This window comes from Amblyraja radiata, chromosome 35 (assembly GCF_010909765.2).
Source record: "Amblyraja radiata isolate CabotCenter1 chromosome 35, sAmbRad1.1.pri, whole genome shotgun sequence".
NCBI lineage: Eukaryota > Metazoa > Chordata > Chondrichthyes > Rajiformes > Rajidae > Amblyraja > Amblyraja radiata.
The window spans coordinates 23,926,263-23,998,351 of NC_045990.1; the positions used below are offsets into that span (position 1 = coordinate 23,926,263).

The 72,089-nt window shown below is 47.2% G+C and overlaps 2 protein-coding genes across 2 annotated transcripts in view; both read left to right on the plus strand.

Moving 5' to 3' along the window:
- LOC116966029 (pancreatic secretory granule membrane major glycoprotein GP2-like) overlaps window positions 1–5,890 on the plus strand; it is a 20,648-nt gene extending 14,758 nt beyond the window's left edge. Inside the window, exons 2-3 of the mRNA XM_033012159.1 lie at window positions 1,461–1,608; window positions 5,612–5,890. Coding sequence (XP_032868050.1) covers window positions 1,461–1,608; window positions 5,612–5,801 — 338 coding nt within the window. The 3' untranslated portion in view covers window positions 5,802–5,890. The remainder of the gene's footprint in view (window positions 1–1,460; window positions 1,609–5,611) is intronic.
- A 17,085-nt stretch (window positions 5,891–22,975) lies between these two features.
- LOC116991896 (protein FAM160A1-like) lies at window positions 22,976–37,863 on the plus strand. The gene is made up of 4 exons (XM_033050872.1): window positions 22,976–23,369; window positions 33,579–33,674; window positions 36,687–36,697; window positions 37,783–37,863. The coding sequence occupies exons 1-4, from the start codon at window positions 23,207–23,209 to the stop codon at window positions 37,861–37,863; spliced, it is 351 nt and encodes a 116-aa protein (XP_032906763.1). The 5' UTR covers window positions 22,976–23,206.
- The last annotated feature ends 34,226 nt before the right edge of the window (window positions 37,864–72,089 follow it).

The window sequence follows — 72,089 nt, forward strand, 5'->3', positions numbered from 1 at the left end:
CAACAGCTCTTTCTCAATTTGGGCACGGCGTTGTTCTGTCAGTCATAGTGCGCGAGGCATAGGCAACGGCTTATTGCCATTGCCATCATTTTGAAGACATGCTGCGTCCAGTCCGTGTTGTGAGGTGTCACTAGTCAGTGTGACCGTTCGTTTAGGATCAAAGTAAGCGAGAGTAGGAGCATAAGACATCTGCTGCTTTAGAGTGTCGAACGCCCTCTGCTATAGCTCATGCCAGGTCCAAGCAGTGTCTTCATGTGTAAGCTGGTGCAACGGGGCTGATATTTCACTGAAACATGGAATTAATTTGTTCAAGTAGTTAACCAAGCCAAAGAATCTCTACAAACTTAGCACATCTGTGGGTGCTGGGAGCTCGTTGATAGCACTGGTTTTTGCCAGATCAGTTTTTAGGCTCTTTAGTAAACACATGGCCTATGTATTTCACCTCATTTACCCTGCATTTGCATTTTTGAGGGTTCCGCTTGAGGTTGATGGCCTTGGTACGGTCCAAGACCTTCGTCAGATTAGCATTGTGTTCTTCGACAGATCGTCCCGCAACGAGGATGTCATCCACTATGATGCAGCGTGGGTAACCTGCAAATAACTGCTCCATAGCTTGTTGAAATACTTCACTAGCAGAACCTATTCCAAAAGCCATGCGAAGAAATCTGTAACGTCCGAACGGAGTGCTGAAAGTGGTTAACTTGGAGGAGTTGTGTTCCAGCGAAGGAGTGGCAATCAGTGTTCCCTGCAGACTGAGATACACCGTGATATCTTCCACTGACCCCTAGTGTCCCTCACTGTCCACAGTCAGTGTCCCTGGGGACTGAGATACACCGTGATATCTCCCAGTGACAATCGAGAATGGCAACACATTTACCCTGAAGTCTCTCCATTTCCCGTTTAAAGGATTCCCATATGTTGCATGTTGTTTTATCCATGTAACTGCTTCCAAACTACTTTGGCCGGGTCCTGCCTTACGTTATGGAAAGGGACCTTCCTTTAGCTTACAATGTGGATATCCAAGCAACCTCGTGATGGGACTGATGAGATCGATCCCCTGGACATTGGCATGAAGCTGATGGGCCGAGTGGTCATCCTTGTGGCAATCAGTTCATGGTGGGAGAGCGATGAAACGTTGATTCCGCTGTGGGGGATGTTCATGTTAAATTCTATGGTGTCTTGTGTTGTTTTCATTCGTATGGCTGTATGGTGACTCAAATCTCACTGCAGCAATTGGTGCATGTGACAATAAATGTAACTTGAACTTGAACTTGTTTAGAGACTTGGGACTGGTGCCTGTGTTTATCCAGGAGATGGTATTATTCATCAGGGAGTGAACGGGAGATTATTGGTGCTCGGGGTTGGTGAGGGTGGAGATGCAGATGAGGGAGATCGGGAACAAGAGGCTGGGGACATGAGCTGAACTTGACATTAACACCGAACATCATTCTGTCCCTCAGCCACAGACTCCGCACTCGGTGACCCGTGTGTGACCCACACTGTCCTGGATCAGCCCTGGAGGAGCACGGATTGTTCCAACACTGAGTGCAGCGGTGGGACATGGATGGATGATGGAAATCTTGCAGTGGGATGGTACAGATTTAACAGGTAACGTGAGGCGATCAGTGTTGAGAAGTTGGACACTGATGGAGAATGTAAACGGGAGAACGAGGGGCGTGTGAAGGGGAGATGTAGGGAGATGGGGATCATCAGTTGCTGCAATGGGACGGGGCGTCAATACTGAGAATGGGGAGACCCCACATTGTGGAGAGAGAGACCGGGGAAGACGGAAGCGGAGGGAAAACAGAAACAGAAATTAGGTGCAGGAGTAGGCCATTCGGCCCTTCGAGCCTGCACCGCCATTCAATATGATCATGGCTGATCATCCAACTCAGTATCCCGTACCTGCCTTCTCTCCATACCCTCTGATCCCCTTAGCCACAAGGGCCACATCTAACTCCCTCTTAAATATAGCCAATGAACTGGCCTCGACTACCCTCTGTGGCAGAGAGTTCCAGAGATTCACCACTCTCTGTGTGAAAAAAGTCCTTCTCATCTCGGTTTTAAAGGATTTCCCCCTTATCCTTAAGCTGTGACCCCTTGTCCTGGACTTCCCCAACATCGGGAGCATTCTTCCTGCATCTAGCCTGTCCAACCCCTTAAGAATTTTGTAAGTTTCTATAAGATCCCCTCTCAATCTCCTAAATTCTAGAGAGTATAAACCAAGTCTATCCAGTCTTTCTTCATAAGACAGTCCTGACATCCCAGGAATCAGTCTGGTGAACCTTCTCTGCACTCCCTCTATGGCAATAATGTCCTTCCTCAGATTTGGAGACCAAAACTGTACGCAATACTCCAGGTGTGGTCTCACCAAGACCCTGTACAACTGCAGTAGAACCTCCCTGCTCCTATACTCAAATCCTTTTGCTATGAAAGCTAACATACCATTCGCTTTCTTCACTGCCTGCTGCACCTGCATGAATACTTTCAATGACTGGTGAACCATGACACCCAGGTCTCGCTGCATCTCCCCTTTTCCTAATCGGCCACCATTTAGATAATAGTCTGCTTTCCTGTTTTTGCCACCAAAATGGATAACCTCACATTTATCCACATTATACTGCATCAGCCAAACATTTGCCCACTCACCCAGCCTATCCAAGTCACCTTGCAGTCTCCTAGCATCCTCCTCACAGCTAACCCTGCCCCCCAGCTTAGTGTCATCCGCAAACTTGGAGATATTGCCTTCAATTCCCTCATCCAGATCATTAATATATGTTGTAAATAGCTGGGGTCCCAGCACTGAGCCTTGCGGTACCCCACTAGTCACTGCCTGCCATTGTGAAAAGGACCCGTTTACTCCTACTCTTTGCTTCCTGTTTGCCAGCCAGTTCTCTATCCACATCAATACTGAACCCCCAATACCGTGTGCTTTAAGTTTGTATACTAATCTCTTATGTGGGACCTTGTCGAAAGCCTTCTGGAAGTCCAGATACACCACATCCACTGGTTCTCCCCTATCCACGCTACTAGTTACATCCTCGAAGAATTCTATAAGATTCGTCAGACATGATTTACCTTTTGTAAATCCATGCTGACTTTGTCCAATGATTTCACCACTTTCCAAATGTGCTGCTATCCCATCTTTAATAACTGACTCTAGCAGTTTCCCCACTACCGATGTTAGACTAACGGGTCTGTAATTCCCCGTTTTCTCTCTCCCTCCCTTCTTAAAAAGTGGGGTTACGTTTGCTACCCGCCAATCCTCAGGAACTACTCCAGAATCTAAAGAGTTTTGAAAGATTATTACTAATGCATCCACTATTTCTGGAGCTACTTCCTTAAGTACTCTGGGATGCAGCCTATCTGGCCCTGGGGATTTATCGGCCTTTAATCCATTCAATTTACCCAACACCACTTCCCGGCTAACCTGGATTTCACTCAATTCCTCCAACTCCTTTGACCCACGGTCCCCTGCTATTTCCGGCAGATTATTTATGTCTTCCTTAGTGAAGACGGAACCAAAGTAGTTATTCAATTGGTCCGCCATATCCTTGTTCCTCATGATCAACTCACCTGTTTCTGACTGCAAGGGACCTACATTTGTTTTAACTAATCTCTTTCTTTTCACATATCTATAAAAACTTTTGCAGTCAGTTTTTATGTTCCCTGCCAGTTTTCTTTCATAATCTATTTTTCCTTTCCTAATTAAGCCCTTTGTCCTCCTCTGCTGGTCTCTGAATTTCTCCCAGTCCTCCGGTATGCTGCTTTTTCTGGCTAATTTGTACGCATCATCCTTCGCTTTGATACTATCCCTGATTTCCCTTGTTATCCACGGATGCACTACCTTCCCTGATTTATTCTTTTGCCAAACTGGGATGAACAATTTTTGTAGTTCATCCATGCAGTCTTTAAATGTCTTCCATTGCATATCCACCGTCAACCCTTTTAGAATTAATTGCCAGTCAATCTTGGCCAATTCACGTCTCATACCCTCAAAGTTACCTTTCTTTAAGTTCAGAACCATTGTTTCTGAATTAACAATGTCACTCTCCATCCTAATGAAGAACTCAACCATATTATGGTCACTCTTGCCCAAGGGGGCACGTACAACAAGACTGCTAACTAACCCTTCCTCATTACTCAATACCCAGTCTAAAATAGCCTGCTCTCTCGTTGGTTCCTCTATATGTTGATTTGGATAACTATCCCGCATACATTCCAAGAAATCCTCTTCCTCAGCACCCCTGCCAATTTGATTCACCCAATCTATATGTAGATTGAAGTCACCCATTATAACTGTTTTGTCTTTGTCGCACGCATTTCTAATTTCTTGTTTGATACCATCTCCAACTTCACTACTACTGCTAGGTGGCCTGTACACAACACCCACCAGCGTTTTCTGCCCCTTAGTGTTTCGCAGCTCTACCCATACCGATTCCACATCCTCCAAACTAATGTCCTTCCTTTCCATTGCGTTAATCTCCTCTCTAATCAGCAACGCTACCCCACCTCCTTTTCCTTTCTCTCTATCCTACCTGAATATTGAATATCCCTGGATGTTCAGCTCCCAGCCTTGGTCACCCTGGAGCCATGTCTCCGTGATCCCAACTATATCATAGTCATTAATAGCTATCTGCACATTCAACTCATCCACCTTATTACAAATGCTCCTTGCATTGAGACACAAAGCCTTCAGGCTTGTTTTTACAACACTCTTACCCCTTATACAATTATGTTAAAAAGTGGCCCTTTCTGATTTTTGTCCTGGTTTTGTCTGCCTGCCACTTTTACTTTTCACCTTGCTACCTATTGCTTCTACCCTCATTTTACACCCCTCTGTCTCTACGCTCACACATTTAAGAAACCCTTTCCCTTTAACTCCATCCTCCACTATCCCATTCGACGCCCCACCCCCCTTATTCAGTTTAAAACCACCCGTGTAGCAGTGGCAAACCTGCCTGCCAGAATGCTGGTCCCCCACCTGTTAAGATGCAATCCGTCCCTTTTGTACAGTTCACCCTTACCCCAAAACAGATCCCAGTGATCTAAGAATCTAAATCCCTGCCCCGTGCACCAGTTCCTCAGCCACACGTTCAGGTCCCGTATCTCCCTGTTCCTGCTCTCGCCAGCACGAGGAACTGGAAGCAAACCGGAGATAACAACCCTGGAGGTCCTGCTTTTCAGCATTTTTCCGAGCTCTCTAAAGTCACGCTGCAGAATATTCATCCCCTTCTTTCCGACATCGTTTGTGCCGACATGCACTACCACTTCCGGATGTTCACCATCGCCCTTGAGGATTTTCTGCACTCTGTCCGTGACATCCTGGATCCTGGCACCAGGAAGGCAGCACACCATCCTCGCATCCCGTCTGTTGCCGCAGAAACCCCTGTCGGTACCTCTCACAATGGAGTCTCCCACTACCATGGCGTTGCCTGCCTTAGGCCTTTTTGGTTTTGGCTCAACAGCCCTATTCGCATCAAAACAACATTGGATTCCGGGGAATGTTGAACGGGGATGGGGTGCGTTCAGAATGGCCTTGATTCCGGGTCTTTCTCTGGGTGAACAAACTCCCTCAGTCCAGGGGCTGACTCTCTGATTGTTGTTTCAGTTCCGGTGGATGGAAGATTCCGGAGACTGACGTTCCAGTGAATCACTGCTCCGGGAAGTACCCAGGCTGGATAGCCGGTAGGGTCAGAGTTTACAACACATGGTCTCAGTTATTGTCGGGGAGGGTCAGACTGACGACCCAGATCTCTCCAGAGGGCCCATCGCACGGACACGGAACCCAAACTCCCTGAGAGGTTCCCCCACAGTCACTCAGACCCTGGATCCTCACGGAGTGCGGTGGGGAAGCTCCAGCTTCCTGGAGTTTCCCGGCAGTGGGGCTTCTGATCCCATCCGCCCGCTGTCCCAGCTCCAGATCAGAGCCGGAGTAGTTTCAGTGGAGGAGCAGCTCCCAGGGAGCTGGGCCCGTCTCAGGACACCCACAGTTCAGCAACAAGGCAGAGAAATAAAATAAACACACAACATTTAGCACAAATGTGTTTATGATGTGTGAAGGGAGTGTTTGTGATGTGTTGTGGCTAAAATTATTGCAATCTAGTGACATTTCCGATGACGCTGAACTATACATTATATACTGTAATTAGTCATGTCATACGCCACATGAGCCGGTCTCAGGGAGCAGGGACTGCTGTGGGGAGTGTGGGTGGGGAGGGTGAGGGCAGCAGCTCACCGCTGACTGAGGCAGGTCAGACCGGACCGTCGCTTGTGATCACTGCCTTACACTGGCTGCACATTCACATTCCCCACCGCACTGTGGCACCGGGTACATTTTACAATGTTTAAATCCTCATTCCAGGTCCCCATCCCAGCGTGAGAGACGGGGAGGTGAGCAAGAGAGTCTGTTTCACTGTGAGCAGTGACATCTGCTACAGGGACCAGGAGATCAGGGTGAAGGACTGCTCCGGTTACTTTGTGTATTACCTGCAGCTGCCACCCTTCGCCTCTGCTGTGTATTGTACAGGTAGGTCCCCGTTCCCCAGTCACACGGGCTGTTGGGGTTGTAGAGATATTCTGTGATGTACCACGTCACCAACACACTGAGTGTTCAAGTTAACCCCCGCTCCCCCTGCCCCTAGACCTGTGCTCTTCCCTCCCACCCTGGTCCCAGCTTCGTCCCCTCCCAACTTTGCCTCAGCACGGATCCTCCACCCACTACCCCCACCCACCTCGCTCCTGGCTCAGACCCCTGCACTTCAACCCTCACCCTGGCTTAGTCCCCACTCCCTGGCCGCACAGTTCACCCCCCCCCCCTCCCCCTCACTCTGCAAGCCCCTTACTCATGGACCTATCTCTCCCCTCCTCCCATCGCTCCAGCATCAGAACTTCCCTTCTCTCTCCCATGCTCTGTTGGCACTTTCTCATTCAACTTACCGGGTTCCCAGTGATTCTCCTGTGTGATGGGGAAGTGCTAGTGAAGGGAGTCGATGTCACTGTTAGGACTGAGCAGAGACAATATGGGCTGTGGAAGGAATTTCATGTTTCACAGTCTCTGGAGCACATTGAGGACACGTCCAGTAGAACAGATGAGGGAACCAGTGGCTGGGCTGTGGGGGATTTTCAGAAAGCATTTAGTACGTTCCTGCACAAGAGGCTGGTCAACAAGGTCAGAGCACATGGAATTGTTTGCACACTGACATGGATTGAGAATTGGCTTTTGGACAGAGAGCAACAGTAGTAATAATCTTTCAAAACTCTTTAGATTCTGGAGTAGTTCCTGAGGGTTGGCGGGTAGCAAACGTAACCCCACATTTTAAGAAGGGAGGGAGAGAGAAAACGGGGAATTACAGACCAGTTAGTCTAACATCGGTAGTGGGGAAACTGCTAGAGTCAGTTATTAAAGATGGGATAGCAGCACATTTGGAAAGTGGTGAAATCATTGGACAAAGTCAGCATGGATTTACAAAAGGTAAATCATGTCTGACGAATCTTATAGAATTTTTCGAGGATGTAACTAGTAGCGTGGATAGGGGAGAACCAGTGGATGTGGTGTATCTGGACTTCCAGAAGACTTTCGACAAGGTCCCACATAAGAGATTAGTATACAAACTTAAAGCACACGGCATTGGGGGTTCAGTATTGATGTGGATAGAGAACTGGCTGGCAAACAGGAAGCAAAGAGAAGGAGTAAACGGGTCCTTTTCACAATGGCAGGCAGTGACTAGTGGGGTACCGCAAGGCTCAGTGCTGGGACCCCAGCTATTTACAATATATATTAATGATCTGGATGAGGGAATTGAAGGCAATATCTCCAAGTTTGCGGATGACTAAGCTGGGGGGCAGTGTTAGCTGTGAGGAGGATGCTAGGAGACTGCAAGGTGACTTGGATAGGCTGGGTGAGTGGGCAAATGTTTGGCAGATGCAGTATAATGTGGATAAATGTGAGGTTATCCATTTTCGTGGCAAAAACAGGAAAGCAGACTATTATCTAAATGGTGGCCCACTAGGAAAAGGGGAGATGCAGCGAGACCTGGGTGTCATGGTACACCAGTCATTGAAAGTAGGCATGCAGGTGGAGCAGGCAGTGAAGAAAGCGAATGGTATGTTAGCTTTCATAGCAAAAAGATTTGAGTATAGGAGCAGGGAGGTTCTACTGCAGTTGTACAGGGTCTTGGTGAGACCACACCTGGAGTATTGCGTACAGTTTTGGTCTCCAAATCTGAGGAAGGACATTATTGCCATAGAGGGAGTGCTGAGAAGGTTCACCAGACTGATTCCTGGGATGTCAGGACTGTCTTATGAAGAAAGACTGGATAGGCTTGGTTTATACTCTCTAGAATTTAGGAGATTGAGAGGGGATCTTATAGAAACTTACAAAATTCTTAAGGGGTTGGACAGGCTAGATGCAGGAAGATTGCTCCCGATGTTGGGGAAGTCCAGGACAAGGGGTCACAGCTTAAGGATAAGGGGGAAATCCTTTAAAACCGAGATGAGAAGAACTTTTTTCACACAGAGAGTGGTGAATCTCTGGAACTCTCTGCCACAGAGGGTAGTCGAGGCCAGTTCATTGGCTATATTTAAGAGGGAGTTAGATGTGGCCCTTGTGGCTAAAGGGATCAGAGGGTATGGAGAGAAGGCAGGTACGGGATACTGAGTTGGATGATCAGCCATGATCATATTGAATGGCGGTGCAGGCTCGAAGGGCCGAATGGCCTACTCCTGCACCTAATTTCTATGTTTCTATGTTTCTAACAGGTGGGAATAAGCAGATCATTCTCAGGTTGGCAGCAGTGACGTGTGGGTACAAGAGGGCTCAGTGAGTCGCAGTCTGTATCAATAACTTGGCTGGTACGATCATCTGTGGACTGAGATAAACTGTGATATCTCCCACCGACCACACAGTGTCCCTTTAATCTTGCAGCTGTCTCCAATCTCCCAGTACATTTGTTTTTCTAATTCCCACTGTCTATTTGAGGGCCTATCGTACACTGCCAACAAGGTGATCATCCCCTTTTCAGTTCTCGGCTCCACTGGATGAACCGTCAGAAATGTCATCTCCAACGATTGCTGGTACCTTCTCCTTAATCAGTAAAGCAACTGCCCCGTCTCTTTTACCACAACCTCTATCTTCCCTGCCCCCAGCACCAACTCCTCAGCCACACATTCATCTGCCCTATCTTCCTGTTCCTACCCTCACTAGCATGAGGCACCGGCGGCAATCTAGACATTACTACCCTGGAGGTCCTGCATTAACCTTTTGCCTAATTCCCTATCTTCAGCCCACAGGACTTCATCCCTTTTCCTGCCTCTGTCATTTGTGCCGACGTACACAACGACTTCTGGCTGCTCCCCCTCCCCCTTGAGAATGTTCTGCAGAGGCTGGGAGACATCCTGGACCCTGGCACCAGTGAGGCAGCACACCATCCTGGAGTCTCATTTGCTGCCCCAGAATCTCCTGTCTGTTTACCCTAACTAACGATTCTCCAATCACTATCACTCTGCCTGACTGTGCCCTTCCCCATTGTGCCTCAGAGCCGGGTTTGATGCCACAGACCTGACTGCTGCTGCCCTCCCCTGGCCGCTCATCCCCCCAACATTATCCAAAGGGACAAACCTGTTGTCGAGGGGAATGGCCACAGGAGATTCCTGCACTTTCTCACTACTCCCTTTCCTGGTGATCACCCGTCTACTTTCTGTCCCTACTCGAGGCGTGACCACCTCACTGTGACTCCTATCTGTGACATCCTCAGTGTCCCGGGTGATGCTGAGGTCATCCAGCTACTGCTCCAGTTCCCTAACACCATCTGTAAGGAGCTGCAGCTGGACACACCTCCCACAGGCATAGTCCTCAGCACCACTGAAGGATTCCCTGACTTCCCACATCCTGCAGGAGGAGCACTAACTGCCCTACCTGCCATCATTACTGCACTAGACCACGGAGAGTGTATATTAGAATAATAACCACAAACCAGACCTTATCCCGCTGTCACCCTGTACGCCGAAGCCTCTCAAGCCAAAGCCTCGCACTTACCCTCCACACGGCACTGGTACGTAAACACGGCCGCTCCGTACAGGCCCCTCCACCTGTATCTACCTTCCCTTTATACACCCACTAAGGAGCAATCACTCGGGATGCTATGTGTTTTCAGCTTCTCCAACTGAAACTCACCTCATCTCATTAACTGTGGGGCCTCTGTAACCAGCTGGCCTATTTAAATGTCCCTCTCTTCTACAGCTAGTCAGTGTTCCCTGGGGACTGAGATACAACGTGATATCTTCCATTGACCCTTCAGTCCCTCACTGTCCACAGTGAATTTAGTTTAGTTTATTGTCACATGTACCAAGGTACAGTGGATAGCATTGTGTTGTGTGCTATCCAGTTAGCGGAAAGCTTATACATGATTTCAATCAAGCCGTCCACAGTGTACAAACACAAGATAAAGGGAATAATGTTTACTGCATGATAATGTCCAGCAAAGTCCAATTATAGATTGTACGAGGGTCTCCAGTGAGATAGATGGGAAGTCATTACCACTCTCTAATTGGTGATGGATGATTCAGTTGCCTGATAACAGCTGAGAAGAAACTGTCTCTGAATCTGGAGGTGTGCGTTTCCACACTTCTATACATCTTGCCTGAAGGGAGAGGGGAGAAAAAGTAGTGTCCATGAGTGAGACTGGGTCCTTGATTATGCTGGTGGCCTTGCCAAGCAGTATGAAATGTAGATGGAATCAATGGAAGGGAGGTTGGTTTGCATGATGGTCTGGGTGCCTCCACAATTCTCTGCAACGTCTTTGTTACGACTCCCGAATGCAAGTACTTCAGAGCCGCGTAACGCAAGTCAAAAACCAGGTTCAGGTTCAAAAATAGTTTTAATTATTCATTGGAACACAAAACGCAAACCCGATTTAAACAACCCAGTCAGGGATTTGGATAAACTGACAAACAATTTAACAATGCTCCAGCCAGCCACGCAATGGGCCGTCGAACCGGAGACTCCAAAACCTGCCCAAAGAGATACAACCCTGAAACCAAAATACACGAAAACTCTAAGGTCAGCCCTTATCCGTCCCAATTCAATATCTGTTAACAAGGAATGGTGAAAATACACAAAGTTCTATGCCATGTGGTCAGGCTTCCTCGGCCCACACCAACAGTCTGCTCATCAGTCAGAGTCTACGAAGAAGAGAGAGAATCCTGGGAAGCTCTGGTATTTATACTTCAGATGAGTCACCCGTCACCTGACGCAGCTTGGCCAATCGGGTACAGGAGCCTTTAACCCCTCGATTCCAGACTCACAGCCACGAGGCCTGCACTTGGGAGAGAAACAGAGAAAGGTAAGTACATAGCATTCACCAGGAGGGGGAAGCGCCTAACAGTCTTGCAGACTTGGATGGAGCTGTTCCCAAACTAAGCTGTGTTGGATCTGGATCAAATGCTTTCTGTGGTGCTTCTGTTGAAGTTGGCAAGACTTGGGGACATGTCGAACTTCCTTATTTCTGAGGAAGTAGAGACATGTGTGTGCGTTCCTGTCCATTACATTGATATGGGTGGTCCAGGACAAGTTGCTGGTGATATTTACTCCTAGGAATTTGAACTTTTCAACCATCTCTACTTCGGTTCCCTCAATGTATGTGAACCGCTTTGCTTCATACGTTCATTGGTTCTAAGTGCCGATTACGGCTATTCGTCCAATCAGGTCCACTCCGCCACTCAATCATGGTTGATCTAACTTTCCCTCTCAACTCCATTCTCCTGCATTCTCCCCATAGGTTATGAGATTCTCAATCTCCTTCCTGTACTCCATCTCGGTATTAATTGATATCTGGCCCACAAAGGTGGTGCCGTCTCCAAATTTGCAAATTGAGATGGATTTGTATTTACCTGAACAGTCGTGGGTGTACAAGGAGTAAAGAAGGGGACCAGAAGTTGTCCATATGTAGACAGCTGCAGTCCACAATCAGTGTTCCCTGCAGACTGAGATACTCCGTGATATCTCCCAGTGACAATCGGGAATGGGAACACATTTACCCTGAACTCTCACCATTTCCCGTTTAAAGGATTCCCACATGTTGCGTGTTGTTTTATCCATGTAACTGCTTCCAAACTACTTTGGACGGGCCCAGCCTTACGTTATGGAAAGGGGCCTTCCTTTAGCTTATAATGTGGATATCCAAGCAACCACGAGATGGGACTGATGAGATCGATCACCTGGACACTGGCATGAAGCTGATGGGCCGAGTGGTCATCGTTATGGCAATCAGTTCATGGTGGGAGAGCAATGAAGCTGGGTTTAGAGACGTGGGATTGGTGCCTGCGTTTATCCGGGAGATGGTGACAGTGGTCAGGGAGATTATTGGTGCTCGGGGTTGGTGAGGGTGGAGATGCAGATGAGGGAGATGGGGAACAAGAGGCTGGGGACATGAGCTGAACTTGACATTAACACCGAACATCATTCTGTCCCTCAGCCACAGAATCCGCACTCGGTGACCCGTGTATGACCCACACCGTCCTGGATCAGCCCTGGAGGAGCACGGATTGTTCCAGCACTGAGTGCAGCGGTGGGACATGGATGGATGATGGAAAACATGTAGTGGGATGGTACAGATTTAACAGGTAACGTGAGGCGATCATTGCTGAGAAATTGGTCACTGATGGAGAATGTAAACGGGAGAATGAGGGGCGTGTGAAGGGGAGATGTAGGGAGATGGGGATCATCAGTTGCTGCAATGGGACGGGGCGTCAATACTGAGTATGGGGAGATCCCACATTGTGGAGAGAGAGACCGGGGAAGAAGGAAGCGGAGGGAAAACAACATTGGGTTCCGGGGAATGTTGAACGGGGATGGGGTGCGGTCAGAATGGCCCTGATTCCGGGTCTTTCTCTGGGTGAACAAACTCCCTCAGTTCAGGGGCTGACTCTTTGATTGTTGTTTCAGTTCCGGTGGATGGAAGATTCCGGAGACTGTCGTTCCAGTGAATCACTGCTCCGGGAAGTACCCAGGCTGGATAGCCGGTAGGGTAAGAGTTTACAACACATGGTCTCAGTTATTGTCGGGGGGGTTCAGACTGACGACCCAGATCTCTCCAGAGGGCCCCTCGCACAGACACGGAACCCAAATGCCTTTAGAGGTTCCCCCACAGTCACTCAGACCCTGGACCCTCACGGAGTGCGGTGGGGAAGCTCCAGCTTCCTGGAGTTTCCCGGCAGTGGGGCTTCGGATCCCATCCGCCCGTGGTCTTTTTAAAATTTCAATATAGACTTTAATTGAGAAATGAATATATACAATACAAGATCCATACAAAACTCCATCCGGCATTCTCGGAGGATATACATACATACAATACAGTTTCCCCAGTTCATAATTTTACACCACACCCTTGCCACTCATGTGGCCAACTGGCGTGCAATCCCTTCCCTTATTTTGAGGTGCGTCTCCACCACACCCTGCCCCCCGTGTCCAGCAGCGGGAGGACCCTAGACTGTGCTCCTCCCCCACAGAGCCTTGGTGTTGACTGCACCGAGCGTCAGTGCGTCGCTCAGCACGTACTCCTGCAGTCTACAGCGGGCCAGTCGGCAACATTCCCTGACGGACATCTCGCTCCGCTGTGAGGTCGACAACGCTCGAGCAGAACAAAGAGCGTCTTTCACCGAGTTGATGACTTTCCAGCAACTCTCGATGTCAGTCTTTGAATGTGTCCCTGGGAACAGTCCGTAAATCACAGAGTCCTCTGTGACGGAGCTGTTCGGAATAAACCGTGACAGGGATTCTTGCAGACCTCTCCAGACTCTCTTTGCAAATCCACACTCTGCGAAGAGGTGGGCAACCGTCTCATCTCTATAGCAGCCGTCCCGAGGGCAACGTGCGCTGGTAGTGAGGTTCCGACGGTGCAGGAAGGATGTGACTGGGAGGGCTCCCCTCACCGCCAGCCAAGCTTGGTGCTTGTTGGTGAGTTCTGGCGATGAGGCATTTTGCCAGACAAGCTGGGCAGTCTGCTCTGGGAACCATGCCACAGGACCCATGGAGTCATTTCCCTGCAGTGCCTGCAGGACGTTCCATGCTGACCACTGTCCGATGGACTTGTGGAAAAGGTGTTGGTGCGGAAGAACCTTTCCACGAGTGACAGATGGTGTGGCAATTTCCAGCTGACTGGCACATTGCGTGGCATCTGCGCCAGGCCCATCCTAAGCAACACCGGGGACAGGTAGAACCTCAGCAGGTAGTGACACGGTGCCCACGTGCCTTGGCTCTACGCTCCGCCTGATGCAGCCACAAAGGTGGCCATCAGGGTGAGGGCGACGTTGGGCACGCCTTTACCCCTGTTGTCTGCTAACGTGCATTGTGGCCCCTCGCACCCGGTCCATTCTCAACCCCCAGATGAACTGGAAGACGGCCCGCGTGATTCCTGTGGATAGGAGGGAGGGACAGGCCACACTTTGGCCAAGTACAGCAGCCCCGAGAGCACCTCACACCAGATAACCACATTTTTACCCCGTTATGGAGAGGGAGAGTTGCTTCCACAGATCCAGCTTCTTCCACACCTTGGCTATCCGCTCCAGCCAATTCTTGTCACATGCCTCAGCCCCCCCGAACCAGATCCCCATCACCTTCAAGAAGTCAGGCTTGATGGTGAAGGGGGCGGAAGATCAGTTGGGCCAGTTGCCAAAGAGCATGGCCTCGCTCTTCCTGCGGTTCACCCTGGCTCCTGTGGCCGACTCAAAACGGGTCGCAGACGCTGATCAATCCGAGGACCGACCCTGGATCCGAGCAGAAGACGGCGACATCGTCCATGTACAGGGAGGTTTTGACTTGAATGCCCCCAATGCCTGGTAATGTCACTCCTCTTATGCTCGCGTCCATCCTGATGGACTCGGTAAAAGGTTAATTACAACAGATGAACAAGACAGGGGAGAGAGGGCAACCCTGCCTGACACCAGACCTGATGGGGAAGCTGTCTGATTCCCACCCATTGATTTGGACGGCACTACAGATATCGGTGGAGAGCAATTGGATCAAATTTCTGATTCACTCCCCAAAGCCCACTTTGGAGAGCACGTCCCTCATGTACTTGTGCGATATCCCGTTGAAGGCCTTCTCCTGGTCCAAGCTGACTAGGCAGACATCAACCCGTCTGTCCTGCATGCAGGCAATGGTATCTCTCAACAGCGCCAGGCTGTCAGAGATTTTCCTGACAGGGACAGCACAGATTTGGATCACCCATCCCAGAGCAGACTTGACCCAGTAGGCGATGGCCTTTGAAAGGATCTTGTAATCTACATTCAACAATGTGATGGGTCTCCGATTCCTTATAGAAACATAGAAGCATAGAAAATAGGTGCAGGAGTATCATTTAAGAATAAATTGGATAGGCATATGGATGAGAAGGGAATGGAGGGTTATGGTATGAGTGCAGGCAGGTGGGACTAAGGGAAAAAAATTGTTCGGCACGGACTTGTAGGACCGAGATGGCCTGTTTCCGTGCTGTAATTGTTATATGGTTATATGGTTATAGTAGGCCATTCGGACCTTCGAGCCTGCACCGCCATTCAATATGATCATGGCTGATCATCCAACTCAGTATCCCGTACCTGCCTTCTATCCATACCCCCTGATCACCTTAGCCACAAGGGCCACATCTAACTCCCTCTTAAATATAGCCAATGAACTGGCCTTAACTACCCTCTGTGGCAGAGAGTTCCAGAGATTCACCACTCTCTGTGTGAAAAATGTTTTTCTCATCTCGGTCTTAAAGGATTTCCCCCTTATCCTTAAGCTGTGACCAGTTGTCCTGGACTTCCCCAACATCGGGAACAATCTTCCTGCATCTAGCCTGTCCAACCCCTTAAGAATTCTGTAAGTTTCTATAAGATCCCCCTCAATCTCCTAAATTCTAGCGAGTATAAGCCGAGTCTATCCAGTCTTTCTTCATATGAAAGTCCTGACATCCCAGGAATCAGTCTGGTGAACCTTCTCTGCACCTTCTATGGCAATAATGTCCTTCCTCAGATTTGGAGACCAAAACTGTACGCAATACTCCAGGTGTGGTCTCACCAAGACCCTGTACAACTGCAGTAGAACCTCCCTGCTCCTATACTCAAATCCTTTTGCTATGAAAGCTAACATACCATTCGCTTTCTTCACTGCCTGCTGCACCTGCATGCCTACTTTCAATGACTGGTGTACCATGACACCCAGGTCTCGTTGCATCTCCCCTTTTCCTAATCGGCCACCATTTAGATAATAGTCTGCTTTCCTGTTTTTGCCACCAAAGTGGATAACCTCACATTTATCCACATTATACTGCATCTGCCAAACATTTGCCCACTCACCCAGCCTATCCAAGTCACCTTGCAGTCTCCTAGCATCCTCCTCACAGCTAACACTGCCCCCCAGCTTAGTGTCATCCGCAAACTTGGAGATATTGCCTTCAATTCCCTCATCCAGATCATTAATATATATTGTAAATAGCTGGGGTCCCAGCACTGAGCCTTGCTGTACCCCACTAGTCACTGCCTGCCATTGTGAAAATGACCCGTTTACTCCTACTCTTTGCTTCCTGTTTGCCACCAGTTCTTTATCCACATCAATACTGAACCCCCAATACCGTGTGCTTTAAGTTTGTATACTAATCTCTTATGTGGGACCTTGTCGAAAGCCTTCTGAAAGTCCAGATACAACACATCCACTGGTTCTCCCCTATCCACTCTACTAGTTACATCCTCGAAAAATTCTATAAGATTCGTCAGACATGAATTACCTTTCATAAATCCATGCTGAATTTGTGCAATGATTTCATCATTTTCCCAATGTGCTGCTATCCCATCTTTAATAACTGACTCTAGCAGTTTCCCCATTACCGATGTTAGACTAACTGGTCTGTAATTCCCCGTTTTCTCTCTCCCTCCCTTCTTAAAAAGTGGGGTTACGTTAGCTACCCTCCAATACTCAGGAACTACTCCAGAATCTAAAGAGTTTTGAAAAATTATCACTAATGCATCCACTATTTCTGGAGCTAGTTCCTTAAGTACTCTGGGATGCAGCCTATCTGGCCCTGGGGATTTATCGGCCTTTAATCCATTCAATTTACCCAACACCACTTCCCGACTAACCTGGATTTCACTCAGTTCCTCCATCTCCTTTGTCCCGCGGTCCCCTGCTATTTCCGGCAGATTATTTATGTCTTCCTTAGTGAAGACGGAACCAAAGTAGTTATTCAATTGGTCCGCCATATCCTTGTTCTCCATGATCAATTCACCTGTTTCTGACTGCAAGGGACCTACATTTCTTTTAACTAATCTCTTTCTCTTCACATATCTATAAAAACCTTTGCAGTCAGTTTTTATGTTCCCTGCCAGTTTTCTTTCATAACATATTTTCCGTTTCCTAATTAAGCCCTTTGTCCTCCTCTGCTGGTCTCTGAATTTCTCCCAGTCCTCTGGTATGCTGCTTTTTCTGGCTAATTTGTACACTTCATCTTTTGCTCTGATACTATCCCTGATTTCACTTGTTATCCACGGATGCACTATCTTCCCTGATTTATTCTTTTGCCAAACTGGGATGAACAATTTTTGTAGTTCATCCATGCAGTCTTTAAATGCCTTCCATTGCATATCCACCGTCAACCCTTTTAGAATTAATTGCCAGTCAATCTTGGCCAATTCACATCTCATACCCTCAAAGTTACCTTTCTTGAAGTTCAAAACCATTGTTTCTGAATTAACAATGTCACTCTCCATCCTAATGAAGAACTCAACCATATTATGGTCACTCTTGAGCAAGGGGGCACGCACAACAAGACTGCTAACTAACCCTTCTTCATTACTCAATACCAAGTCTAGAATAGCCTGTTCTCTCGTTGGTTCCTCTACATGTTGGTAGTTTAGAAAACTATCCCGCATACATTCCAAAAAATCCTCTTCCTCTGCACCCCTGCCAATTTGATTCACCCAATCTATATGTAGATTGGTCACCCATTTAAACTGTTTTACCTTTGTTGCATGCATTTCTAATTTCCTGTTTGATGCCATCCCCAACTTCACTACTACTGTTAGGTGGCCTGTACACAACACCCACTAGCGTTTTCTGCCCCTTTGCAGCTCTACCCATACCGATTCCACATCCTCCAAGCTAATGTCTTTACTTTCCATTGCGTTAATCTCCTCTCTAAACAGCAACGCTACCCCACCTCCTTTTCCTTTCTGTCTATCCCTCCTTAATATTGAATATCCCTGGATGTTCAGCTCCCGGCCTTGGTCACCCTGGAGCCATGTCTCCGTGATCCCAACTATATCATAATCATTAATAGTTATCTGCACATTCAACTCATCCACCTTATTACGAATGCTCCTTGCATTGAGACACAAAGCCTTCAGGCTTGTTTTTACAACGCTCTTACCCCTTTTACAATTATGTTGGAAAGTGGCACTTTTTGATTTTTGCCCTGGATTTGTCTGCCTGCCACGTTTACTTTTCACCTTGCTACCTATTGCTTCCACCCCCATTTTACACCCCTCTGTCTCTCTGCTCACACATTTCAGAAACCCACCACCTCTTATTTTCTGTTTATTATTGTTTTCATCTTTCCCCCCTACATGTTGGGTCTGAGCGCTTTCCTTCTCTGCCTCCTGCCTCACACACTGTCTACTAGCTCTCTCTATTTGAATCCCTCCCCCCAACCGTTCTAGTTTAAAGTCTCCCTAGTAGCCTTTGCAAATCTCCCCGCCAGGATATTGGTCCCCCCCGGGTTCAAGTGCAACCCATCCTTTTTGTACAGGTCGCACCTTCCACAAAAGAGGTCCCAATGATCCAGAAATTTGAATCCTTGCCCTCTGCACCAGTCCTTCAGCCACGCATGTATCCTCCACCTCGCTCCATTCCTACTCTCACTATCGCATGGCACAGGCAGTAATCCCGAGATTACTCCCCCTTCTGCTTGTAGATCTCCCCCTTCTGCTTGTAGATTAGGGTGATGAGCCGTTTTAGGATACCCTCAGTTCAGCAACGAGGCGGAGAAATTAAATACACATACAACATTTAGCATAAATTAGCTTATGATGTGTGAATGAAGTGTTTGTGATGTGTCGTGGTTACATTTATTGCAATCTAGTGACATTTCTGATGAGGTTGAACTATGCATTACATACTGTAATTAGGCATGTCATACGCCACAGAAATGGGCCTTTTGGCCCATGCCGACCATGATGTCCCATCGACGCTACTAATTCGGCCCCATGTCTGTCTAAACCTTTCATGTCCGCTTATCACCAGCACCCATCGGGTTTCCAGTCCAGACCCCGGCACCCTAGGGTGCCAGCACCAGGAGCCGGTCTCAGGGAGCAGGAGCTGCTATGGGTAGTGTGGGTGGGGAGGGTGAGGGCAGCAGCTCACCGCTGACTGAGGCAGGTCAGACCCGACCGTGACTTGTGATCACTGCCTTACACTGGCTCCACATTCACATTCCCCACCGCACTGTGGCACCGGGTACATTTTACAATGTTTATAATCCTCATTCCAGGTCCGCATCCCAACGTGGGAGACGGGGAGGTGATCAGGAAAGTCTGTTTCAATGATGATGAAAATCGCTGTAATGTATATCAGAGGATCTGGGTGAAGAACTGCATCGGCTACTTTGTGTATCTGCTGTGGCCATCAACATACACTTACGGGGTGTATTGTACAGGTAGGTCCGCGTTCCCCAGTCACACGGGTTCTCATCCCTGGCCTGACCAGTGACCCCACCTAGTCCGATCGCTCTGTGGGTTCCAGCCTCTCCCCCTCACCCCTGGACCTATGCTTCCCTCCCCCTCAAGGAAACATTCTCCCCCCTCCGTCCTGGACTCTTCGCTCTCTCTGGCACCGTCCACTACCCTACTCTCCCCCGACCATGTCCCCTCCCCTTGATATAGTACCCTACCCTCGTGTGTCCCACTCCGCACTTGCCCCAACACTGTCCCTTTACGCCCCCCCCCTTTGCACAGACACTGCCCCCTCTCTCCCCCAACAGTTCCTCTATCCACAACTCCTTGGTTCACTCATCTCTTCCCACTCAGACCTTCCCTTCCACAGGTACTTTTTCCTGCAGCTGCAGGAGATGTAACACCTGTCCCTGTACCTCCCCCTCACCTTCATGCAGTGACCCTGACAGCCCTTCCAGTTGATACAGAGGATCGCATGTACCTCCTCGAAGCCCATCTACTGCATCCAGTGTTCCCGATGCGGGCTCCTGTACATCGGCGAGACAAAGTGTGGACTCGGCAAACATTTTGCTAAACACATGTTCACGGTCCACCAAGGTCTACTGAATCTTCCGGTTGCTAACCATTTTATCCCCATCCCATTCCCACACTGACCTTTCTGTCCTGGGCCTCCTCCATTGCCAGAGTGAGACCACAGACTGAAGGAACAGAACCTGGCCCGTTTGTGTCGCTTACATCCCAGCTTTATCAGCAGTGAATTTCCCACTTTGAAGCAACCTGCAACAAACCCCCCCCCCCTCTTCTTTCCTCTCTGAGCCCCTCCTAAACTCACACCTATTTCTCACCTCACTCCCTCTGTCTCCACAACTTGCAACACTTCAACCTTCCTGTCTCACACCTTCATGCTTTATTCTCCGGCCATTGATCCAACCATCTACCCACCAAAAACCCCTCTCACCCATGTCCACCTATTACCTGCCAAGCTTTGTGCTGCTTCCCCTCTCTTCCAGCTTTTCCCCATCCTGCAATTGGTCTGAGGAAGGCACCCGACCTGAAACGTCACCTATCTATGTTCCCCAGAACTATTGCCTGACCCACTGTGTTACTCCAGCACTTTGTGTCCTTCACATTAAACCAGTCGGGTTCAGTGGAAATGGATGATTCCGTTGTGTGATGTGTAAGAGTGTTAAAGGAATACGGTGCGAGACTCTTGAAAGTCTGGCACCACCATTGTACCGAGCGTGCTGGATCAGTGGGGTATTACTGGAGTAACAGACATGTGGTGAAATAATCTGAGGATTGAGCAGAGACACTGTTGTCCCTGGAGCACATTAAGGACACGTCCAGTAGAACAGATGAGGGAACCAGTGGCTGGGCTGTGGGGGATTTTCAGAAAGTATTTAGTACGTTCCTGCACAAGAGGCTTGTCAACAAGGTCGGAGCACATGGAATTGTTCACACACTGCCATGGATTGAGAATTGGCTTTTGGACAGAGAGCAAAAGGTGGGAATAAGCAGATCATTCTCAGGTTGGCAGCAGTGACGTGTGGGTACAAGAGGGCTCAGTGCTTGGGCCCCGGTGAGTCACAGTCTGTATCAATAATTTGGCTGGAATGGTCATCTGTGGACTGAGATACACCGTGATATCTCCCACTGACCATCACTGTGCCCCCTGGGACCGAGATAGCTTCCAGTTAAGGTGGTGGAGGCAGGTTCGTTTTTATCATTTAAAAATAAATTGGATAGTTATATGGATGGGAAAGGAATGGAGGGTTATGGTCTGAGCGCAGGTATATGGGACTAGGGGAGATTATGTGTTCGGCACGGACTAGAGGGGTCGAGATGGCCTGTTTCCGTGCTGTAATTGTTATATGGTTATATCCTCAATACTGCCCCCCTCTCAAGAGACACCACTGATCCACAACCCCTCCCCAATGACCGTGTCTTCACCTCCCGTCCCCTCCTGGGACCAAGACCACCCCTCGAACCCCAACCTGAGCCGTCCCCTATCCCCTCCCCCAGGGACCTCCCCTCCCCGAGACCAGGCTGTTCCCTCCCGTCACTCGCCCCAGGACTGACCCGTCCCCTCCTCTCCCCCAAGACTGAGTGAGCCGGAGGATGAGGGGGAACGGACGGGGGAGGGGGTCTGTAATACACTATCCGGTACACTGGGAACAATTACAATTTATACCAAAACCAATGAACCCAGGGAACACCCACGTGGTCACATGGAGAACGTGTAAACTCCACACAGACAGCAGCCATAGTCAGGATCTAACTCGCGTCTCTGGCACAATGAGGCAGCAACTACCGCTGCCCCTTGTGCTGCCCTAAGAAGTGAATGGGTGACTGGAGATTGCGGGATGAGGGGGAAAGTCAGTGGAGAGCTTGTGGAGAATGTATTTTGGTGACTGACTGACACTCGGTGGCGGGGGCTGAATGGTGAAGCGAGTGAGCGTGTGTCCGGATTGGGCGAGAGGTGTGAGTGAGTCAGGAAAAGGATGGATTTAGTCAGGATCTAGGGATAGAGCTCTGTAGGAGAGCCAAGGAGGAACAAGGAAGCGTGGCGTGGAGCGTGTTGGAGGAGTGTGTAATGTTCCAGGTGGGATGTGGGACCTGTGAGATTTGGTGTGTGTTGCTGTCAGCATGGACTGGTGATTCTTGGTCTCTGCAGCCGACTTCCCTCCTGATCAGCTGCACAATGTGTTTTTACTCTTTTACCCTCCATGTCGCTCCTCTCTCTTCTTCCAGATCCAGGTTGGCAGCAGTGATGTGTTTCAAGAGGGCTCAGTGCTTGGGGCCCAGCGAGTCACAGTCTGTAGCAATAACTTGACTGGGACGATCATCTGTGGACTGAGATACCCCGTGATATCTCCTACTGACCAGCAGTGTTCCTCACTGTGCCCACTGGGACTGAGATATCCCCTATAACCCCTCCCCAATGACCGAGTCTTCGCATCCCTTCCCCCCCCCCCGGGACCAAGACCACCCCTGGAACCCCAACCTAAGCTGTTCCCTATATCCTCCTCCCTCCCTTCCCTCACTCGCCCCAGGACCGACCCGTCCCCTCCCCTCCCCTGCGACCGAGTGAGCCGGCGGGCAAGGGGGAAGCACAGAGAGGGTGGAGTGGGACAGAGGGGGTGGGAGAGGTACGTGGGTGAGAGAGAGGGAAAGGGTGGGTGAGGGAGAGGCAGGGTCGCGGAGGAGGTGAGAGGGCAGGGAGGGGCGAGCGGAGGGGAATGAGGGCGGAGAGACGGACGGAGAGTATTGAGTGACGACGGGAATGATGGGGTTGAGGAGCAGAGGGAGTGGGGAGCAGAGCGGAGTGACTCAGGGACGGGTCCCAATGTGTGGATGGAGGAGCTGGGAGGCAGTAACGGTCACTCCACTGTGTGTGGGATGTACTGGGGGTGTCAGGATACACGGTGCAGGAGAGGGCTGGACCATTGGTGTCACCAGAGACTGGTGACGGCCGTGCACTTCCCTCTGCTCCCATCCCGCAGAGATGCTGGATTATTTCCACACTACACCCACTGTCTGTCCACACTTTATTACAGATCCAGCCTCCGTTCTAACTGAGGAAGCCCAGGAAACAGCCGAACCCCAGGAAACAACAGCTGAACCCCAGGAGGATGTGTTCACCGTCCCAGAACCAGATACAAGCTCAGGTTTTGATGGAGAGATTATTTTTCTGACCGCAAACGTCGATGCTGGCGGGAAAAGGGCAGGGGAGGGTGACTTGAGGAATATTGGCATCGAGGAGATGGAGGAGATGGGGTGTGGGGTGAGGAAATCTGGAGAGAGAGAGAGAGAGGAGGAGGGGGTCTGGGGTGAGTGGGCGGAGGGCGTGTGGAGTTGGGGGAGGGGGTCTGTAATGGACAGGAGGTGTGCAGTGGGGGGGAAGGGGATGTGGAGTGGGGGAGAGGGATCAGGAGCAGGGGGTTTGTGGGAGGAGGCTTGGAATTGGGGGATGGAGTGAGGCTGGGAAAAGGCGAGGCGGATGTCTGGAGTGAGGGTAGATGGGAGTGGGGAGGGGGAGTTCTGGAAGGTTGGTGCTCGGTAGTGTGGAGGGGGGAGAGGGAGGTCTGGAATTGCGGTGGAGGTGGCAGGAGGGTCAGGGAAGATGTGCCAGGAATCCATTGGTGGGAGCGGATCCCAGGGAAGGGTGGAGGTGGGACAGAGGGAAGGAGGGCAAGTAGAAATGTCAGTATAGTGGAAGAGAAGGGCAGGCCTAGCACGGGAACAGGCCCTTCGTCCTATCACACTGATTCCGCGCTGACCAGCGGTCCCCGTACACTTGCACTATTCTGTACACTGGGGACATTTACAATTGATACCAAAGCCAATTAACCTAAAAACCTGTATGTCTTTGGAGTGTGAGAGGACACCGGAGAACCCGGCGAAAACCCACGTGGTGACATGGAGAACGTGCAAACTCCACACAGGCATCAACCATAGTCAGGATCAACAGACATAGTCTAGACATAGATCTAACATAGTCAGGATCCGCAGACACCTCTGTCAAGCTTCTCAAGTTTGCAGACGACACATCCCTGATTGGACTGATCCAGGATGGGGAGGAATCTGCCTACAGACGGGTATTGTCACAGCTGGTGTCCTGGTGCCGTCGCAACAATCTAGAGCTCAATGCTCTTAAAAGAGTGGAACTGGGACTTCCGGTGGCGCTATGGAGTAGGAGAGACTCGCGCCAACTAGCTCCGTGAAAAATCCGAAAAAACGGGAGGAAAAGACAGATCCTACCTGCAGAACCCGGGACCGATTGTTTTGAACTAAGCCCGTGACGTCATCAGGCGCGCGACACCGGCAGTATGTCGACTCAACATACTCCCCCCCACAAGGCAAAAAACGGCAAGACTAAAGAGGTAGGCCCAACTGAAGCCTCGGCCTCAGGTTTAACAGCATCCCGAGAAGACATCTCAAAGAAGAAGAAAAAGACTGAGATGGAAGAATTAAAAACGTTCCTTAAGGAGGAACTTAAAAATCTTAGACAGGACTTTAAAGAGGATCTAGCATCTTTTAAAAAAGAAATGAAAGACCAAATTAAAGAAGAAGTTTCAGAGATGGTACACGAAGTCCTTGAAGACTGGAAATTAGATATGGAAAGAGATATGACCCAAAATGTTGAAGAAGTAAATGAAAAACTGAATAAGATGGAATCCAGATTTGATTCTAAACTTGAACCTATTCTCCTGACATTAAACCAACACTACAAGATTGTAAAATAACTTGAGGAACTTGCTGAGACAAGCACCGCAACTACAAAAAAACTCATCACTGAGAACCAACGCCTATCAAAGTTATTGTATCAAATAACTGAAAAATGTACAGACTTGGAGGGACGACAGAGGCGTCAGAATTTAAGAATCGTGGGCATCCAGGAAGGCAGAGAGGGGACTCGTGACCCCCGTGAATTTGCTGCAGAAGTACTGAAAACTATTTTGAACCTGGATCAGGCGCCATTACTTGCCCGAGCGCACAGAGTGGGTCGCCCAAAGGTGGGCGACCGACCAAGAATAATGATAGTAAAGGTCCAATATGACCATGTATTGGATGACATGATGAGGAAAATTGGTAAAAGCAGAAATCTTGTATATGAAGGAGACAAGATTAGCGTATTCAGAGATTACCCCGTGGAAGTTGCTAAGAAAAGAGCGTTGTTCACAGAAACAAGAAGAATACTGAAGAACATAAAGAATCTGAGATATGGACTGTTATACCCCGCAACACTGAGAGTCAGTTACGAGAAGAAGGAATACTTCTTCATCAAGCACACGGAAGCATTTGAATTTGCCAAGAACGTCGAGGACAAGATCGAAGATTGAAAAATATTCAACTCTTAACACCTACCCGGACACTGCTATCTCGCAGAGAAGATATGGAACTCTAAACTTTAAACTATTATATTTAAGAGTTGCCTAAAATTCGCAATAAGAATTGGGTATATTTCCTACAACGGATATATATAAAACTAACATTCTAGTACTAACCTCTAACCTCTAACAACTATTAATAATCAAGAATATTAACTAACACTAACTAATGATAACAAGATTATTTCGATTATTTAAGAATTAATTAAAAGTATGAAATATAAGTAAAGTATGATTCAGGTATTTTATAATGAGAAATGTCTGATGGCCCTTGCCCTGATGTTTTCGTTTTTGATTATTCTTTGATAAATGTTTAGATTATACAAAACTAATATCTCAATTTGAGACTATTAATTATACCATTAATGGAATATAATCAATATTTCTTTCCCCCCCCACAAATTGTATGCATCGAATTGGAAACTTTCCTTTTAAGGAAAGCACGGAGCTAGTATTTTTATAAACCAAAAGCTACGGAAGTCCATAGATGCTTAGCCACATTAGGGTGGCTATCACTAACTGCACTAATTGTAGTTGTAGTTGCTTTTCTTTCTTACTTTCCACACTTTACTAACCCTATTAGCTATCACCTTTTTTATCTTATATCACATTATATTTTGTATATGGAATGGAATTGCATATTTTATTTAAGGAGATACGTTCGGATGGAAAACAGACGTGACCTAAAATTCATCTACCTGAAGTTCAAGTATAAGGTAGGGTTGAGTGTGCTGAATCATCTGCTCTACCACTTAATCACAAGATGCAAGACATGAATATAAAAATTGGGGGTGAGGGAATTAAATTCTGTAGTTGGAATGTTAAGGGAATTAATGAACCTATCAAGAGAGGCAAAGTGTTAGCACATTTAAAATCATTGAAAACAGATATAATATTTCTCCAGGAGACACATCTTAAAAAGGAAGCACAACATAGACTGAAAGCAAAATGGATTGCTAAAGCGTACCATTCTTCATTCTCACATAAATCAAGAGGTGTGGCAATATTAATTCGTAAAGGTATACCCTTTAAACATATATCAACGATAGAAGACATTGAAGGCAGATATATTATAATAATAGGGGAGTTATACTTAAAAAAGGTGACTCTCCTCAATGTGTATGGACCAAATTTTGATAGCCCTCTGTTTTTTAAGAGAATTCTTAACAATATCCCGGAAGGTACACAACAAAACTTAATAATTGGTGGAGATTTAAATTGTACATTGGATGCTTGTTTGGACAGATCATCAACTCAAAGAAAACTAAAATCTCGATCAAGTGAATTTTTAAATTCATACATTAATACCACTAATATTAAGGACGTCTGGAGAATTGAAAATCCATCGGGCCGAGAATATTCATTTTACTCACCAGTACATAAAACTTACTCAAGGATAGACTATTTTTTGGTAGATTCAAAACTTATCCCATTCACCTATAACTCACAATATCACAACATCATAATCTCAGACCATGCCCCATTAACATTTATGATCAAAGTAAACGGAATGGCAGAGACACAGTCACAATGGAGATTTAATCCCCAAATCTTAAAAGATAAGTCATGTAATGAATATCTAGTAAAACAGATTAAAATGTTTTTTGAGGCTAACGATAGCCCTGAAATCTCTGCCTCGCTTCTTTGGGAAACATTTAAAGCATTTGTACGAGGAGCATTAATTTCTTCCCAATCATTTTTTAATAAAGAGAATAGGGCCAAACAAAAGAAACTGGAAATGGAAATAAAGCAATTAGACACAGAAAATGCAGCAGCACCATCCACGATAAAACACAATAAAATTGCAGTATTGAAATATAAATTAAACAAGATTTATTCAGACCAAGTTATAAAACTTTATCAACATACAAAACAATTAAATTTTGAATTTGGTGACAAACCACAAAAACTATTAGCGCGTCAACTTCGCAAATTGGACGGGGAAAAAACAATATACAAAATTAGAACAGATAAGGGAGAAACATTAACATTGCCTAAAGATATTAATGATAGATTTCTACAATACTATCAAAAATTGTATTCATCTAAAATAACAGAACAATCAACGGGAATGGAAACATTTTTACAGAATTGTAAGTTTACGGGTCTAGATCAGAAAGAGAGAGAATTGCTAGGGGCTGAAATTACGATAAAAGACATTGAAGAATCAATAAAGTCCTTAAAAAATGGAAAGTCGGCAGGACCCGATGGACTAAATTCGGAATTTTATAAAAAAATTTATGACTTGCTTTCCCCACGCCTACAGACAATGTACAAATATGCTTATACTCAACAGAAACTCCCAGAAACTCTAAATGAATCAACAATCATACTTATACCAAAAACGGACAAGGATCTTGAAGACCCAGGTTCATACAGAGCTATAGCCCTCTTAAATACTGATCAGAAAATATTAACTAAGATTCTATCTAATAGATTGAGCTTAGTGATCAGTAAATTAATACATCCTGACCAAACAGGGTTTATCCCCAAACGGTATTCATTTTTTAATCTGAGAAGATTATTTAATATTATATACTCCAATAGAATCCCCAACGCAGAGCTAGCAATTATCTCGTTAGATGCTGAAAAAGCATTTGACCAGGTAGAATGGCCATATTTATTTTCGGTGATGGAAAAATTTCAACTAGGAGAGAAGTACTGTACATGGGTTAAATTGTTATATTCTAACCCAACAGCTAGAATATTAACAAACAAAATGTTATCAACTAAATTTAATCTCTCTAGAGGCTGTAGACAAGGATGTTCACTATCCCCACTATTATTTGCTCTTGCAATTGAACCCCTAGCAGAAAGCGTTAGAAACCATCCAGGAATATTTGGATACAATACTAGAGACACAAGGAATAAAATCTCCTTATATGCAGATGATATACTAATATATATTACAAAATTAGAAACTAGTATTCCAAACCTATTAAATCTAATAACTCAATTTGGTCAGTTTTCGGGATATAGAATCAATTGGAATAAAAGCGAAATCATGCCAATAACAAAATTTAATTTACATACAATACAACAATCCCCTTTTAAAATAGTTAAAGATAAATTTAAATACTTAGGAATCTGGGTAACTAAGACATATACCTCTTTATTTAAACTAAATTTCCCACCCTTACTGAATAAACTACATAAGAATATTCAATACTGGAAAACACTCCCCATTTCAATGCTTGGGAGAATTAATGCTATAAAAATGATTTTTTTTACCGCAACTACTGTACCTACTTCAATTAATTCCGATATATATCCCAAAAACTTTTTTCACAAAAGTCGACTCCATTGTTACAAGTTTTGTCTGGGATTATAAGAATCATAGAATAAGTAAAAAACACTTATGTAAATCAAAGATAAATGGAGGTCTGGCTTTGCCAAATTTCTTATTTTATTTTTGGGCAGTCCATATTAAAAACATGAATTTTTGGCTGGAAGAAATGGACCAACAACCAGATTGGCTAATGATGGAAAAGGAAGACTGTCTACCTTTTGAAATTGGACCGATCATATTTGCCCCCACAAAACAGCACAAAAAAACCTATAAAGAAAACCCCATAATACATAGTGGAATACGAATTTGGAAACAAATAAAAAAAGATTTAAAATTGAATAATATACCACTCTGCCTTCCCATTGTAAATAATCCTTTGTTCAAATCATCCTTTATGGACAAAGGTTTCACACAATGGAAAAATCATGGAATCAAAAATATAGGACATCTTTATGGGAAAGGTACTTTTCTTTCATTTCAAGAGTTACAACTGAATTATGGACTGCACTCAAATAATTTTTTCAGATATCTACAAATTAGAGATTATGTTAAATCTAATACACAAGTTTACAAGAATAGGGAATCAGAAATTCTTGATGAGTGTCTGAACAAGCATCCTAATACTGAAAAACTAATAGCTTATATTTATAACACCCTACTAAATAACGAGGTACCACCGACCGAACTACATAGATACAAATGGGAAATTGAAATAGGTCATCCTATCACGAAAGATATGTGGGACGAAAGTTTACAACAAATACATCAATGTTCATTAAATGCCAGACATATTTTAATACAATTCAAGGTCTTACATAGACTACACTTCTCTAAAATAAAACTAAATAGAATTTTCCCACAAATCTCTCCTATTTGTGATAAATGTCTACATTTAGAGGCTAATTTAACACATACTTTTGCAAACTGTATAAAACTTAAACATTTCTGGACAGATATTTTTGAAATAACTTCAAAAGTTATTAATACAAAACTGGACCCAGACACAAAATTAATAATACTTGGAATATCAGAACAAAGCTTAACACTCACAACAAACCAAAGAAACTTCCTCAATTACAGTATAATAACCGGAAAAAAATTAATATTAAAATTTTGGAAAGGCCCTACAACCCCCACAATCAAAATGTGGATTACGGAAATGTCGGAGACCCTATACTTAGAAAGAATTAGACTTGTCTTAATGGACAAACAAGATCTTTTCCATAAAATTTGGGCTCCATTCATTAACTATCTGAAGGGATAGACTGGCACAGCACGAGGACCCAGCTGAAACTTGAACTCAGGAACAGATGAAAAACTATACTCTATACTTTATAACCTACGAACCTATCTCCATTGATGTATCACAGGTAACCCATTCCACCTTCCTTGTTTTTCTGTTGTGTTTTTTTTTTTTTTTTTTTTTTTTTTTTTTTTTTTGCTTCCTCTTTTATTTGTAACTTTCTACCCTCTCTTTTTCTCGCTTTCTATAAAAAATAAAAATACTAGAAGCAGAAGTAATTGATAATGGAAAATTTTAATAATGTATGACTGATGTATATGAAAAGTTTTTTTTTCTACTATAATATGTAATTACATTGTATAATATGTCTACTTCTAATAAATAAATTAAAAAAAAAAAAAAAGAGTGGAACTGATTGTAGACTTTAGGAGACCTCCCCCTCTCCTCACCCCACTCACCATCAACAACACCACAGTCACATCTGTGGAGTCATTTAAGTTCCTGGGAACCATCATCTCCAAGGTCTTTTAATGGGGGGCTACCGTCGACTCAAAAGGCACAACATAGGATGTACTTCATACGGCAGCTGAGGAAGCACAATCTGCCACAGGCAATTATGGTCCAATTCTACATGGTCATCATAGAGTCTGTTCTCACCTTCTCCATCATGGTCTGGTTCGGCTCAGCCACCAAGCACGACATCTGCAGGCTGCAGCGACCCGTCCGATCAGCAAAGGTTGTTGACTGCAACCTTCCCTCCATTGATGAACTGTACACTGCAAGGGCCAAGAAGCGAGCGGGCAAGATCATCTCTGACCCCTCTCATCCTGGCCTCAAACTCTTTGAATCACTTTCCTCTGGAAGGTGACTCCGGATTGTCAAAGCTACCACAGCCAGACATAAAACAGTTTTTATCCACGAGTAGTTGCTCTACTCAACAGCCAAAAATATGTAGCCTCCCTTTGATCTGGTATTTTGTTGGTTCACATGCTTGATCAATGGTGTTTTATCATTAATGTTTTATTATTATTAATGGTTAGTATTTTCTGAGTCATTCGAAACTGTCACTGTGTGGTCATTGTTACTTGTGGGCGGTGCACCAAGGCAAATTACTTGTATATGAATACTTTGCCAATAAACTTAAGGGCCTGTCCCACGAGCATGCGACTCCATGCGGCAAGCGCAACCTAACTTGAGCCATATGGCCTCGTGGGGCCGGTCCCACTTCGATCGCCGGAGCCGTATGGAGTTGTGCGGGCCTGGTCCCGACATCCCTCGGGACTCCGAAAAACTGACCGTGTTCAAAGATTCCGCGCGGCAACTGCCTGCCGGCCCGCAGCCGCCTCGACGTCTTACGCACCGCCTTGACGGGCATGCGCAGCGTCTTGACGCCACACGTCATACGCGAACTTCCCGCGGACTTCGCTCGAATGTCACGTCACTCACTCGACCTCCGCGCGGCCCGCGCTTCCGGTTTGATCGCGCTTGCAGCATGCAGGCGCATGCTGGTGCGACCGACCATCTACGGGGATCACTCGACCTCCGCGCGGCCCCCGCTTCCGGTTTGGTCGCGCTTGCCGCATGCAGGTCGCATGCTCGTGGGACAGGCCCTTAACTTACTTAACTCGGGTCTCTGGTGCAGTGAGGCAGCAACTCTACCGCTGTCCCTTGTGCTGCCCTAATGAGTGAATGGGTGACTGGAGATTGCGGGATTAGGGGGAAAGTCAGTCGAGAGCTTGTGGAGAATGTATTTTGGTGACTGACTGACACTCGGGGGCGGGGGCTGAATGGTGAAGCGAGTGAGCGTGTGCGTGGATTGGGCAAGGGGTTGTGAGTGAGTCGGGAAAAGGATGGATTTAGTCAGGATCCAGGGATAGAGCTCTGTAGGAGAGTCGAGGAGGAACAAGGAAGCGTGGCGTGGAGCGTGTTGGAGGAATGTGTAATGTTCCAGATGAGATGTGGGACCTGTGAGATTTGTTGTATGTTGCTGTCAGCACGGAATGGTGAATCTTGGTCTCTGCAGCCGACTTCCCTCCTGATCAGCTGTTCAATGTGTTTTTACTCTTTTACCCACCCTGTCCCTCCTCCTCTCTCTTCTTCCAGATCCACCGTTGGACACAACTCTGGAACCCCGGGGAGGAGGGGCTGGGGACTCTGGTCCGGGTTTAACTCGTGACCCATCAGGGTCTGCAAGCTCAGGTATCAGTGGTGGGGAGCATGGAACATAGAAAAAGGCAGCACGGTGGCGCAGCGGTAGAGTTGCTGGCTTACAGCGCCAGAGACCCGGGTTTGATCCTGACTATGGGTGCTGTCTGTACGGAGTTTGTACTTTCTCCCCGTGACCTGCATGGGTTTTCTCTGGGTGCTTTGGTTTCCTCCCACACTTGAAAGACATGCAAGTTTGTAGGTTAATTGACTTGGTATAATTGTAAATTGTCCCTGGTGTGTAGTATAGTGTGTAGTTTAGTGTTGGTGTGCGGGGATCACTGGTCAGTGCGGACTGGGTGGGCTGAAGGGCCTTGTTTCCACGCTGTATCTCCAAACTAAACTAAACAGGACATTACAGGAACAGGCCCATCGCCCCACATAGTCCGTGCCGAACATGATGCCAATTTAAACCTTTGCCTGCACGTGATCCATATCCCTACGTTTCCTGCAAACAAACATTCCCAACCAAAAAACGTAATATCCACTATCGTATCAGCCTCCATCACCACTTCTGGCAGCACGTTCCAGGCCCCCACCACTCTGTGTAAAAGACTTGCCCCCCACATCTGTTGAAGTTTGCACCTTGCATCTTAAAGCTGTGCCTTCTAATCTTTGACATTTCCACCCTGGGGGAAAAGTTCTAAATGGCTACCCCATCATTGCTGCATAATTTTATATACTGCTGCCTGATCCATACTTAGCCTCGACAACCCAGAGAAAACACCTCCTGGATACCTCTGTACAGTCCGCCAAGGACAATGAGATCTCCCGGTTGCTAAACACCTTAACTCCTCCTCCCATTCCTATACTGACCTTCCCATTCCTATACTGACCAGCATCTGCAGTCTTTGTTTCTACATTTTTCAGAGCAGTTAGTTGAGGCAGGTCTAATAACATTTACAAGCCATTTTGACATGTACATGGACAGGAAAGGTTTAGAGGAATTTGGGCCAATTTGTGGGCAAATGGAACTAGCTGAGATGTGGCGGCATGGTTGAGTTGGGCTGAAGGGCCTGTTTCCATGTTCGATAATCTGTGAATGTGACCAGTCCCTGAAATTCACCCCGACTCGGACTGAGGGGAGTGACGTGGAGTGACAGACATTTCAGAAAGAGAGTGGGTGAAAGGTGACTGGATGATGCTGCTCTCTCCACAGAGCCAGTCCTCCAATTCCCAAACTCCGCTGACTGTCTGATGACCTGTTGTAGTGTTGCCACACTCCCGTGTCTCTGTTCCTTTATTCCAGATCCCCAGATGTCCACAGTGGAACAGACCCAGGGATCATCGACTGGAGAATCCGTCCAGGAACCGGCTTCTATCCCAGTGGGAGACACATCCTCAGGTACCAAACGCTCTCACACATTTTCACTTGTCCTCATTAACCCTGCCATGGGGACATAGAGTGATACAGTGTGGAATCAACTCACCCACACCGGCCAACATGTTCCAGCCACGCTAACCCCACCTGCCAGCATTTGGTCCATATCCCTCCAAACCTGTCCTGTCCATGTACCTATCTAACTGTTTCTTAAATGTTGGGATGGTCCCTACCACTTACTCTCCTGTGCTCCAAATAATAGCGTTCCAGTCTACTCAACCTCTGCCAAGAGCTCAGACTCTCTAGCCCTGGCAACATCCTTGTAAACCTTCGCTCTACCTTTTCCAGTTTGACAACATCTTTCCTATAACACGATGTCCAGAACTAAACGCAATACTCTAATTGTGGCATTACCATCATCGTAAACAACTGCAACATGACCTCCCAACTTATTTACTCGATACTCTGGCTGATAAAGGCCAATGTGCTATAAGCGTATTTGACCACCAGATTTACCTGTAACTCCACTTTCAGGGAACTATGCACCTACACTCCTGGATCCCACTGCTCCACAACACTCCATAGAGCACTACCATTCACTGTGTAGGTCCTGCTCATGTTTGACTTCCCAAAATTTAACATCTCTCATTTCTATATTAAATTCCATCCACCTCAGCCCACCTGCCCAATCGATCAAGATCCTGCTGCAATTTTTCACAACGATCTTTACTATCGGTAAAACCACCCACTTTTGTATCATCAGCAAACTTGCTAATCTTGCCATGTATGTTCTCATCATAATCATTGATATAGATGACAAACAGTAACGGGACCAGCACCGAACCCTGAGGCACACCACTAGTCACAGGCCTCCAGTCCGTGAAGTAACCTTCCACCATCACCCTCTGCTTCCTTCCATGAAGCCAATCTTCTATCCATTCAGCTATCTCTCCTTGGATTCCATTCCATCTCACGTTCCAGAGCAGCCTACCATGAGGATACTTGTCGAATGCTTTACTGGATTACATTCATACAACATCTATAGCTCTGCCCTCATAGACCTTTTTAGTCACAACATTTGCCACCATCCAGTCTTCCGGCACCTCTCCTGTATTTAAAGACTACTCGTAAATATTAACCAGGGCTGACGCAATTTCCTCTCTGCTTTCCCACAATTTCCTCGGATATATCTGATCAGGCCCTGGAGATTTGTCTATCTTCATACACGATAGTACCTTCAGCATCACTTGGACCATAACACTGACTGGTCTCAAGACACTTCCATTGACTGCTCCAAGTTTTCCTCCATCTTCCTGTCTTTCTCCTCGGTAAATACAGAAGAGAAATACTCGTTGACGACCTTGCCCATCTCCTGTGGCTCTACACAGAGTTGACCGCTTTGATTCCTGAGGGTCCCACTCTCTCTCTAGGTACCCTTTTCCTCATTATCTATTTATAATCTCTCTTGGGGTTGTCCTTAAACGTCACCTATCTATGTTCCCCAGAACTACTGCCTGACCCACTGAGTTACTCCAGCACTTTGTGTCCTTCACATTAAACCAGTCGGGTTCAGTGAAAATGGACGACAGATGGCACAATGGGCTAAGTGTTCGGCTGGCAACCTGAAGGTGGCGGTTCGAATCCTGCTTGGAGTGTGTACTGTCGTTGTGTCCTTGGGCAAGACACTTCACCTACCTTTGCCTGGGACTAGAGACGGAAATTAGCTACTGATTGGCTACAATCTCGCATATTTACATGCAACATTTTCATTAATATGCACTGTCCCTATAAACAAATTAAAAAAAAATAAAAAAATAAAATAAAAAATGGATGATTCCGTTGTGTGATGTGTAAGAGTGTTAAAGGAATACGGTCCGAGACTCTTGAAAGGCTGGCACCACCATTGTACCGAGCGTGCTGGATCAGTGGGGTATTACTGGAGTAACAGACATGTGGTGAAATAATCTGAGGATTGAGCAGAGACACTGTTGTCCCTGGAGCACATTGAGGACACGTCCAGTAGAACAGATGAGGGAACCAGTGGCTGGGCTGTGGGGGATTTTCAGAAAGTATTTAGTACGTTCCTGCACAAGAGGCTTGTCAACAAGGTCAGAGCACATGGAATTGTTCACACACTGACATGGATTGTGAATTGGCTTTTGGACAGAGAGCAACGGGTGGGAATAAGCAGATCATTCTCAGGTTGGCAGCAGTGACGTGTGGGTACAAGAGGGCTCAGTGCTTGGGCCCCGGTGAGTCACAGTCAGTATCAATAACTTGGCTGGGACGATCATCTGTGGACTGAGATACACCGTGATATCTCCCACTGACCAGCAGTGTCCCTCACTGTGCCCCCTGGGACCAAGCCTGGGACCCCCTCCCTGGGACCGAGATTACCCCTATAACCCCCCCCCCCCCACTTATGGGACCCAAACTGACCCACAACCCCTCCCCAATGACCGAGTCTTGTCCTCCCTCCTCCCCCCTCCCCTGGGACCAAGACCACCCCTTGAACCCCAACCTAAGCCGTCCCCTATCCCCTCCGCCAGGGATCTCTCCTCCCCAGGCCGTTCCCTCCCGTCCCCTGAGACCGAGTGAGCCTGCGAGTGAAGGGGAAGCAGGGAGAGGGTGGAGTGGGACAGAGGGTGTGGGAGAGGTGTGGGTGAGAGAGAGGGAAAGAGTGGATGAGGGAGAGGCAGGGTCGAGGAGGAGGTGAGAGGGCAGGGAGGGGCGAGCGGAGGGGAATGAGGGCAGAGAGACGGACGGAGAGTATTGAGTGACGACTGGAATGACGGGGGTGAGGAGCAGAGGGAGTGGGGAGCAGAGCGGAGTGACGCAGGGACGGGTCCCAATGTGTGTGGGGTGGAGGAGCTGGGAGGCAGTAACGGTCACTCCACTGTAGAGTGGGATGTACTGGGGTGTCAGGATACACGGTGCAGGAGAGGGCTGGACCGTGCACTTCCCTCTGCTCCCATCCCGCAGAGCTGCTGGATTATTTCCACACTACACCCACTGTCTGTCCACACTTTATTACAGATCCAGCCTCCGTATCAGCTGAGGAAGCCCAGGAAACACTCGAACCCCAGGAAACAACTGAACCCCAGGAAACACTCGAACCCCAGGAAACAGCTGAACCCCAGGAAACAGCCGAACCCCAGGAAACAACACCCAAACCCCGGCAGGATTTGTCCACCGCACGAGTACCAGATACAAGCTCAGGTGTCGATGTGGGGATTGTTGGAACAGGTTCTTCCCCCAAACCTCCAAGGCGGAGGGAGTGGGGGGAGAAGGCGGTTGGGAGTGGCGGGAGGGGGGTGTTGAGTGGCGGTGGGAGGGGGGAGGAGGGGGGGGATGGAGGGGTCGATAGTGGGGGGGGCTGGGGAGAAGGAGGGAGGAGGGGATGAGAGTGGGGGGGAGGGTGATGGGATTTATGAGTGGGGGGAAGGATGGGGGTGGGGAGGGAGCGGGGAAGATGGTGTTAGGGAATAGTGGGTTCGTGAATGTGGGAGGATGAGATAGTGGGGGAGGGGTGAGGGTGTTAGGAGTGGGGGTGAGGAGGGGGGTGGGAGGACGTGGGAGCTGTTGGCTGGAGCGGAGCTCAGGGAGAATGGAGGTTGGGCTTTACGGCAAAAAGAGTAGTGTGGGGACTTGGGTGTGGGGTGGTGGGGAGCAGGTGGAGGGCTGTGGGGAGGGGGGGAGAGTCGTGGACAGGGGGGCAGAGGGATGTGGGGAGGTGGGGAGAGGGGCGGAGGGTCGTGGAGAGGGGGTGGAGTGATGTGGACAGGGGGGCGGAGGGTCGTGGGGAGGGGGTGAGGGAGGGGAGGGGGGAGGGTGGGTAGGAATGTGGGGAGTACGAATGTATGGGTGAGCTGGGCCGAAGATTGAAGAGTTTCAGACAGTCGGCCCTCCCCGACCCTCAGTGAAGAGTGAGATCCTGACTCACCCTGAGGCAACAGAGACAGATAATCACTGCCCTGTGTAGCTGCCCAGTCAACACACACTGCTGGCCACAGCAGGACTGCAGCAGAGAGTAAGGCCAATGGTCACTCGGTTTTAACTCTGTTGCCAGTGGACATGGACACAGTGAGCGAGGGCAATGACAGTTCTGACATGTGCAATGTGCATCCTAAAGAACACCAGGCTGCTGGTGCAGGAGCAACATGTGGCTCAGGAGTTGCCTCTGAGTATCTCTGGTCTGGACATTTCCGGCTGACCACTGGGGGCAGTGTGCTGAGGGGGACGGGAGGGGAGGTGGTACATATCTGCCCGACCATCTTCCCGTAGAATCTCAGGGAACTGGGACCATCAATGTCCTCATTTCAGGAGACGATTTGGCTCAGGACCTTCCTTCAGTCCCAACAAGAGACGTCACCTACCATGTCTTCCAGAGATGCTGCCTGACTCATTGAGTTACTCTAGAAGTTGTGCCTTCCTTTGGTAAATCAGCAGTTCCTTGCGCCTCCTGTTTTTGTTTCAGATAGAGCGTCTGGAAATGCCCCAGGAACCGCTGACTCAGCATCCTCCTGCAAGAAACCTTCTAATGATCAGACTGATGATGAAGGTGAGAACTTTCCCTCTGTCCATGGAGGTTAAACTCCTCCCTCAGCCATGGTCCGTCACACATGCCTGTCTTTGTGGGACCCCCACGGCTCTGTACAGGGACACCTGGTGGCCAACACTGACTGACTCATCAGTGCTGAGAGTGGGTGAAAGATTGGGGAGACACACAAATACACATTCTCATCACACCTGCAACATTCCATTGCATTTCTCTTTCCACTAATGTTTCAAGGTCAGTTTATTGTCACATGGACCAATTAAGGTGCAGTGAAATCCGAATCACCGTACAGCCACACTAAACACAAAGCAACAAGACACACAACGCCATCAAAGTTAACAAAAACATCCACAACTGCATTCTTCACGTTCCTCACGGTGATGGAAGGCAATAAATTCCAATCTTCCTCTGTATTCTCCTGCATTCGGAGCTGTCGAACCAATCGCCGTCATGGCGATCGAAGCTCCCGCAGCTGGCGGTCGAAGTCCCTGCGTCGGGACGATCGAAGCGCCGAGTCGAGGCGTTCGTAGCTCTTGCTGCTTGGAGCTCCCGAAGTCGGTCTCTAGCAAAGGCCGCCAACTCCTCCATGTTAGGCCCCAATGTGGACGGAGATACGGTACGTGAAGAAATCGCATCTCCGTCCAGGTAAGAGATTAGAAAAAGTTTCCCCCAACCCCCACCCCCACATGAAACAAGCTAAAGAACACTAAAAGCACACATTTCACACATACAAACATACAACAAATAAGGAAGGTACAGACTGACTGGTGTTGTTTGACCAGCTGGGTATTTCCAGCATTTATGGGTTATATCACAGTATCTCGTCCACATCCTCAGGGGCGTTGTCCAGCTTTCTGTCAACCTGCATTCATTCTATTCAGATCTGTTACAATCCAGTGCCTGACAAACTCCACCACTCCCACTCTGTAATCCTTCTGGCCGGATTTCACTGCACCTTTATTATCTCCCTCTCCCGCTGCCTCTCCCTCTCCCTCTCCCTCTCCCTCTCCTCTCCCTCTCCCCTCGCCTCTCCCTCTCCCTCTCCCTCTCCCTCTCCCTCTCCCTCTCCCTCTCCTCTCCCTCTCCCTCTCCCTCTCCCTCCTCCCTCTCCCTCTCCCTCTCCCTCTCCCTCTCCCTCTCCCTCTCCCGCTCCCTCTCCCCTCTCCTCTCCCTCTCCCTCTCCCTCTCCCTCTCCCTCTCCCTCTCCCTCTCCCGCTCCCTCTCCCTCTCCCTCTCCCTCTGCCTCTGCTCCGCGCTGCCTCTCCTCTCCTCTCCTCTCCCTCTGCCTCTGCCTCTTCCTCTCCTTCTCTCTCTCCATCTCCCCCTCCCCCTCTCTTTCCCCCTCTCTCTCCCCCTCTCTCGCCCCCTCTCTCTCCGCTTCTCTCTCCCCTTCTCTCTCCCCCTCTCGCTCCCCCTCTCTCTCCCCCTCCCTCGCTCACTCTCCCTCTCCCTCCATCTCGCTCACTCCCCCCCTCTCTCTCCCCCTCTCCCCCTCTCTCTCCCCCTCTCTCTCCCTCTTTCTCTATCTCATAATTTCCCTCATCGATGTCTCCTTCCAATTTACTCTTTGCCTCATTGTTCATTCGTCCCTTCTCTTTCTCGTTCACTCTCTTCTCTTATCCCACTTTCCCCTTTCGATCTCACGTAATATTGAGCTCTTGTTTTATACTCTTTCTCACACTCTCATTGCTCTCTCGGTCTCATCCTCATACAGCCACACAGTGGAGGAAAAGACCCTTCGGCCCACCATCCCCATGCTGACTTTCACGTACCTATCCATTCTCATCCCATTTGCCAGTGTTCACATCATAGATTCCTATCCCTTGACATTTCCAAAGCCTCGCCAATTCTTTTACCCAGAGTTGGGCAGGCTAGGACTTGAATCATTGCTGTGGAGTAATCTTATAGTATAACGTTATGCGGGGAACAGATAGGGAGAATGCACAGTGATTTTTATAACATATAAGATTATTAAGGGATTGGAAGGTAAACAAAAATGCTGGCGAATCTCAGCGGGTGAGGCAGCATCTATGGAGCAAAGGAATAGGTGACGTTTCAGGTTGAGAATCTTCAGACTGAAGGGATTGGACACGCTAGAGGCAGGAAACATGTTCCGAATGTTGGGGGAGTCCAGAACCTGGGGCCACAGTTTAAGAATAAGGGGTAGGCCATTTAGAACAGAGATGAGAAAAAACTTTTTTCACCCAGAGAGTTTTGAATCTGTGGAGTTCTCTGCCTTAGAACACAGTGGAGGCCAATTCACTGAATGCTTTCAAGAGAGAGTTAGATAGAGCTCTTAATGATAGTGGAGTCAGAGGATATGGTAAGAAGACAGGAATGGGGTACTGCATGCGGATGATCAGCCATGATCAGAGTGAATGGCGGTGCTGGCTCGGAGGGCTGAATGGCCTACTCCTGCACCTATTGTCTATTCCCAGAGTAGGGGAATCAAGAACCAGAGGACGTGGGTGTAGGTTGAGATGGGAAAGATTTAATACAAGCCTGAGGTGCATCTTTACCCACACAGGAACGAGTTGCCGGTGCATGTAGATCCCACAGCTACTATAACAACATTTGCAAGACATTTGTACAGGTTGATGGACAGGAAAGGGATATGGCCCAAACGTGAGTCGATGAGGGCAAAGTGTAGACATTGTCTATTGGACTTCAGCAAGTCATTTGATAGGGTTCCACATGTTAGGCTGCTATGGAAGATTGGATCACGTGGGATCCAGGGAGATCTAGATGACTGGATAGAGAATTGGCTTTGTGGAAGGAAGCAGAGGGCGATGTGGAAGGTTATTTTTCAGACTGCAGACCTGTGTCTATTGGTGAGCTTCAGCGTTCAGTGCTGGGCCCATCACTGTTGTGGTTGGTCTCAACATTCTGGATGAGATGTACAAGGCGTGATTAGTAAGTTTGCAGATGACACTAAAGTGGGAGGTATTGTAGATAGCGAAGATGGTTCTCAACAATTACAGCAGAACTGGATCTGTTGGGCAAGTGGGCTGAGGAATGGTTGATGGAGGTTAATGCTGGTAAGTGGGAGGTGTTGCCTTTAGAGGAATCTAACCAGCGCAAGACCTTAGTGAATGGCACGACTGTGGAGTGTTGTAGAGCTGAGGGATCTAGGAATGCAAGTCAAGTCAAGTCAAGTTTATTCGTCACATACACATACGAGATGTGCAGTGAAATGAAAAGTGGCAATGCTCGTGGACTTTGTGCAAAAAGACAAACAAACAAACAACCAAACAAACTACAAACAGAATCACATATTCTTTTTCATATTGAATATTGTGGGCGGAAGGAAAAAGGGAAAAAAACAGCAATTTTAAAAAAAAGCAGTAGAGTGGTTCAGTAAAGTTAGTCCCTGGTGAGATAGGAGTTTACAGTCCTAATGGCCTATGGGAAGAAACTCCTTCTCAACCTCTCCGTTCTCACAGCATGGCAACGGAGGCGTTTGCCTGATCGTAGCAGCTGGAACAGTCCGTTGCAGGGGTGGAAGGGGTCTCCCATGATTTTATTGGCTCTGGAGTTGCACCTCCTGATGTATAGATCCTGCAGGGGGGCGAGTGAAGTTCCCATAGTGCGTTCGGCCAAACGCACTACTCTCTGCAGAGCCTTCTTGTCCTGGGCAGAGCAATTCCCAAACCAGATTGTGATATTTCCGGACAAGATGCTTTCCACAGCACTGGAGGATCCTCGGAGACACTCTGAATTTCCCCAATTGCCTGAGGTGGTAAAGGCTCTGTCTCGCCTTACTCACGAGTGCTGCGGCGTGTGATGTCCATGTCATACCCTCAGAGATGTGGATTCCCAGGTATTTAAAACAGCTGATCCTATCCACAGTATTATCCCATTTATCCTCAATGGTGTGTACGTCCTCGGATGATGTGCCCTCCTAAAGTCCACGATCAGCTCCTTAGTTTTTTTGATGTTCAAGAGGAGGCTGTTGTCCTGACACCAGAGTGCCAGATCAGCCACCTCCTCCCAGTAGGCCTTCTCATCATTGTCTGAGATCAGGCCCACCACCACAGTGTCATCAGCAAATTTGATTATTGAGTTGGAGCTGAACCTAGCCACACAGTCATGTGTGTACAGGGAGTACAATGGGGGGCTGAGGACGCAACCCTGGGGCGATCCTGTGCTCAGGGTGAGGGACTTCGATGTATTCAAAGGGACATATTTCATTGCAGTGCAGGGACATATTTCATCGAAAGTGGTATCACAGGTAGATAAAGTGGTCAAGAAGGCATTTGGTTCACTGGCCCTCATTAGTCAGGGTATTGAGTATATAAGTTGGAATATAATATTACAGTTGTACAAGATGTTAGTGAGGCTACATTTGGAGTATTGTGTTCAGTTTTAGTCACTGTTCTATGGAAAAGATGTTGTGAAGCTGGAAAGATGCAGAGAAGTTGCCAGGACTTGAGGGACTGAGCTTTAGGGTGATTGGGCAGGCTGGGACTTTTTTGTTTGGAGTGCAGGAGGATGTGGGGGGATGTTATAGAGGTGAATAAGATCATGAGGGGAATAGACCAAGTCTTTTACCCAGAGCAAGTGAATCAAAAATCAGAGGACATCGATTTAAGATGAGAGGGAATAGATTTAATAGGAACCTGAGGGACAACTTTTTCACAGAGCGGTATTGGATTTATACAATGAGCTGCCAGAGGAGATAGTTGAGACAAGTACTATAACAACATTTAAAAGACATTTAGTTGTACAGTACATAGACAGGAAAGTTTTAGTGGACATGAGCTAAACACAATGCTGGACTGGTGTAGGTGGGGAATCTTGGTCAGCATGGGCAATGTGGGCCGAATGGCCTGATTCCATGCTGTATGACTATAATATTTAGACAGATACATGGAGAGGAACGGTTTAGAACCAAATAGGGCAGGTGAGACTAGTGTAGGTGGAGTGTCGTGGTCGGCATGGGCAAGTTGGGCTGAAGGGCCTGTTTCTGTACTGTACAACTCTATGACACCCACTATCTGATGCTCGTTCTCTCTCTCTCACACTCGCTCTCTGACTCTCTGTGTGTCTCTCTCTCTCTGCCTCTCTCTCTGTCTCTGTCTCTGTGTCTGCCTTTCTCTCTCCGTCTCCCTCTCTCTCTCTCTCTCTCTCCCTGTCTCTCACCCTGACTCTCTCTCTGTCTCTCTCTTTGTCTTACTGTTTCACTGTCTCTGTGGGTGTCTCACTCTTTCTCAGTTTCCCTCTCCTTCGCTTCCTCCTTCGCTTTCTCCCTCTCTCCCTCTCTCCCTATCTCTCCCTCTCGCTCCCTCTATCCCTCCCTCTCACCTTCTCCTTATCTCTCCCTCTCTCCCCTTCTCCCTCTCTCTCCCTCTCCCTCCCTATCCCTATCCCTATCCCTCTCTTCCTCTCCCTCCCTCTCTCCTTCCCTCGCTCCCTACTTCTTTCTTCCTATTTATTTCTCTCCCTCTCTCACCTCTCCCTCCCTCCTCTCACCCTCTCACCCTCTCTCCCACTCCCCCTCTCTCCCTCTCTCCCACTCAGTCTATGAATCCCTCTCTCCCCGTCTCTCACTATGTGCCTCTGTACGTCCATATCTTTTTGCCAAAAGAGAAATAAATAAATAAAGAACAGCGGGGCAAGGCCAGGGCCAAGGGGTTGTAAACGTGGGGAGTGGAAGCTCCATTAGAAGAGGGAGTGGGGAAGACATTGTCTGAGCCGTGTTCAATCTGACCTTGTTGATGTTGGGCTGGTTTGTTTAGAAGAAGACCACCAGTGGATTCAAATAAAGGTGACAGTCGATGGGAATATGACTGAGGACCAAGTGAAGGAAGCTCTCATTGTGAAGGTAAGAACTCAGTCGTACGGGGTGGAGGGAGCGAGGGTCACAGGGACACACCACCCTCTCACTGTCTGTCCTCACAGAGAGGGTGGGGGGTGAATCACATCTCCAGTGTCCCTTTCTCTCTCCCTGTCCCCCTCTCTGTATCCCAGTTCATCTTTTGTGCATCTCCACCCAGCCCCTCCTCACCCTCACATATCTCTCCCCCCTCTCTCCCCCTCCCTCTCCCCTCCCTCTACCCCTCCCTCCCCTCTCCCTCTCCCTCTCCCCCACCCTCTCCCATACTTATCTCACCCTCTCTCCCACTCTCTCTCCCCCTCCCTCTCCCCTCTCTCCCTTCTACTCTTCCACTCTCCTACTCTCTCATTCTCACTCCCCCCCTCTCTCCCCCTCCACTCCCTTTCTCCCCTCTCTCTCCCCTCTCTCTCCCCTCTCTGCCCTCCCTCCCCCCTCTCTACCCCCTCTCTCCCCCTCACTCTCCCTCTCCCCCACTCTCTCCCCCTATCTCCCCCCTCACTCCCTCTCACCCCTCTTTCTACCCACTTTCTCCCCCTTTTCACAATAGACAATAGGTGCAGTAGGCCATTGGGCCCTTCGAGTCAGCTCCGCCATTCACTGTGATCATGGCCGATCATCCACAGTACCCCGTTCCTGCCTTCACCCCATACCCCTTGACTCCGATATCATTAAGTGCTCTATCTAACTATCTTCTGAAAGCATCCAGAGAATAGCCTTCTGAGCTGGATAATTCCACAGATTCACAACTCTCTTGTTGAAAACAAATTCCTCATCTCCGTTCTAAATGCCCTACCGTTTATTCTTAAACTGTGGCCCCTGGTTGTGGACTTCCCCAACATCAGGAACTAGTTTCCTGCCCCTAGCATGTCCAATCCCATATTTATCTTGTATGTTTCAATAAGACCCTCTCATCCTTCTAAATTCCAGTGTGTACAACCCGTCGTTCCATTCTTACAACATATGACAGAGTCGCCACCCCGGGAATTAAAGTCAAAGTCAAAGTCAATTTTATTGGTCACATGCACCCGAAGGTGCAGTGAAATGAATTTGCCAGCAGCGATACGCTTAAAATGAACACACAATACACAATCAACTTTAACACAAACATCCACCACAGCATTCTTCATTGTGGTAGAAGGCAACAAAGTTCAGCCAGTCCTCCACCTTGTTCACCCGTGGTCGGGGCCATAAACCCTCTGTAGTCGCCACTACGGACGGCCCAATGTACAGGCCCTCTTGTTGGGATGATTGAAACTGCGACGTCGGGACGGTCGAACACACTCCGCGGTGTGGAGGTCCTGAATCGGCTCCTTCCCAACAGAGACCGCGACTTCAGGATGTTATAGGCCGCAGGCCGGCGGTCGGAGCTCAAATTAACCTCGTGAATCTACGCTGCATTCCCTCAATAGCAAGAATGTCCTCAAATTTGGAGACCAATACTGCACACAATACTATAGGTGTGGTCTCACTAGGGCCCTCTACAACTGCAGAATGATACATATAAGATTATTAAGGGTTTGGACACTCTAGACACTGGAAAAATGTTCCCAATGTTGGGGGAGTCCAGAAGAAAGGGGCCACAGTTTAAGAATAAGGGTAAGCCATTTAGAACAAAGACGAGGAAAAGATTTTTCACACAGAGGATTGTGAATCTGTGGAATTCTCTGCCTCAGAAAGCAGTGTTGGCCTATTCTCTGTATGTTTTCAAGAGAGAGTTGGATAGAGCTCTTAAGACACTGGAGACAAGGGATATGGGGAAAAGGCAGGAACGGGGTACTGAGTGTGGATGATCAGCCATGATCATGGTGAATGGTGGTGCTGGCTCGAAGGACAGAATGGCCTACTGCTGCACCTATTGTCAATTGTCTATCGTCTATTGACCTCTTTGCTCCTATAATCAACTGCTTTTGTTATGAAGGCCAACATGCCATTAACTTTCCTCACTGCCTGTTGTACCTACACAACACTAAATCTAGAATTGCTTTGTCCCTGGTAGGCTCCAGTACAAGCCGCTCTAAGAATCCATCTCAGAGGCACTCCACAAACTCCCTTTATTGGAGTCCTGCAACAACCTGATTTTCCCAGTCTACCTGCATGTTGAAATCTCAACCACCGTAGCATTACCTTTGCGACATGCCAATTTTAACTCTTGATTCAACTTGCACCCTATATCCAGGCCATTGTTTGGTGGCCTGTAGATAACTCCCATTAGGGTATTTTTTCACTTACAATTCCTCAGTTCTATTCATACTGACTCAATATCTCCTGATTCCATGTCCCCCTCGCAAGGGACTGAATTTCATTCCTTACCAACAGAGCAAACCCACCCCCTCTGCCCACATGTCTGTCTTTTCGATAGGACGTACCTATATACCCCTGAATATTCAGTTCCCAGCCCTGGTCCCCTTGCAGCCATGTCTCTGTAATTCCCACAGCATCATACTTGCAATTTCTAACTAAGCCTCAAGTTCATCCACTTTATTTCTTATATTTTGTGCATTCATGTACAATACGTTTAATCCATTACTCCACTCACCTTTCACATTGATTCCTATTTCACTTGGCCATACTCTCCTATCCCTTTGTGAGCTTTCTGCCCCGTTAATTCTGGTGCCTTTAATAACGTTTCCGGTACTCTCTTTCACTTTAACTCCATCCTTGTATTTCCAATTTGTTTACTCCCCCCGCACTATTTAGTTTAAATCCACCCGTGTAGCAGTGACAACCCTGCCTGCCAGAATGTTGGTCCCCCACCTGTTAAAGTGCCCGTCCCTTTTGTACAATTCACCCTTACCCCAAAACACATCCGAGTCATCTAATGCCCCTGTCCCACTTAGGAAACCTGAACGGAAACCTCTAGAGACTTTGCGCCCCACCCAACGTTTCCGTGCGGTTCCCGGGGGTTCCTGGATGTTCCCGGAGGTTTTTGTCAGTCTCCCTAATGGCCGAAAGTGGTTTCCGCTTCTTCTATGTTCCGGCAATTATTTCCAAATATTCAAAACTGGCCACGACTAAAAATAGGTTGCCGTTTTAAAAATCGGTAATTTTTTTGTCGAAGCCGGTTGCGATGCTTGTTGAAGGTGGTTGCCGGAGGTTGCAGGTAGTGGAAGGTAAGACCTCCCTGGTGGCATAAAACTGGGTGAAAAAAAAGTTTAACCTTCCACTATCTGCAACCTCCGGCAACCACCTTCAACTAGCATCGCAACCGGCTTCGACTAAAAAATCACCGATTTTTAAAACGGCAACCTATTTTTAGGCGCGGCCGGTTTTAAATTTGATGAAATAATCGCAGGAACATAGAAGAAGCGGAAACCACTTTCGACCACTAGGAAGACTGACAAAAACCTCCGGGAACCGCACGGAAACCTTGGGTGGGGCGCAAAGTATCCAGAGGTTTCCGTTCAGGTTTCCTAAGTGGGACTGGGGTATTAGAATCTAAATCCGTGCTCCCTGCACCAGCTCCTCAGCCACACATTAAGATCCTCTATCTCCCTGTTCCTGCCCTCACCAGCACGAGTAACTGGAAGCGGACCGGAGAAAACCTTTTTGGTCATGTCTTCAGAAAAATCAATCAGATTTGTGAGACACGACCTCCCATGTACAAAACAATGCTGACAATCCCTCGTCAGCCCTTGCCCATCCAAATGCCTGTATAACCCATCCCTCACAATACTCTCTATTAACAGTCCAACTACAGATGGCTTTTAGTTCTCAGCTTTTTCCCTGCAGCCATTCTTGAATCAAGGCACAACATTTGCCATCATCCAGTCTTCCAGCACCTCCATAGGAAACAGTTGCTTCAGGAGAGATGGGGGTGAGGGTAAAAGAGATGGGAGGGTTACATTATTGGTTACGGAGGATGTCACAGCAGTGGTCGGAGGTGATATTACGGACCGTTCATCTAGTTTGGATATTTGTGTGGAGTTGAGGATCAAGAAAGGGATGATAACTATGTTGGGGGTGTACTACAGACCCCTAATTAGTCAATGGGAATTAGATCAACTATGCCAGGAGATTGTCCCTACCTCCCTCACCCCCTCCCTCATTCTCCCTCTCTCTCCCTCTCTCCCCCTCTCTCGCCGTCTCTCTCCCTCCCTCTCTCTACCTCTCCCTCCTTCCCCCCCTCTCCCACCGTGCCCCAACTCTGCCACCCTCTCTCCCCTCTTCCTCCTGCCCTCTCCCTCTGTCTGTCTGTCTGCCTGTCTGTCTGTCTGTCTGTCTGTCTGTCTGTCTGTCTGTCTGTCTGTCTGTCTGTTTGTCTGTCTGTCTGTCTGTCTGTCTGTCTGTCTGTCTGTCTGTCTGTCTCTCCATCTCCCTCTCTTTCTCTCTCTTCCCCCCTTCTCCCACCACCCACCCTCTCCCCCCCCCACTCTCCCTCCCACTGGCCCCACCTCTCCCCTGCCCCCCCCCCCCACTTGCAGTAACTCACCTTTACTCCTCTCTGGTTGCAGTTGCGGGAGATGTATGATGACCCGAACCCCCACATCGAGCCGGTGCCGAAGGAGGAGGAATCTCCGGAGGAGTAACGGGGACCGAGCTGTCAACGCCGACGGAGCCTGTGCTCGTGGCCCCGTCCCTCCCCCCCTCGCCTCGTGACCCGTCCCTCACCCCCTCCCCTCATGGCCCTGTCCCTCAGCCTGGCCTCTCGCTCACCTTGTCCACAGGGATTCACCCTGTGAATGAGCTGCACTGTTGCTGCATCGCAGGGAGTGGGGACGCTCGCTACTACTGCGTTTGCCTTTATTGTTGTCATGTGTACCGAGATACAGTGAACGCTTTGTGTCACATGCTATCTAAACAGATCAGATAATACTCTTGATAAATATAATGTTAAAACTCAAGTACAATAGAGAAAAGTGATAGATACAGAATGTGTAGTTTTCATCATTATAGTGCAACAGTTCCAGAGAAAAAGTCCAATGTCCACAATGGGGCAGAGGTGAATCAGACAGTACCCTAGTTTATGGAAGATCCATTCAGAAGCCTGGTAACAGAGGGGAAGAAGCTGTTCCTGAGTCTGGTGGTTAGTGTTTTCAAGCTTCTGTATCTTCGCCAGACAGGAGAAGGATAAGGAATGTGACAAGTCTTTGATTATGATTAGATTAGATAGCCTTTATTGTCATTCAGACCGAAGTCTGAACGAAATTGCAGCAGTCATACATACAATACAATACAATAAAAAACAACAATAAACGCATATTAACATCCACCACAGTGAGTCCACCCAGCATCTCCTCACTGTGATGGAGGCAAAAGTCTTTAGGTCTGCAGTCTCTTCAAGGCAGTGTGGTGTAGATGGAGTCAGTGGTGGGGAACCTGGTCTGTGTGATGGACTGGGCTCACATCCACAACTCACTGTAGCTTCTTGCTGTCTTGGGCAGAGCTGTTCCCAAACCCAGCTGTGACGCACCCTTAAGGGCCTGTCCCAATTGCATGCGATTGCATGCGTCTGGCGCGACCAAACGTGGTCGCTTGCGGCGTACGGGCCGCGCGGGGCCGGTCCCACTTTGAAGCGCGGAGGCGTATGGCGTTGTGCGGAACTGGTCCCGACATTGCGCGGGGCTCCGAAAATCCCGCACTGTCAGAAAATTCAGCGTGCCAATGGCCCGCAGGCGCATTGAGGGTGTACGCAGCGTCTTGACATCATACACAGCGTCTTGACGGCATATGCCTAGCGTGTGGCGTTGCGCGATGACGTCACCACCCGGCGTGCCGTTGCGTGATGACGTTCCCGCCCGACGGCGTACGACGCCCAAATTCGTTCGACCCGCCTCCTGCCCAGCTGATTGGTAAGTATGACGCATATGACATCACGCGCGAACTTAGTGTGAACTCCGCTTCGGTTTGGTCGCGCCAAACGCATGCAGTCGCATGCAAGTGGGACAGGCCCTTTACAGTCTGTTTCCATGGTGCATATTTAGAGGTAAGTAAGTCACTGGAGACGTGCCCAATTTCTACACTCCTCAATAATTCAGCTCATCACCAATGATTAGTTATTTACACACGCACATATGCACACGCACATATGCACTCGCACATGCACACGCAAACGCTCACATATACATACACTCCTAACCACATAAAGTTGCACAGTGACCACACACACATACTCCTGATCACACGCAGATGGACTGTGATCATGCACACACACACACACACATTTGACCACATATACACCTGACTACATGCAGATGCACTGTGATCTCACACATACACACACACACATATACTCCTGACCATACATGTACACACACACATACACACACGCACACCACATACACACACACACCTGACCACACACACACACACACACATACACACGCACACACACCTGACGACACACACACACACACCTGACCACACATACATACACACACACACACACCTGACGACACACACACACACCTGACCACACATACATACACACACACACACACACCTGACGACACACACACACACCCGACCACACATACATATACACACACACGCACACACATACACACACACACACACACTCACACCACACATACACACACACACACACCTGACGACACACACACACACCTGACCACACATACATATACACACACACCTGACGACACACTCAAACTGATCACACATGCTTGGACTTAGACACACAGAAACATGACAATGTACCCATGGATTTTGCTCATACACAACACGTGTGCTCACACATAGACGGGCAGGAACACACTGAATCACCCACACTGATACAGTGATACAGTGTGGAAACAGGTCCTTCGGCCCAGCTTGCCCACACCAGCCAAAAATGTCCCAGCTACACTGGTCCCACCGGTCTGCACATGGTCCATATCCCTCCAAACCTGTCTTATCCGTGTACCTGTCTAACTGTTGGGATAATCCCAGCCTCAACCAGCTCCTCTGGCAGCTTGTTCCATACACCCACCACCCTTTGTGCGCAAAAGTTACCCCTCAGATTCCTATTAAATCTTTTCCCCTTCACCTTAAACCTATATCCTCTGGTCCTCAATTCCCCCCTTCTGGGAAGAGACTCTGCACCTACCCGATCTATTCCTCTCATAATTTTGAACACCTCTATAAGATCTCCCCTTATCCTCCTGCTCTCCAACGAATAGAGACCCAGCCTACTCAACCTCTCCCTATAGCTCATACCCTCTAGTCCTGGCAACATCTTCATGAATCTTCTCTGATCCCGTTCATGCATGACAATATCTTTCCTGTAACATGGTGCCCAGAACTGAACACAATATTCTAAATGCGGTCTCACCAACGTCTTATACAACTGCAACGTGACCTCCCAACTGCTATACTCAATACTGTGAGTGATGAAGTCCAATGTTCCAAAAACCTTTTTGACCACCGTATCTACCTGCGACTCGACCTTCAAGGAACCATGTACCTGTACTCCTAAATCCCTACAACACTCCCCAGATGCCTACCATTCACTGTGTATGTCCTGCCCTTGTTAGACGTCCCAAAATGCAACACCTCACACTTCTCTGTATTAAATATCAACCATTCCTCAGCCCACCTGGCCAATAGATCCAGATCCTGCTGCAATATTTCACAATCATCTTCACTATCTGCAAAGCCACCCACTTTTGTATGATCAGCAAACTTGCTAATCTTGCCCTGTATGTTCTCATCCAAATCATTGATGTAGATGACAAACAGTAACGGGCCGAGCATTGAGCCCTGAGGCACACCACTAGTCCATCTATGCCCCTTTCCCTCAGTCTCCATCATCTGTCACACCTCCCGCCTCATCCACTCCTTCCCCTCTCCAGTTTATCCTGTCCCTTTCCCACAGTCCACTTTCCCTCTGCCCTGCATTCTCACTCCCTCTCCCACCATTCTCCACAATCTTCTTTTCCACATCTCCTCCTCCCCATTGGGTCTACAGGCCGGTACGTGAGTCCCTTATCTTGCCCTCTCACCAACCAGCCTCTCCCACACCCACACGTCACTCTCTCCCTCTCCCCCAACGCTCACCCCAATACACCCTCTCCTCGACAACTCACCACCTCGATACGTGTGACATGGATAGGGTAGACACTCGCAGCCTTTTTACCGCGGGGGAACTAACAGATACTGGAGGCTATAGCTTCCAGGTGAGAGGGGCACAGTGCCAAGGTGATGCGTAAAGTAAGATCTTTACACAGAGGTTGATGGGTGCCTGGAACGTGCTGCTGGGGGTGGTGGTGGAGGCAGATAGGAGGCAAAGTGGTGTTTAAGTGTGTGGATGGGCATGTGGATATGTAGGGAATGTAGGAATATGGATGGTGTGCAGGCAGATAAGAGTTGTTCTTGGCATGGTGTTTGGCACAGACATCGTGGGCTGAAGGTCCTGTCTCTGTGGCCCCAGTCATGATTCCACAATAGGGGATTGTTGTGGAATCATCCCCAGCGCAGTGACACACTGTTGTGAAGCCGTGCCGTGAGGTAGCAGTTGCCATCGAGGGACGGGGATGGAGGGGCTGGAGAGGCAGTGAAGTGGCAGATGGAGTGGCAGCTCAGACTGCACGTGTTTAAAGGCCTGGATACTGAGTGTACTTAATATTAGTTGTGTGAAGCTTATGATTTGTATTGCTGTTACTTATTTGTGAGCTCAATAAACTCGCAACCACTTGAACGCAAGATTCTGAGAACCTGGCCCTCCTTTATAAGCAAAACATCTATGGAACGAGCTGCCAGAGGAGGGAGGTGAGGCAGCTGCAATAGCAACATTCATACGTCAAACAGTCAACAGAGGAACAGCAGCAAGGGAATAGTTCAGGTGCACGCACAGAGTCTTGCACCCAGAGGTGGACGGGAATCAAGAACCAGAGGGCATAGGTTGAAGGCGAGAGTGGAAAGATATAATTGAAACTGAGGGGCAACATTTTCACACAGAACAGTGTAAACCACTGTGTAGTTCATGGCCAGAGAGTTGTGTGCTGCTGGGCTGTGGAGAATGTGGGCAAGATGCCTGCCTTCATTGGCGGTGGTGTAGTTACAACAAATGCCACAGCATGGTACAGGTTTATAAACCTTGCTCACCTCAGCTCACACGCTGGGTGCGGTTCTGGCCACCACACGTCAGACGGTGCAGAGTAGATTCACCAGGATGTTCCAGGGACAGAACGTATCTGTAATAGTGAGACAGACTGGCATTTGTTCTACAAGCAGCAGAGGATACTGATGGGTTATGTGCAGAGGGATCAATATTACACAGGCTGTACGTAGAGAAGATAGCAGGAAACATTCCCAAAGCCACGGAGGCTAAAATCAAAGGACAGCACAGTATTAAGACATGTTGGAGGTTTGGAAGACACGTTTAGTTTAGAGATACAGCATAGAAACCGGTAATGTGGCCCACTGATTCCATGCCCCTTACAGAGGCCAATTAACCTACAAACCTGCACGTCTTTGGGATGTGGGAGGAAACTGGAGCACCCGGAGGAAACTCATGGTCACAGATAGAAGGTGCAAATTCCATACACAGAAGGCACTAAAGGTCAGGATGGCAGCCGTGTCTCTGGCGCTGAGGGGCAGCAGCTCCACCAGTTGCGCCACTGCCGATGTGAGGGGGGGGGGGGGGGTTTACCCCAGTGGGTGAGTGGAATGTGAAACTCACTGCTTTACATTACAGTTTATTGTCAGACACAGCTAAAAATGTTGTGTTTCATGCTATCCAATCGGGTTAAAAAATACTGTACATGAATACAATTAAGTCAAACTCAAGTACCATTGCTAAGGCAAAGGGGAAGATACAGAGTACATAATATATTCTCAGCATCATAGCGCATCAGATCCAGAGGCAGAATCAAGCAACGCCGATCACCATTAAGGGCACTGAGGTGGAGGTGGTCGCTAATCACAGGTACCTTGGGGTGCAGCTTGACAGTGAGCTGAACTGGAAGTGTCATATGGAGGCGGTGTACAGGAAGGGACAAAGCCGACTGTATTTTTTAAGGAGGCTGAGGTCTTTTAATATCTGCCAACCCCTACTGTGCAGTGTCTACCATTCAGTGGTGGCCAGTGCTCTGTTTTTTGCTGTGGCCTGTTGGGGAGATGGCGCCCGTATAGCGGATAAAAACAGACTGGACAAACTAATCAGGAAGGCCGGCTCAGTGGTCGGGGCTGAGCAACGAACGGTCCAGCAGGTGGCAGAGGCCAGAACTCTAAATAAACTAGGTTCCATAATGACAAACCCCACTCACCCACTCCATGCCCTGAAGGTGATCAAGAGCAGCACCTTCAGTCAGAGGCTGATTGCACCAATGTGCAAAACGGAGAGATACAGGAAGTCCTGTTTACCAGCTGCTATAAGACTTTATAATGAGCATAAATAACTGCACTTTTTTTTAAATTAATTGTATTTTAACTTGTATTTTAACGTATTTTAACTTGTTATGTATGAAAGCGTGGTGTTATGTTTGTCTTGAAGCTGTCGTGGCACTGTAATTTCCTGAAAAGGATTATTAAAGGAATAATCAATCAATCAATCAATCAATCCAATGTGTGGTGGGGTAAAGGTGAATCAGACAGTACCCTAGCTTATAGAACTGTTCAGAAGCCTGATTACAGAGGGGAAGAAGCTGTTCCTGAATCTGATGGTGTACTTTCAAGCTGCAGTACATTCCGCCCAATGGAAGCTGGGAGAAGAAGGAATGACCAGAGTGGGACACGTCTTTGATATGTCAGCTGCTTCCCCGAGGCTAAAGTGGAGATGGAGTCAATGTTGGGTATTCTGCTCTGTGTGATGGATTGGACTACATCTACAACTCTATAGCTACATATTCATCTCTCTATAACTAAAAGTCTCTGTCTTGTTTGTATCTGTGTGTGCCAATCTGGTTAACTTCAACTTCTTCCAAACACTAGGCCACAGACTTCCCATTTTCATACATCCTACACACATTTTCCCCGTGGTGGCGATAACATCTTCCCGTTGCGTTCCCACCTATATTTCCGAAGTTATTAATCCTTGAAATTTAAAAAACAACCCAAATGCACTCGTTAGGCAGGACGGGACACCCCAGGAGGAAGGGGCACCCCAGCGCTTGTGGTGAATGGGGAATGGCGCGGCTGCCGATGCCCAATGGCCACCCGGAGTGGGGAGGGTTGTGCCGCGGGCCGAGCCCGGGGACTGGGCCTGGGCTGGAGCCGAGCCTGGTGATGGAGCTGGAGTGAGGGCCGAGCCCGGGGCTTTGGATGGGGCCATGACCGGGACTGAGAAAGAAGCCGGCGCTGGAACCAAGGACGAGCCTGTGGTCCAGGTCCGGGGTCAGGGACGAGCCCGGAGATGAATTCGGGGCCTGGATGGGAGCCCAAGCGGCGGCCGAGCTGACAGGTGGAGTCTACAGCCAGCGCCGGGCAGAGTACGAGAACCAGGCTGAGTTCCAGGCCCTCGCACTATACGATCTGGGTAGGTGCTGGGGCAGGGAATGGGAGTGAAGGGCGAAGGATGAGGGAAATGAGAAGGAGGGAGATGGGGTGGGGTGTGTGTGGAGGAGGGAGATGTGGTGGGGGGTGTGTGGAGGAGGGAGATGTGGAGGGGTGGAGGAGAGAGATGGGCTGGGGCGTGGGGTGCAGAGGGGAAAGTTCCTGGGGAGGTGAGGAGGGAGAGTGGGGTGATTGAGGGAGAGGAGGGGGTAGGGAGGGTTGTTGCCACGTCTGCACCTTCTCTCTCTTCCCCTCTCTATCTACCCTCCCTCCCCCTCTCTACCCCCTTCCTATGTACCCTCACTCCCACCCTCTCTACCCCCTCCCTCTCCCTCTCCTACCCTCTCCCTCTCTACCCTCCTTCTCCCCAATCTACCCCTATCCCGCTACCCCCTCCCTTTCTTTCTCTACCCCCTTGTCTGTCTGTCTGTCTGTCTGTCTGTCTGTCTGTCTGTCTGTCTGTCTGTCTGTCCTATCACTAAAACGCTCATCTTGACCACATCTGTTTTTTTTTATTTGCGCAAAAATGGTAACCGATATCGCTAGGATTTTTTCGCCACCTTACTCACCATTGTCCTCTGCTCCAAGCGCACCAAGTTTTGTTCCGATCGGTGAAATATTAGAAACGTTATGAAGATTTTAAAGAATTGTGATATTAGCAGATTGGTTTTCTTGTCAGTCAGTCACCATGAAGGTAACGCCCCTTACGGCACCCGCGGAGACTAAAATCCCGGAGGCGGGACTGAGTCCGTGAGCAGCGTGTTAAGTTGAATCAGAAGCAGTTGCGACCGGGAGCAACTGCATGAGGCCGGAAGCTGAAGGTGTGGGGTGAGCAGAGTGCGAGGTGCGTCTGCTGCGACCACTCCTTCTCACACAATGCTTCCCCCTCCCCCCCCCCCTTTCCCCCCCTTCACTCCCCCCCTTCCTGGCTCCGCTTCTCCCACACCCCAACTCCACCAACATACCCCTTCCCCCACCCCCTTCTCCCGCATTCCCCCACATCCTTCTTCCCCAAGTCCCCCTTCTTGACACTTTTTTGGGGCCTTTTTGACCCTTTATCTATCTGTGCATCGACCTTCATGGAATCATGCACTTGTACTCCTAGATCCCTCTGCTCTGCAACACTACCCAGAGGCCTACAATTTATTATGTAGGTCTTGATCTTGTTCGACGTTCCAAATTCCATCAACTTTTCCTCCGCCCACCTGGCCAATCGATCCAGATCCTGCTGCAATCGTTCACAACCATCTTCGCTATCTGCAAAACCACTAACTTTGGTATCATCAGCAAACTTGCTAATCTTGCCCTGTATGTTCTCATCCAAATCATTGATGTAGATGTCAAACAGTAACGGGCTAAGCACCAAACCTTGTGGCACATCACTCCGTTCTCAGAAGCATGGAGACATAAGGCACTATTCCCATTTGCCCACGTTTGGCATGTATCCCTCTAGACTTTTCCAATCCATGCAGCTGCCTATGTATCTTTTAAATGTTGTTATTGTTTCTGCCTCTGCTACCTCCTCTCACAGCTCAATAAATTCACCCATCACCGTCTGAATGGAAATGTTCCCACTCAGGTTCCTATTAACTCTTTCCACTCTCACTGTAAAACTATGTCCTTTGGTCATTGATTCTTCTGCCCTGGCTAAAATACTCTGTGCATTCACCCTATCATTTCCTTTCATGATATGATATACCTCTACAAATATCGTCCCTTAGACTCCTGCATTGTAAGCAATAACATCGTAGCTTGCCAAACCTCTCATTATAGCTCAGGCCCTTGCAAACAGTGGTGCTGCAGTACAGATGCTGCCTGATAGCACCAGATACCTGGGTTAGAAACATAGAAACATAGATGCAGGAGTAGGCCATTGGGCCCTCCGAACCTTGTAACCATAACCATTCAATATGATCATGGCTGATTATCTAAAATCAGTACCCCATTCCTGCTTTTCCCCCATATCCCTTGATTCCTTTAGCCCTAACTCTCCCCTGAACATCTGCATAGGATTCAATCCTGACTGCAGGTGCTGTCTATGTAGAGTTTACACATTCTCCCTGTGACTGTGGGGGTTTCCTCCAGGTGCTCCAGTTTCCTCCCACACCCCAAACGTATTTGTTTGTAGATGAATTGGCCTCTGTAAAATTGTCCCAAGGGTGTAGGGGATGGATGTGAAATTGGATTAACATAGAACTAGTGAGAATGGGTGATCAATGGTCAGTGTGGACAAAGTGGGCAGAAGGTTCTCTTTCCATGCTATAAGTTTAAAACTAAAACACTAAAGTCTGGCCTGTGGGATGCACTGGGCAACACCGGCAACTCTCTCTTGCCTGAGGTGCAGGTAGAGGCACAATCTCTAATGTCCAAATCACGAGTCAGCGAAGGTGACAGACCCAGTGTGGTGAAATGGGATCCCTGCAGATGCATAACCAATTAATTGGAGTTAAACACCCCCGAAACAGGCCCTGTGGCCCAAAGACTACAGTGCTAGTGCCAGTCTATCCAGTCTCTCCTTGTAACAAGTCCCCCGGTCCCAGTAACATCCTCATCAATCGTTCCCACACCCTCTCCAGTTCAACCACATCCTTCCCATAGTGTAGGGGTGTATTATAGACTGCCTAATGGGGAGCGAGAATTGGAAGAGCAAATATGTAAGGAGATAGCAGATATTAGTAGTAAGCTCAAGTTAGTGATTGTGGGAGATTTCAATTTTCCACACATAGACTGGGAAACACAAACGGGCTGGATGGTTTGGAGTTTGTAAAATGTGTGCAGGATAGTTTTTTGCAGCAATACATAGAGGTACCTACTAGAGAAGGGGCAGTCCTGGACCTCCTGTTAGGAACTGAGACAGGTCTGGTGGCGGAGGTATGCGTTGAGGAGCACTTCGGGTCCACTGATCACAATACCATTAGTTTCAATATAATTATGGAGAGGGTCAGAACTGGACCTAGGGTTGAGATTTTTGATTGGAGAAAGGCTAACTTTGACGAGATGCAAAAGGATTTAAAAGGAGTAAATTGGGACATTTTGTTTTATGGGACGGATGTAGAAGAGAAATGGAGGACATTTAAAGGTGACATTTTAAGAGAACTGAATCTTTGTGTCCCTGTTCGGTTGAAAGAAAATAGTAAAAATTGGAAAGAGCCATGGGAAATTGGTCACGGTTCGGAAAAAGAGAGAGATCTACAATAATTATAGGCAGCATGGAGTAAATGAGGTGCTTGAGGAGTATAAAGAATGTGAAAAGAATCTTAAGAAAGAAATTAGAAAAGCTAAAAGAAGATATGAGGTTGCTTTGGCAAGTAAGGTGAAAGTAAATCCAAAGGCTTTCTACAGCTATATTAATAGCAAAAGGATAACGAGGGATAAAATTGGTCCATTAGAGAGTCAGAGTGGCCAGCTATCTGCAGAGCCAAAAGAGATGGGGAGATATTGAACAAATTTATTTTCTTCGGATTTCATCAAGGAGAAGGATATTGAATTATGTGAGGTACTGGAAAAAAGTAGAGTACCTATGGAAACTATGAGATTCAAAGAAGATGAAGTACTGACACTTTTGAAAAATATAAAAGTGGATAAGTCTCCAGGTCCTGACAGGATATTCCCTCGGACATTGAGGGAAGTTAGTGTAGAAATAGTGTAGTGTTCAAATGTCATTAGAAACAGGAATAGTGCCAGAGGATTGGTGTACTGCGCATGTTGTTCCATTGTTTAAAAAGGGTTCTAAGAGTAAACCTAGCAATTATAGACCTGTTAGTTTGACGTCAGTGGTGGGAAAATTAATGGATAGGATACTTAGCGATAATATATATAAGCATCTGGATAAACAGGGTCTAATTAGGAACAGTCAACATGGATTTGTGCCTGGAAGGTCATGTTTGACCAATCTTCTTGAATTTTTTGAAGAGGTTACTAGGGAAATTGATGAGGGAAAAGCAGTGGGTGTTGTCTATATGGACTTCAGTAAGGCCTTTGACAAGGTTCCTCATGGAAGGTTGGTTATGAATGTTCAATTGTTGGGTATTAATGGTGGAGTAGCAAGATAGATTCAACAGTGGCTGAATGGGAGATGCCAGTGAGTAATGGTGGATGGCTGTTTGTCAGTTTGGAGGCCGGTGGCTAGTGGGGTGCCTCAGGGATCTCTGTTGGGTCCACTGTTGTTTGTCATGTACATCAATGATCTGGATGATGGTGTGGTAAATTGGATTAGTAAGTATGCAGATGACACTAAGATAGGTGGTGTTGTGGATAATGAAGTAGATTTTCAAAGTCTACAGAGAGATTTAGGCCATTTGGAAGAGTGGGCTGAAAGATGGCAGATGGAGTTTAATGCTGATAAGTGTGAGGTGCTACATCTTGGCAGGACAAATCAAAATAGGACGTACATGGTAAATGGTAGAGAATTGAGGAGTGCAGTTGAACAGAGGGATCTAGGAATAACTGTGCATGGTTCCCTGAAGGTGGAATCTCATGTAGATAGGGTGGTAAAGAAAGCTTTTGGTGTGCTGGCCTTTATAAATCAGAGCATTGAGTATAGAAGTTGGGACGTAATGTTAAAATGTACAAGGCATTGGCGAGGCCAATTCTGGAGTATGGTGTACAATTTTGGTCGCCTAATTATAGGAAGGATGTCAACAAAATAGAGAGAGTACAGAGGAGATTTACTAGAATGTTGCCTGGGTTTCAGCAACTAAGTTACAGAGAAAGTTAGGTCTTTATTCTTTGGAGCACAGAATGTTAAGGTGGGACTTGATAGAGGTCTTTAAAATGATGAGAGGGATAAACAGAGTTGACGTGGATGAGTTTTTCCCATTGAGAGTAGGGAAGATTCAAACAAGAGTACATGACTTGAGAATTAAGGGACAGAAGTTTAGGGGTAACATGAGGGAGAACTTCTTTACTCAGAGAGTGATAGCTGTGTTCAATAAGCTACCAGTGGAAGTGGTGGAGGCAGGTTCTATTTTATAATTTAAAAATAAATTGGATAGGTATATGATCGGGAAAGGAATGGAGGGTTACGGTCTGAGTGCAGTAGATGGGACTAGGGGAAAATAAATGTTCGGCACGGACTAGAAGGGCCGAGATGGCCTGTTTCCGTGCTGTAATTGTTATATGGTTATATAGTATGGTGACCAGAATGGCACACACTACTCACAGAACATGGAATGGTACAGCATAGGATCAAGCCCATCGGTCCACGATGGCTGTGCCGAACATGAAGCCAACACCAACTTTGTGCCTGTATATAGTCCATGTCCCTCCAATCCATGCATGTCATGTGCCTCTCCAAAGGTTTCCTAAATAGCGCTGTCATATCTGCCTTCACCACCACTACCAACCCCACTACCAAACAGGCCCTTCGGCCCAACTCATTCATGCAGCCCAATATGCCTCTAGACCTCTTTAACAATTTTTGGTCCTTATTGATCTAAATCTTTGTAATTCATGTACCTGTAATGTAGCTTTAAAATGCGTTTACAGTACCTGTCCCAACTACCTAGCAATGTTACAAAATTTTGTGATTTAAAAAATCAAGTCTGTAATTTATCCCAGCAGATAAAGCATAAAAAGAAGTTTAATTTGACACCTAATTCACTTTCATATCTCATGTATTTAAAAAGTTATGGCCATTTTCATACTCGGAAATTAGCATCTTGTTCCCTATTGATTTTCTATGGACGTAACAAAAAAGCTGTGATCGTGGACAGTCAAAAGCCCATAACTTTCTTACAAAATTAAGATAACTGAATTAAATTTTCAGTTATCATAGATTGAACCATTCTGAAACAAATATAAAATAATCTTACTTGGATGACCTGAAATTAAAGCATATAATTAGTTAGTTACCCAAGTAAAGCTAATTTCAAACTTCAATTACTAGATCTAAACATCTATCCATTTCTTAATAAATAATTAACATTTTTAAATAGTCTAAGTGTGCAAAAATATTCATAAATAATTCACAATAAAACATGATTTTTAAATCTCATTTACATTAATTTATAGGCCAAATGGAAGGAATTTAGTGTTCAATTGCTGTAAATTAAAGTCCATTTTAAATCAGCTTTCTAGTGGGATCCTGTGAACGCGCTGGTTTAGAACGTTCACATTGCGGTAGTTTTGTGCCCTCAAATGCCCAGAAAAATACTGCGGGATATAATGGGCCCAAAATGAGCTACTCGCAATATTAAACTTTGTATAAAGGGATCTTAAGAAGCCCTTTTTAATGTAAAAATAAGCTACAAACCTTCTGTGGTTTGCTCTATGGGATCCTGACGGCTGTCGGTGGTCGCGGGTTTAGAGATTGATTTTTAAACTACTATAACTATTATCCAAGGCCTTTAAAACTAATAATAGCTTTTGCGACGGGGTCTTCCAGCGATTTTTCGTTAATAATTAACTAGGCTGAACATCTTCGATTTTAACAGCCTAGAGAAAATCGCGTTTTAAACCCGCCCCCCTCTAAACGGCGCCAAAATCGCGCACACCCGCAGCGACAGATTTTCAGCGACGCTTCAGTTAGGCTTTGCAACAAATCTGCCAGCTGGTTCCATATATCCACCACACTCTGTGTAAAAAGTTGCCTCTCAAGATTCTTTCAAATCCCCTCTCACCTTAAACCTATATCCTCTGGTTCCCAATTCCCCTACCCTGGGTAAAAGACTCTGTGCATTCACCCTATCAACACCCCTCATGATTTTATGCACCTCTATATGATCACCCCTCAGCCTCTAGCGCATCAAGGAAGTCATTGCTTGCCCAGCCTCTCCCTATCGCTCATACCCTTGCGTGCTGCAACGCTTCTCCCGGACACGGTGTGGGTTTCCTCGGCGTGCTCTGGTTTCCTCCCTCTTCCAAAGATTAGGAGGTTTGTAGGTGAATTAGCCTCTGTAAAATTGTCCCTTGTGTGTTGGATGTAAAAATGGGCTAACAGGGAACGAGTGAGAACAGGCGATCGACAATCGGGGTAGGCTTATTGAATTCTCAATGATTTAACGTGTCTACTAGTAGCATTTAACACTTTTATTCAGGCACAATGATTATATGGCATCATAGCAAGGCAATAAAATATCTGCAGACCTTTACTAAAAACTGACCAACAAAAATGGAACTGTCATAAATTCATTTGGCAATCTATATAATTAAAAGCCTTCATCAGGTGCCGAGGATTTTTTCCCATCGATGAAAAATAAAAGAGTTATTAGTGTTTAAAAATGTTGAGATTCTCTCTCCTGTCAATCACCGCCATGAAAGCCACGACCCTTCCGGGGCTGGGGGGAAGAGCTATGAAACCCGGAAGTCTGAACGTGGCTCTATCGCTGCAAGATGGAGAGGGAGAGGTCACGACTTTCAGTCTGAGCTGTGAATCTACAGAACACTTAGTGTCTATTGACCTGTGAGTGCCCTTTAAGTGGTTTTTAATGTGTTTCTAAAATGTGTCTTTAAGATATGTTTTTAAAATGTGGCTTTAAAATGTGGCTTTAAGATGTGCCTTTTAGGATGTGCCTTTTTTGGATGTGGCTTTTTTGAATGTGGCTTTTTTGAATGTGGCTTTTTTGAATGTGGCTTTTTTGAATGTGGCTTTTTTGAATGTGGCTTTTTTGAATGTGGCTTTTAGAATGTGGCTTTAAAATGTGGCTTCAAAGTGTGGCTTTAAAGTGTGGCTTAAAAGTATGACTTTAAGGTGTGGATTCAAGGTGTGGTTTTAAAGTGTGGCTTAAAAATGTGTTTTTAAAATGTGTTTTTGCCTATCTTACTCAGAGTCCCCCTGCGCTCATCAGGTGCCGAGGATTTTTCCCATCGATGAAAAATGGAACTGTCATGAATTCATTTGGCAATCTATATAATTAAAAGCCTTCATCAGGTGCCGAGGATTTTTCCCATCGATGAAAAATAAAAGAGTTATTAGTGTTTAAAAATGTTGAGATTCTCTCTCCTGTCAATCACCGCCATGAAAGCCACGACCCTTCCGGGGCTGGGGGGAAGAGCTATGAAACCCGGAAGTCTGAACGTGGCTCTATCGCTGCAAGATGGAGAGGGAGAGGTCACGACTTTCAGTCTGAGCTGTGAATCTACAGAACACTTAGTGTCTAGTGACCTGTGAGTGCCCTTTAAGTGGTTTTTAATGTGTTTCTAAAATGTGTCTTTAAGATATGTTTTTAAAATGTGGCTTTAAAATGTGGCTTTAAGATGTGCCTTTTAGGATGTGCCTTTTTTGGATGTGGCTTTTTTGAATGTGGCTTTTTTGAATGTGGCTTTTTTGAATGTGGCTTTTTTGAATGTGGCTTTTTTGAATGTGGCTTTTTTGAATGTGGCTTTTTTGAATGTGGCTTTTTTGAATGTGGCTTTTTTGAATGTGGCTTTTTTGAATGTGGCTTTTTTGAATGTGGCTTTTTTGAATGTAGCTTTTTTGAATGTAGCTTTTTTGAATGTGGCTTTTTTGAATGTGGCTTTTTTGAATGTAGCTTTTTTGAATGTGGCTTTTTTGAATGTAGTTTTTTTGAATGTGGCATTTTTGAACGTGGCTTTTTTGAATGTGGCATTTTTTAATGTGGCATTTTTTAATGTGGCATTTTTGAATGTGGCATTTTTGAATGCGGCTTTTAGGGTGTGCAATTTTGGGTGTGCCTTTTAGGATGTGCCTGATAGGATGAGGCTTTTTTGACGAGGCTTTTAGGATGTGGCTTTTGTTTGGAATGTGGCTTTTTTGAATGTGGCTTTTTTGAATGTGGCTTTTTTGAATGTGGCTTTTTTGAATGTGGCTTTTTTGAATGTGGCTTTTAGAATGTGGCTTTTAGAATGTGGCTTTAAAATGTGGCTTCAAAGTGTGGCTTTAAAGTGTGGCTTAAAAGTATGACTTTAAGGTGTGGCTTCAAGGTGTGGTTTTAAAGTGTGGCTTAAAAATGTGTTTTTAAAATGTGATTTTGCCTATCTTACTCAGAGTCCCCCTGCGCTCATCAGGTGCCGAGGATTTTTCCCATCGATGAAAAATAAAATAATTATTAGTGTTTAAAAATGTTGAGATTCTCTCTCCTGTAAATCCGGTGGGTCGGGTGGAGTTAAAAAACCCGGAAGTCTGGACGTGGCTCTGTCGCTGCAAGATGGTGAGGGAGACGTCACGACTCTCCGCCTGAGCTGTGTTTTTAAATTTTGTTTTTAAAATGTGGCTTTAAGATATGACTTTAAGATGTGGCTTTAAGATGTGGCTTTAAGATGTGGCTTTAGGATGTGCCTTTTATAATGTGCCTTTTAGGATGTGGCTTTTTAGGATGTGGCTTTTGGGAATGTGGCTTTTTTGGATGGGACTTTTTTGAATGGGACTTTTTGGGTGTGGCTTTGAGTACGTTGCTTTGACTATGTGGCTTTGAGTTGCGGCTTTGAGTTGCGGCTTTGAGTTGCGGCTTTGAGTTGCGGCTGAATAAATGCTTAATTAGATCAGATTGTGTTTACTGCAAAAGTCCCGCTCCATGACATAGTGGGCAGGTCGCGCTGAACAACGTGTAATTACAGTGAATGCAGAGGTCGTGCTGAATGCGGAAGTGTTGCTGACTGCAGAAGGCCCATAGCGGAGATGCCACGCTGAGCCATTTGAGTATTCAAAAAAGTTTACTGCCATATATATGGTGTGTGTGAGTGTGATTGGTGTGTGTGTGTGTGTGTGTGTGTGTGTGTGTGTGTGTGTGTGTGTGCGTGCGTGCGTGCGTGCGTGTGTGTGCGTGCGTGCGTGCGTGCGTGTGTGTGTGTGTGTGTGTGTGTGTGTGTGTGTGTGGCTGTGTGTGTGGCTGTGTGTGTGGCTGTGTGTGTGGCTGTGTGTGTGTGGCTGTGTGTGTGGCTGTGTGTGTGGCTGTGTGTGTGTCTGTGTGAGTGTATGTGTGTACACTCAGCTTGAAATGCTGTGAAATTGGATTGCCCTCTGGCCTGCACTCTGCTTGGAGTGCTGTGAGGTTGGACTTGCTGCTTGCAATCTCCTTGGAGTGCTGTGAGATTGGATTAGCAGGCCTGCACTGAATGATGAATTTTGAGGTAAATCTCAGATTTTCTTTGCTAATATTTGACCATTCAAACTCTCTACATTAAAATTGTCTTTTTTTTATCAACAGCAAAGACTGATAAAGACAGTGAGCACCAGAACACAACAAGAGTCACAACAAAAATAACTTAATAAATCTGATCTTTAAGATTTAAATTGTTGTTATAATTTAAGTCATTCACATTTAAAACTTTATAAATCCCATTTCCACTTGCCATGCCTGTGTGCTATTCATCACAATGGGAATCTAATAGGCAGGAATGGCTACGCTGTTGGAGAGCCACTAAGAGTGCATGGGGGTTGGGGGAGGTTCAGGGGAGATGGACTGAATGCATGGGAGGGGATGGCAAGGAGCAGAGTGGGGGGTGAAGGGAGGAGGGGTGAGTGAGTGAACTGCCACCATACCAGCTATGAGTGACTAGACTGCCAGTCCATCAGCCATGAGTAAGTGAACTGCCAACCCACCAGTTGTAAGTGACTGAAGTGCGAGCCCACCAGCTATGAATTAGTGAACTGCCAGCCCACCAGCTATGAATTAGTAAACTGCCAGCTCACCAGCCATGAGTCACTGAACTGCATGTCCAAGAATCCGTTTAGTCCACAATGTCAATACTAGCCCTCTGGAAATCAGTCCCTTCAGCACACAACATCTATACTAGCGCTCCACAGATCCACGCAAGGATAGACTTTTCTCCTGCATTGCTGTGATTTGAAAAAAAAATGAAAATATCTAAAAATTGATTGTCCACCCTCTCCCCCTTCTCTCTCACAGAGTCTGTCAGAGTTTTCGACACACTGCTGAAAAACAGGCCCATTTAGAATGATTAGGATGTATCCAGCACCTCGCACCCTGAAGCGACATTGATCACAGTTCTGTCCAGGCTCCTATAAGTTTTAACCTTGAGTTCGCAAGCTGTTCTTTGCCACTGTGTTTAGCAATCCTGTTACCAACCAGTGAACTGTCCTTTTTAATAAACTAACTCCATCAGTTTGCCGCAATGCCCTGCAATCTCCCTCTTTGATTCTTGAATCATTACCACAGTTAACAATTCACCTAAATCTACATAACTAAAAGTCTCATCTTGACCACTTCCTGTCGGCGCTGTATATTGATTTTAGAAAAAAAACGCTATCCTATATCGCTATGATTATTGGCCATCTTACAGTCCTCCTCCCCTGAGGCAGCCCGAGGGTTTTTCCGATCGATGAAAAATAAAAAAGTTATGAGTGTTTAAAAAATCTTCAGATCAGCTGATTGGTCCTCTCGCCTGTCAATCACCATGATGAAGATAACGTCCTTTCCACTATAAAACTCTGGATGCCTGGACTTGAGTCAGTCGCTCTGAAAGATCACGAGGGAGAGGCCACAACTGTGATTCTAAGCTGTGAATCAACTGAACTGTGAGTCTGCAATGTACTTGCAATAAGTAATTTGTTAGCCCTTAATGACAATTCCATGAATTGTTTGGCCTGCTCTGCTTGTGCTTGAAACTGCAATAAAAAATTGGAAATGAAATGACAATGCCATGAGTTGATTGGCCTGCCCCCCGTGCTTGAAACTGCAATGCAAAATTGGAAATGAAATGACAATGCCATGAGTTGTTTGGCCTGCCCTGCCTGTGTTTGAAACTGCAATGCAACATTGGAAATGAAATGACAATGCCATGAGTTATTTGGCCTGCCCTGTGCTTGAAATGGATTGACTTGACTTGACTTGACTTGAATTGGATTGACTTCAATTGACATGAAATGGATTGACTTGACTAGAAATGGATTGACATGACTTGAAATGAATTGATCACTTAAAATGGATTGACGAGTTGAAATGGATTGAGTTGAATTGACTTGAAATGGATTGACTTCAATTGACTGGAAATGGATTGACTTGACTTGACTGGACTTGACTTGAAATGGATTGGCTTGACTTGAAATGGATTGAAATGGATTGTTTGCCCTGCACTCACTGTGTATGACTTGACTTGACCCACAACACCCATGATAGCACGCCAGAAACACCCCCCCCCCCCTCCCGCCCCCACTGGCCACCAAAATTGGAATTGGTGGAGATTTGGAATATTGCGTTGGGGGACCAGCCCTCCCGTCCAACAGGTCCCACATAGTCTAGTAAGAATTATAAGGACAGTTTATGCAAGCACATCATTAGACATTTTTAATGGTCTCCAGATTTTAGAGACAGCCTCCAATACCTATAATGAAGCTATGTTTCTCTAAATACAAGAGGCGTTTAAGTGCTGAGAGGAGTGGTAGCTGGAAGCCTGAAGAATTATAATGTTAGCTGGGACTTCTACCACTTGCTTGTAATAATACTTAATAATAATTAAAACACAACACCAAGAAGGATAAAAAATAAACATGATCAAGACATGAATCGAGGAGTCCAGCCATCACGTAACCCCTCTCCACCAGGTGGAGGGCTGGATAATTTTGGGGGAGATTCCATTCTGCTCTTTCGGAAGCACGGAATGGGCATGAAGGGAATTCCCTCCTTCAGATGAATGGGGAGGGTTGTGAACACGCAGCAGCTGGAGCGATTATTTCTTCAGCATAAGAGTAGGCATGTACAGGAAAGTGCTGACAAGTAAGTATCTGGATAGACACCGATGGCAGGAGGCCTGGTTTTGGGGGAAATAACAAAGATTAGAACACAAGACTACATGGTTACATGGGTGGTTTTAAACTGAATAAGGGGGGTGGGGTGTCAAATGGGATAGTCAAGGACGGCGGTAAAGGGGAAGATAGTAAAGGGATAGTTAATGACCCCAGAATTAACGGGAAAGAAAGCTCACAAAGGGATAGGAGGGTATAGCCAAGTGTAATAGGGATATATGTGAAAGGTGAGATGCATAAGGAATTGTATATGTATATGTATTGTATATGATTGCAATACAATACAATACAATTTATTTGTCATTTGAACCCCATTGAGGTTCAAACGAAATGTTGTTTCTGCAGTCATACACACAAGAAAACCAAGACACAACACAATTTACACAAACACCCATCACAGCGCATCTCCTCCTCGCTGTGATGGAAGGCAAAAACTTCTCCCTCCCCTGCACACCCCATTCCCCTCCCGATGTCAGTCAAAGCCCCCGGCGGGCGATGGTAATTGTACCGCGGCCATTAACGCCGCGCCGGGTGATGCAAGGCCGCGCTCCGGGTCTTGTTGTTGGAGCCCCCGGCGTGCGCTAGCAAAGTCCCGCAGCCATTCCAAACCGCGCCGGGCGATGATGTAAGGCCCCGCTCCAGGTACTCTTCAACCCCGCAATTCGGGCGGGTGAAGTCGCCGTTGCGGAAGCCCCGAAAAGCGGTCTCCCAGCAGGGACCCGCGGGCTCCCGGTGTCACTGTCCACCAGACCTGCGGTAAGCCTCCGAAACTCCGGGGTCAGGCCGCAGCAGTGCACCACCACAGCTCCACCCGCTCCGAACTCGGCCAGCTCCACGATGGTGAGTAGGTCCGCAGCTCCGTGACTGGAGCCCCAGGTCGTTCCTGCTGGAGGCCGCTCCACGGTGCTAGGCACCAACGACAACGGAGACCCGACAGAGAAAAGGTCGGGTTCTCCGTGCAGGGGAAAGATTTTAAAAGTTTCCCCCACCCCCCAACCCCCACACACAAATAAAAATAAAAACTACATTCAAACGAGACAAAAAATAATAAAAAGACAGACGGACTGCAGAGGCCGCTGCGACGTGAGTTGCGCCGCCCACCGACACAACACATCGGTTGCGCAAAGTATAAGAAGTAAGGTGGCAGAGCTTGAGGCTCAGTTAGAGGTTGGTAGATATGACATTGTGGGGGTTACTGGCTGCAGGAGGTGGCTGCAGGAGGATCGGGCCTGGGAACTTAATATTCAGGGTTATACATCCTATAGAAAGGACAGGCAGGTGGGCAGAGGAGGGGGGTAGCTCTGCTGGTAAGGGATGGAACTCAGTCCCTTGTGAGGAAACACATAGGGACTGACGAGGTAGAGTCACTGTGGATTGAGTTGAGGAATTGTAAAGTCAAGAAGACACTAATTGGTGTTATCTACAGATCACCAAATAGTAGCCCGGATGTAGGGTGTAAGTTGCAGCAGGAGTTAAAACTGGCATGTAACAAAGGTAATGCCACTGTGGTCATGGGGGATTTTAATATGCAGGTAGACTGGGAAAATCAGGATGGTTCAGGACCCTAAGAAAGAGAGTTTGTAGAATGCCTCCGAGATGGATTCTTAGAGCATCTTGTAATGGAGTCGACCAGAGAAAAGGCTATTCTGGATTTAGTGTTGTCCAATGAACCAGATATGTTAAGAGAGCTCGAGGTAAAGGAACCGCTTGGAGGTAGCGATCATAATATGATTATTTTTAATCTGCAATTTGAGAAGGAGAAGGTTAAATTGGAAATGTCAGTGATCCAGTTGAACAAAGGGGACTATGAAGGCATGAGAGAGGAGCTGGCCAAAGTAGACTGGAAAGGGATCCTAGCAGGAATGACGGTGGAACAGGAATGGCAGGAATTTCTGGGCATAATTCGGAAGACGCAGGATAATTCATTCCAAACAGGAAACATAGAAACATAGAAAATAGGTGCAGGAGTAGGCCATTCGGCCCTTCGAGCCTGCCCCGCCATTCAATATGATCATGGCTGATCATCCAAACTCAGTATCCCGTACCTGCCTTCTCTCCATACCCCTTGATCCCCTTACTATCCCCACAAGGGCCACATCTAACTCCCTCTTAAAATATAGCCAATGAACTGGCCTATTACCTTCTCTGGCTGAGAATTCCAGAGATTCACCACTCTCTGTGTGAAAAATGTTTTTCTCATCTCGGTCCTACAAGACATCCCCCTTATCCTTAAACTGTGACCCCTTGTTCTCGACTTTCCCAACATCGGGAACATTCTTCCTGCATCTAGCCTGTCCACCCCCTTAAGAATTTTGTATGTTTCTATAGGATCCCCCTCAATCTTCTAAATTTTAGCGAATCACAGCCAAGTCTAATCCACTCTTTCTTCATATGAAAGTCCTGACATCCCAGGAATCAGTCTGGTGAACCTTCTCTGTACTACCTCTATGGCAAGAATGTCTTTCCTCAGATTAGGAGACCAAAACTGTACGCAATACTCCAGGTGTGGTCTCACCAAGACCCCGTACAACTGCAGAACTTCCCTGCTCCTATACTCAAATCCTTTTGCTATGAATGCTAACATACCATTCGCTTTCTTCACTGCCTGCTGCACCTGCATGCCTAATTGCAATGACTGGTGTACCATGACACCCAGGTCTCGTTGCATCTCCCCTTTTCCTAATCGCCACCATTCAGATAATAGTCTACTTTCCTGTTTTTGCCACCAAAGTGGATAACCTCACATTTATCCACATTATACTGCATCTGCCATGCATTTGCCCACTCACCCAACCTATCCAAGTCACCTTGCAGCCTCCTAGCATCCTCCTCACAGCTAACACTGCCCCCCAGCTTCGTGTCATCCGCAAACTTGGAGATGTTGCATTCCAATTCCTCGTCCTAAATCATTAATTATTATATTGTAATTAGCTGGGGTCCCAGCACCGAGGTACCCACTGGTCACTGCCTAGAACAAAGATTCTTAAGGGGAGTAGGAGGTTTACCGTTGGCTGCACAAGAGAAGTTAGGTATGGAATAAAACTAAAAGAAAAGATTAATAAAACAGCAAAGAGTAATCCGGAAGCCAGAGGATTGTGAAACTTTCCATAGGACAACAGAAGGAAAAAAACCTGGAAATACGGGCTGAAAAGAGATCAAATAGAGAAAGCGAGTAAGACAGATGATAGGCAGGAAGCAGAGAAGTGAAGCCCTCGGACACAAGAGGAGAATAGAAAAAAAAAGGAATAAACAAGGAGAATAAGTGGACGGGGGTTTCTTAAATGTGCATATTTAATTGCTAGGAGCATTGTAAGAACGGTGGATGAGCTTAGAGTCTGGATAGGCATCTGGAAGTAATGATGTTGTGGGCGATCAGTGAAACATGGTTGCAGGAGGGCCTGTGATTGGAAACTAAATATTCCAGGATTTCGTTGCTTCAGGTGTGATAGAATTGGAGGGGCAAGAGGGTGGAGGTGTTGCATTGCTAGTCAGGGAAGATATTACAGCAGTGCTTTGGCAGGATAGATTGGAGGGCTCATCTAGGGAGGCTATTTGGGTGGAACTGAGAAGTGGGAAAGGTGTAGCAACACTATAGGGGTGTATTATAGACCGCCAAATGGGGATCGAGAATTGGAAGAGCAAATATGTAAGGAGATAGCAGATATTAGTAGTAAGCACAAGGTAGTGATTGTGGGAGATTTCAACTTTCCACACATAGACTGGGAAACACATTCTGTAAATGGGCTGGATGGTTTGGAGTTTGTAAAATGTGTGCAGGATAGTTTTTTGCAGCAATACATAGAGGTACCTACTAGAGGAGGGGCAGTGCTGGACCTCCTGTTAGGAAATGAGACGGGACAGGTGGCGGAGGTATGCGTTGGGGAGCACTTCGGGTCCAGTGATCACAATACCATTAGTTTCAATATAATTATGGAGAGGGTCAGAACTGGA

Coding starts and splice junctions, on each gene's coding strand:
- LOC116991896 (XM_033050872.1), top strand. CDS start 23,207: ATGCTGGATTATTTCCACACTACACCCACTGTCTGTCCACACTTTATT. Junction 23,370..33,578: donor AGAACCAGATACAAGCTCAG/GTTTTGATGGAG, acceptor CCTTTATTCCAG/ATCCCCAGATGTCCACAGTG.